This window comes from Ornithorhynchus anatinus, chromosome 15 (genome assembly GCF_004115215.2).
Source record: "Ornithorhynchus anatinus isolate Pmale09 chromosome 15, mOrnAna1.pri.v4, whole genome shotgun sequence".
NCBI lineage: Eukaryota > Metazoa > Chordata > Mammalia > Monotremata > Ornithorhynchidae > Ornithorhynchus > Ornithorhynchus anatinus.
In genome coordinates, this window is record NC_041742.1 from 18,235,377 (window position 1) to 18,307,465 (window position 72,089).

The 72,089-nt window shown below is 44.1% G+C and overlaps 1 long non-coding RNA gene across 1 annotated transcript; it reads left to right on the forward strand.

The window, feature by feature from the left end:
* The first annotated feature begins 28,706 nt into the window (after positions 1–28,706).
* LOC114817053 lies at positions 28,707–57,909 on the forward strand. Its single transcript, XR_003764891.2, has 6 exons — positions 28,707–28,821; positions 35,845–35,913; positions 37,276–37,393; positions 52,097–52,165; positions 56,064–56,197; positions 57,827–57,909. It is a non-coding gene; the product is annotated as an uncharacterized LOC114817053 (long non-coding RNA).
* Positions 57,910–72,089: the final 14,180 nt, after the last annotated feature.

Genomic DNA, 72,089 nt, shown 5'->3' on the forward strand with positions numbered 1-72,089 from the left:
GATAAAGTTAGAAACAATGAAGCAAGCACTCTGAATTTGCTACGGAAAGCAGCCAATTACCATTTTGAGCAAAGGCGCCAATTCTGGCGCTGAAAATCATTTTCTTTAAGCTAAAAGAACAACAGATTTGTCTTTGCAATGTATATTTATTTACCTTTATTAAAAGGGAAATGAAAATATATCAGCTCATAAACACCATTTTGTGAAAGATTAGTGCATTTAGGAGAAATGGCTTATTCAACTAAAAGACGGAAGGGTCAGATCGCCCTAATTTGTCCATTAGTGAATTTAAACAGTCCTTTCTGCAAGGAGCCGATCCCTTACCAACAGGTTTAGAGTAATTCCCAAGAGTCATTTATCCCTATAGGAAATTCAATCAATGACAATTAACTCATTTTGTAAAACCTTACCAAAAGTTTAACTTGGTAAATGGTAATAGGCTTTAACTTTGCCCCTGATTATTTCTACAACCCAAAGAGTCACTCTAACTTTGAATTTGAATTAGCAATAAAATTGAGAGCAATGCTACTTTCTTCAAAGTTTGATCGCTTAATCGTATTTTGCCACAGAGAAGTGGGAAGTATACATGACCGTTCAAGCTCTGCAGAATGGATATTGCATTAGTAAGATTGTATCTTTATTCATCATTTCATTAATGTACTCATGGACTCATACGCTCACACTTCAGTGCAGCACCACAACCGTGTCGATTCAAAAAAATGATGTGCAATTTAATCACAATGGGAAAATTGATTAGAAATTGAGTTAGATTCAGTAAACTGCATTTGTCAACAATTTCTTCATTTTCTCTGGGCCTCGACTCGGCACGCTCTAGTTGCTTGTATTCAGCGTGACCGTTTCCTTATAATGCTTTCTAGATTTAAATGATATTTGGGGAATTGAAAACCCAGTTGGACTGTGATACCTAACCCATTCTCCCTAGTATTCAACCTGCCAAACTCTCTGATGTGAATGTTGGCTCAATGGGGTGCACTGCAGGCTTTAAAGAGGTTCAGTTAGCTCTCTGGATTATTTAGCTTTCCTACATCGCATGTTCACAATGCACTGTTCTTCCCAGTTATTTTGGCAATCCGTGGTCAAAAGACCCAGGCACAACTGATCCCAACACTAAATGCTCAATAAGTACAACTGATTGACCGATCTCTGAGCTGAGGATTGTAAAGCCATTCAGCCTTCCTCTGATCTGTACACAGATTTCGACTTTCCCCCTCTAGACTGTAAGCTTGTGGTTGAGGGCGGGGAACGTGTCTACCAATTCTATCGCACTGTACTCTCCCGCCTGCTCGGTACAGAGCTCTGCACAAAGCAAGTGCTCGGCATATACCATTGATTGATTTAGGCTAAGACAGACATTTGAAAAACTTTCAGAAAGTAAGATCACATGGCCCTGGGAGTCAGAGTGTTTGGGTTCTAATCCTCGCTCCACCACCTACCTGCTGCGAGAGATCTTGGCCAAGTCACTTAACTCTTCTGAGCCTCAGTCCCCTCATCTGCACATAGGGTATTCAATCCCTGTTCTCCCTCCTACTTAGCGTGTGACCCCCAAGTGGGACCCGATTATCTTTATCTACTCCAGTGCTTAGTATCGTTCTTGGCACATAGTAAGCACTTAACACATCCCACAATCATTACTGAGCAGGCAAGTTCACATTTAATCATTAAAAAGTACTTCTTGAGCACCTTCTAAATGCAGAACACTGTCCTGGGTGCTCACAAAATATGCTACAGGTATAAAGTTTGGTCCATGCCTCCAAGGAGCTTGTAGTCTTATGAAGAGTACAGGTTGACAGACGTTGTATACAAACAGTGGGAATAGGAGGAAAAATATAGATGCAACTGGTAGCAATGAGAATGTGGAAAAAAATGATCAATGAATAGATGAAGTATATATATATAAAAAAATAAGGTTCATTATAGATACATAATTCCTCTAGACTGTAAGATCATTGTGGGCAGGGAATTTGTCTGGTCATATTGTACTCTTCCAAGTGCTTAATACAATGCCCTGCACACATAAATAAATACGATTGACTGACTGACTGATGTAGGATGCAATATTCCCTCTCCATGGCATACACACTGTCAGCAGGAGACAGCCTTTTTTTTTTTCTGACTGGGTGCTGGAGTTTTCAAAATTTGCTTTAATTGATTTCCTAACCCTGAAGCTTATTCACAGTCCAATTTTTGGAGCCGCATTGTTCTACTGGGCACTCAGCCTTGCTTTTAGGATATCTAGTAAGAAAACTGAAGAGAATTAATGAAAGAAAGGTGCCGAAAATGTGTCTAATGGTGGCAAAGAATGTTCCATTTCTAGGAGGTCTAGTGAATGCTGCCTTTTTATTTTAATGTGCTCTTTTGTATGGGACTCTAATGGGGTTTTTGTAGGGCTGAATGGTATTTTCTCATTATAAGGACTTTAATCAGCTTTTAGGAAAGAAGTGATGGGTCTTAATGGATTCTCATAATTAATATTTTCCTCCCCAGTTAAGTAAGAATAATTACCCTGAAAGATGATTGGTACACAGTACCAAAATTACAATTCTTGAATTTTCCAGTCCGTTTTGGAGGAAGAAGTAGAAAAGAGAGGAAAAAATGTTATAATTTTAAGTCTTTTTGATGGTTCAATTGACAAAACAAGAAGTTTTGCTCTTTTGCTCAAAATGTCATTGGAGGCTTTTTCTCCTTGATATTTCCAGAGTAAAATCAGCTTTCTGGGCTTGGCAGCGGGAAGTATATCAGTGACAGACTCGCAACACCTTGACTCCCTCCTCCACGAGGATACAGCAGTCTGTTTAATGTCTCAGTATTCGGAGACCCCGCTGAAAAAGAAATGGGTCTGTGAGAGCAGAACACACCAGGCTAAATCAACTAGTGGTTTGACACAGCAAGATGAAGCTGGCAACAAAGCGAAAGAAACGGTCTTGCACTAACTATGCTTTGATTTGTATTGGGTGCTTTCATACCAACCTATAGACCAGATCTTCTAGGGGATAGCCGAAAAAGGTGCTAATCAAATTAGGTTGTGGACCGTGGCAAAAAAAGCCTTTCCCATAGGAAAGTAGGATAAAATGGGCAATCTATGCTTGTAGAGCCTTCTTCCAAGGGGACGAAGAAAGCGCAAAGCCCTCCATAACAAAAATGATTATATCATTCAGCCCTTGACTTCCCTCATCTCTAAAGTGGGAATCAAGACTGTGAGCCCCATGTGGAACGGTAACCGTGTCCAACCTGATTAGCCCGTATCTACCCCGGTGCTTAGAACAGTGCCTGGCACGTAGTAAGCACTTAAAGACCAGAAAGAATAGGAAGAATTAAGAGAAACTCCTTAAGAAATACTCAGTGTGTTCAAAGATCAATTACAGTTTCTTAATACCGTATCTGAAAATTCAAAAGTCATTAGTGCTTACCTCTATTGAACTGTTTCGTGATCCTGGAAGTATCAATGGATTTTGGTAATTTTGCGGGTAGAAAAATATTACCCTTGTAAGTCATCTCTTTTTTTTCTAATGGCATTAAGCGCTTAGTATGTTCCAGGCACTGTACTGAGTCCTGGGGTAGATACAAGCTAATCAAGGTGGACCCAGACCCCGGCCGGCATAGGGCTCACAGTCTGAATTCCCATTTTTCAGGTGAAGTCACTGAGGCACAGAGAAGTGAAGTGACTTTTTGGTATTTTGGTATGTTGGTATTTTTCCATTTTGTGTGCCATCGTTTTCCCAATTGGGTTGACCTCTCAGAATAAAATAATATTACCTAGAAGTACTCTAGTGCACATATTTTTCCAGTGTTATTTCATGTCAGGTATCTCAATTAGAGAGGCCGAATGGTCTAATGGGAAGGGAGTTAGAGAATCAGGGGACCTGATCTGCCTCTGATCCTCCTGGGGGGATCTCCGGCAAGTCCCGTAACCTCTCTGGGCCTCAGTTTCCTCATCTGTAATACCCAGGTCCGATGACCCTCAGGCTCATCGTCTCTCCGCTGTTTCCAAACCAGTCTCCCCTGATCGACTTTGAGTCGCACAGGCTAATGTTTCAGAATAAAGTCAAAAATCAATCTCTGGATTTGGGGAAAAAAGAAAACTTTCTCAACCTGGTCAATAACAAATATTTGTCAAAACGCAGAACGTCTCCACATAAATAGACTGACAGTTGAACGTGTTCTGCAGTTAATTCTTTCTGAGAATATTTATTTTTCTGATGGACATACACACTTTCAGAGTGGCAATAAGACCTAGATTTTCATGGCAACCAAACCAGAAAGGAATTGAAGGAAGAGACAGAATACTCAAAATCCAGGTTAAATCTACTGCGAGAATTTCTTGGGCCCAGCCATATTTCTTTTCAGCTTTTCATTTGTGATCATCTATTTATGCCAGGACTTCTTTTTTGAGCCTACTCAAGTCCTTTCCTACTTGAAAAGAATTCATTCATTCATTCATTCAATCTTATTTATTGAGTGCTTACTGTGTGCAGAGCACTGTACTAAGCACTTGAGAAAGTATAATTCAATAATAAAGATAATAATAATTCAGTAGACAGTCCCTACCCATGCCGGGCTTACTTGATGTCTTTCTCTATCACTTTTATTATTTAAATCTAGTTTAGTGACAGTAAATTCCTCAAGAGCAGGGATTATGTCTACAAATTCTGTTGTATTAAACTCTCCTAAGCGCTTAGTACAGTGCTCTGCCTAAAGTAAGCCCTCAATAAATACCATCGATGATTGATTGATTGGTATTCAACACCACAGCGTATGCGTTGTTAATATGTAGCTAGAGAATTTGTCCCATCTGGCCAATTCATTTATTGTAATAAGAAGCAGTGACAGGCCAATAATTTATCTCTAAGGAAGCTTTAGAACTCAAATACCTTCGAGGATTCTTTCATCATTAAACTATTTTCTTGTGTCCCACTATCCGTTTTCCAGTTGTATAAACGGCCTTCTTTGGCTTTTCCTTATTACAATCCCCTAGGTCTACACTGCTTGAGCTGCAGAAATTAAACCTCATCCACAAATTCCTGAAGAAGGGTCCAGAGGGCGGGAACAACAGAATGCACGAGAGAGAAGGCCAGCATGAAGTGGAAACAATGACCGTTGTTGAGAAATGAGAGAACCTACCTCACTGTCTCCAGATTTTATGGTATGTGAATTATCTCTTACCACTTGCTATGATTGCTACTGTTCTCTGTTTAACCAGCAACCCAGGAGGTCTGTTTTCCATCCTTTTTTTAACTCTGTTTCAAATGGTATTTGTTAAGCACTTACTTTGCCCAAGTCACTGAATTAAGCGTTGGGTCAGGTACATGCTAATTAAGTTGGAGGCAGTCCGAGTCCACCATGGGGATCACAGTCTTAATCCCAGTTTTACAAGTGAGAGCACTGAGGCTCAGAGATAATAATAATGTTGGTATTGGCAGTAAGCGCTCAATAAATACCACTGATGCTTGTTAATCAGAGACAACATAGTCCTTATCCCTCAGGGAGCTCACAGTAGGAGAGAGAGGCAAACTCGTATTTCAGCCTCATTTTGCAGCTGAGGCACACAGAAGTAAAATGACTTGTGCAAGGTCACACAACAGGCAAGTGGCGGAGCAGGGTTCAGAACCCCAGTGGCCGGTCTCCCATTCGGCTTCTCAGAAGTTTCAGCTAGGACAGCCAGGTTCACTGTTAGTAACTACCTACTCGAAGAAACCTAGAAGATAGGAACACGACCACACAGCTGGATTCAACAAAATTTCACTTTTTGCATTTTCAATTTGTGCAGTGAGAACCACCACTTATAATTAGTACAGTGCTCTGCATGTAGTAAGTGCTCAATAAATACCGTTGAATGAATGAATGAATAATGAGAGTGGACGTGATGTTTGGCTCATTTGACTTTGGGAAGGACATAGCCAGGCCCTCTCTCCATGGCAAAAAACTGAGCCCCGTATATGGAATAAGGTATTCTTTACCTTGCCTAACAAAGAGGGTTGCACAAGATAGTCGGACATCTACTTAAATCTCGATTCGTTGGGCCAAAGGGAATAACGATATAGAGTCAATTAATTCATCATGACAAATGCATCCTGCCAGCCCTGTATCAATACACCTGCTAATGTGTCTTTTAATTATATACAGACAATGACTTAGTTCTTTCCTTCAAGCAGTTATCTCTCAGTGACCCCCATGTTGATTATCTGTTTTGAGATGCTTTCACACACAAAAAAAATAATAATAAATTAGTAGGTTCAAACTCCAGTGTTATGAAATGAAACAAATACGTAGTAAAGCAACAACAACAAAAGTAACAATAGTCCCTTTGTTTTTCTTCAAAAGCAGATATCCATTTAGTTAGTTGCTTCATTTTGTTCTCCTTTTAATTGGAAAATCATATTCTACACACCATCTAGGGTATTAGAAAACCCGATCCTATGGTGCCTTAAGTGGACACTACTTCTGTCCTTCAAATAAAATTGCAAATAAAATCCTTTTGCATCTTTGAGGCATGAATTGAGAGGATAAAAAAGCCAATATGAAGGATTTTTTTTTTACAATAACTAGGACATAGAGGACATTTTAAGTAGCGCAAGATGGAGGAAAAACACACAGGAGAGAAGAACTGTCTGTATCCTTGCGACCACTAGAGTTAACATTAGTATGCTAAGCACTCTGGTAGATGTGGTAATCAGGTAATAATAATGGTGGTATTTGTTAAGCGCTTACTATGTGCCGAGCACTGTTCTAAGCGCTGGGGTAGACATAGGGGAATCAGGTTGTCCCACGTGGGGCTCACAGTCTTAATCCCCATTTTACAGATGAGGGAACTGAGGCACAGAGAAGTTAAGTGACTTGCCCACAGTCACACAGCCGACAAGTGGCAGAGCTGGGATTCGAACTCATGAGCCCTGACTCCAAAGCCCGTGCTCTTTCCACTGAGCCACGCTGCTTCTCCTAAAGATTCAGCCGTATCTCACACAGGGCTCCCAGTCTAAGTAGGAGGGAGAACAGGGGTTTAATTCCCAACTTCCAGAAGCGGAAACATGCACAGAGAAGTTAAGTGATTTGCCCAAGGTTACACAGCAGGTGGACTTGGGATTAGAACTCAGGTCCTTTGACTCCCAAGCCCATGCTCTTTCCACTAGGCCATCCTGCTTCAAAATGTTCTCTGTTTTTAGCATGAACATGCAGTTAATATGCTAAATCTCGAGAACCTAGGCCAAAGCAAAATCAATGCCTTCATTCTTAATATCGATTGCCCTTCCTATTCGGGATGTTTATGCTAAGGAGTCAGAAATTACCCTACTAACACAAATGCTTTAGCCAGAGGTGTTATAATGAACAGAGATTTTCTAGGGCGATGACCACATGTATATGGATGAATCAGAGGAAACAATTCAAATTTTATGTGCAGAAAGGCCATGAGACAACAATGCCTGGAAATCTACTGGGATTTAGGAAAAACAAACTCCAAAAATGATAATCTACTTTCACATCTGTCAATATATGTAGACCGACTGCCCTAGTTTGCATGGGACTGCCAGCGCTCTCGACTGTGTAGAAATAGTTCTGCCTTTCAAAGAATGTAGAAATTTTACTCTGAAGGACGTATTGTATTCTTTACCTTGGGAGAAAACTATGCTTATAATAAAAGAAGAGCTGGTCGCTTGCTTTAAAAAGCTTAGAATCGAACGGGGAAAGCAGGCAGAGAGGCGGAGAAGCAGCGTGACCTAGTGTATAGATCATGGGCTCGGGAGTCAGAAGGACATGGGTTCCAATCCCATTTTCACCACTTATCTGCTGTGTGACCCTGGGCAAGTCACTTCACTTCTCTGGGCCTGAGTTCCCTCATCAGTAAAACAGGGATTCAGACTGTAAGCCCCATGTGTGGGACATGGACTGTGTTCAACCTGATTTGCTTGTGTCTGCTCCACATAGTAATCACTTAGGTATCATAAAAACAGATAAAATTGTATTCATGCAATGGGGAGGTTGTAAAAGCAAAAGATAGGAGGGGAGGAATAAGCAAAGTAATGAATACAATTAATACATAGGCGCAAGCCTTCCCCAAGATGCCACAGACTTATGTTTGATGAAAATGTAGTTGTACCATGAAGTGCTATACTGTGAGATACACTTCCCCATAGATTCGCATACCTCAGTGTATGAGCCATTACAGAACCTTGGGAAAAGCAATATGAAATATCATTAGGTGCTATGTATTTTATCGATAAATATCACTAAACTTTCATTTAATTTCCATTGAAGTATTTTAAAGCTTATCAATATTAAATATGTGAGGTTTACAATAGCATTATGAGTGTTTTCAGGTGGCTGCAGAATTAGCAACTGAGGAACTTCACGACGTGACGTGATTCACATTTTTTGTACTGGTCTTTGTAGGGAGAGAAATAGGGAGGTGGAGGGAAAGAGAAAGAGAGAGACGGAGAGGGACAGAGAGCTCTTGAGAGAAAGATAACAAGCTTGTTGTGAGCAGGGAAAGTGTCTAACACCTGTGTTGTATTATACTCTCCCAAGTGCTTAATACAGTGCTCTGCACACAGCGCTCAATAAATGCAACTGATTGATTGATTAATAGTAAGAGCTGTTTAACTGTTAGTGAGGAAAATTTAACTGATTAGGTAGAGCGTTTCCCAAGGATCAAATGCTCTTATCTTCCCTGGAGGGCAGAGAGGAAAAAAAATGTAAAAGAAGTCCCTTAAGTACCTGATGTCACCATTTTTCCTTGACTTATAGACATTCAAAGGCAGTTTTTCACAACATGAATCCAAACCTCTGACAGATCAGATTCAAAACCAAACATAGCCATCCTCTCTGAGATGGAGTGAATTTTGAGAATCTTGGAGCAGTTAGTTCCTTCCGGGTAACAGAGAACAATAAAATGTGTCATGGGTGAAACTGGTGTTAATTTAAGGAGTAAAAATAATGGGGGCCTTTGCCAAGGCATTTTCCTGCTAGATTTAGAGGAAAAGCCATGGGCACAATCTCAAGGACATTCTTGAAGGGAATAGTGGTTGAAAATTAAACATTCATCCGAGCAGCATCTTGAGAAGGATTTTTTAGAGTTAAAGTCCGGAGGTCGCAGTGATAGCAGAAAGTAAGATGGAGTAAGTGATGTGCTGTGCGTGGTCACAGATTTCAATAATGTACTCATATTTCAGTCATCAATACCCGTCTGTTAGAACAGCTGTTGCATGCTGAAATACATAAAGTGTTAGCCTCTTCATGTAGAACTGCTCTCCTCATAAAGTAAGTAAAATGCAATCACTGTGACCTTGATTGAAGGGTTTCAGAAGCTAATTAAAGGGAGGCCTCAAGGTATTTCACTAACATGCCGAATATGCCCTTCTGACATCTCTCTGTTCCTCAGAGAACCGCTCGCTGTCGACCTCACTGAGTTCAGAAAGTGCATTGCCAGGTCTTTATGGAACTGAGGCTAATTAAAATGCAGCTTCTTCCATAGATGGAGATTTGGGGTATTTTCCACTTAAAGGAATGTCTGGTGAGCCAGCTGCACTTGACGGTACTGTTATTAAACAAGAAAAGCTATCCGCGAAACGGAGTGATGCGGTGAATGGAACGGTGCCATTAATTGGGACTTTATCGGCTAGATCGCCAACAAAATTCTGAATCCCGATCACGTTGCCAGAATCAAAAGGAACATGAAAAACAAAAGCAGAAGCAACAGCATGGCTTTACTGAGAAGAGCATGGGCCTGGGAGTCAGAGGACCTGAGTTCTAATCCCACCTCTGCGAGTTCCCTGCTTAGGTCACCTTGGGCAAGTCACTTTAACGCCTCTATTTCTCGGTTTCCCCTTCAGTAAAATGGGGAGTCAATTCCTGTTTTCTCTCCTACTTAGACTGTGAGGGCAATGTGGGATAGGGATTGTGGCCTATCTGATTAACTTCTATCTAAACCAGCACTTAGAACAGTGCTTGATACATACGAAATGTTAGAAAGAAGAGGAGGAGACGGGAGGGAGGGAGGGAGGGAGGGAGGGAGGGAGGGAGGAAGGAAGGAAGGAAGGAAGGAAGGAAGGAAGGAAGGAAGGAAGGAAGGAAGGAAGGAAGGAAGGAAGGAAGGAAGGAAGGAAGGAAGTAAGGAAGGAAGGAAGGAAAAGAAGAACAAGAATAATCTACAAGATAGGAGAAAAGGAATAGCTTGGATCTTATTACCATACTTTGAGGGAAGAATTTCCTACTACTTCAGTGCCAAAGTGATAGCTGTCTTAGCCAGATCTTGTTAACAGAGGATGATGCCCACAGAAAAAGGGTAAAAGGCATATGACACTGGGTCAGGTATGTCAGTAAAGCTAAGAACAGAATCAAGATTCAGTGAGTTTGGCTGCCAAAAGCTTGCTGTGAGCAGGAAGGTGAATCCATACGAGGCTCCCGTGTTATTCAAAGGGAACAAAACAAAGGGTAACTCATTGAAGTAAGATTGATGCTCTACTTTTCTAAGAAAGGCTTACTAAGACTGACTGTGCAATCTTTACACCGCTGCTCTGACTACCACATTATGGAAAGATACTGCAACTCTTTAAAAAATATTGCAGCTTTTTAAAGCTATTTCCTGACAAGCGGCTCTCAATGGGTCCACGTGGCCATTAAGAGTTTGGAAATGTTTTGACCCCAGCTGGGGTTGGTAAGCACCCCTGTTTTAAAAGTACACTTCATTTCCGTGAAAGGTCTGTTCTGAACAGTCCTAAATCACTGATGGCTTTGAGGTCAATGTAGGGTTCTCCTTCAGATAATAGCCTTAAAGAAATGCATGAAACCGAAGAACGTATCCATCTGAAGGAGTAGCCTTTTCCGGCATAAGCTGAAAAGCGCTTAGAACTCAATTTTTCCAGTTCTTCTATGAACTTAGAACACAGAGGCCAAGGCACACGTGGCCAGGAGTAGATCATCATCATCATTTTAATAATGATGATGGCATTTGCTAAGTGCTTACCACGTACCAAGCACTGTTCTAAGCACTGGAATAGATACAAGGTAATCAGGTTGTCCCACATGGGGCTCATAGTTTTAATCCCCATTTTACACGTGAAGTAACTGAGGCTCAGAGAAGTAAAGTGCCTTTCCCAAGGTCACACAGCAAGCAAGAGGCAGCGGTGGGATTAGAATCCATATCCTCTGACTCCCAAACCTGGGCTTTTTCCTCTAAGCCATGCTGCTTCTCTGATTATCCTCATCATCATCATCAATGGTATTTTTTGAGCACTTACTGTGTGCAGAGCACTGAACTAAAGTGCAAAATGGGGCCTGGAGCCGTGGGGAAATGGCATCTGTCAGGTAACTTCTTTTTCATTTTTTTTTAATGGTATTTGTTAAGCACTTACTATGTTCCGGGCACTATTTCAAGGACCAGGGTCGATACAAGATGATCAGTTCGGACACAGTCCCTGTCCCACATAGGGTTCACAGTCTTAATCCCGATTTTACAGCTGAGGTAACTGAGGCCCAGAGAGGTGAAGTCATTTGCCCAACTTCACAAAACAAATAAGTGATGGAGCAGGATTCCCCAGGTCCTTCTGACTCCCAGGCCCGTGCTCTATCCACTAGGCCATGCTGCTTCCCTGGTGGATGGGTGGGCTTCATTCTGCCACATGTCCTCAACCTATTTGTTTTATCTGATGTCCAAAAACAGAACAAATACACAGATAGAAGTGCCATTTGGGGAATATAATATATATGGTGTCTTGCTTGGCTCTGTTTCTCTTTGGCTCAGTGGGAATTAACTGGTGAATGAAAGTGAAAATTGCAGAGGCAATTTTATATTTCTCTGCTTGTAGTAGTTTATCAGGACTCAAGTGGTTATGAATATTTTGGCATCTTTATTGCTAAAGAAAACCTGCTTATCTTAGGAACTTTCCATTATTTTGATTTAATTCATTCACCAAGATAAAATTCTCTTTCAACTCAATATTTATCTTGACCAAAATTTCTCTATTCCCACATCTCCCAAATTCTCTGGACCTCTCAATCCCTCAATGTTCTAGAACCGATACGTTTCACTGGTTAAGAAATCCCACCTATATTTTAATATTCTGCTGAACCATTTCCTATCTCATTTAAGTCCAGCAGCTGTAAAGACAAATAGGAACTCTTGAGATATCGTCAGTGGGCATTGGGGCACACAGAATCGGGTGAAAAAAAGCTGGCAAAGGCAATTCAGGATCTCATAAGCTCTCCCTCTAGACTCTAAGTTCATTGTGGGCAGGGAATGTGTCCACTAACTCTGCTATCTTGTACTCTCCCAAGCACTTAGTATAGTGCTCTGCACAAGGTAAGTATGAGTGATTGATTAATTAATGGGAGGCCAGTCCCAAAGTAGTCACATGGGGCTAATAATCCCACGGTAAGCACTCAATAAATAGCACTGATGGATTGATTGATTGATTGATTGACTGGAACATGGGTCTCCAGACGCCCAGGCCTGGGCTCTTTGCACTAGGCCATACTGCTTCTCCACGATGGATACAGACGTTTCTGCAGTTGTAGGAGCAATCATTTAAAATCCGTTTGTAGGCCTGACCGCGTGGATTTCTGAGAATTTACACGTACTGCAATGCTTTTCCAAAACTAACTTGAATGAGATTTGTGAAATGTGTTTTCGTGCTCTGTATGCATTCCGAGGTCTAGATGTTAATGGAATAGAGTGATCTAACTCTGCTATTCTAGGACCAGCCATTAAGGATAATATTTAAAAATAAGATACAGGATTCAAAAAATAAAAATGAACCAGAATTATATTCACCAGAATTAATTACTTTTAATGATTGCTTATTTGTTATTGAACCTCCAAACAGAGGTAAACTGCATAAACTCATTTCCAAACCTAATTTAATTGGGTCATTTTAAACAAATATCGACAGTGACATTTAGCATCATTCAGCAAAAATATGTTTTGTTTTCAAGTAGTTCCTTCTGCATTAGTCATAGAAGCAGTCATACAAACACAGTCTCAATTTTTATTCATTGATGAAAGTTACACTCCACCAACCTACAGACTCCTTTATCATCTCTTCAATTACTCCTTCACTGCTTCAGTTCAGTCCTTGGGCTCATTTCTGCTACTTATCTATAATCTCTTTGAACTCTTTTCTTTTCGGGAAATTTAGCCCCGTGACTTCAGGCTCTTTAAAGCAGGTCCAAATGTTGAATCAACTGAAGATTTCCCCTCCAGGTGAATAATAGGAAGTATAGTTCCCCCATTCCTTCTGCCCACATTCCTACTTACTGCTGTACCATTGCACGTCTCCATTGCCATCACCTCCACTGGACTTTACTTGCTCTTTGGGCTTTTTTTGTTGCTGTTTTAGTGGTGTTATGAGGCCCCTTGGCCAACATAATCTAAAATTATTACGCTACACGCCAGTGGACAGGTTTTCTCATCAAGCAGCCTTTCATTCATTCGTTCATATTGATTGAGCGCTTACTGTGTGCAGAGCACTGTACTGAGCACTTGGGAGAGTACATTCTAACAACAAACAGACACATTCCCTGCCCACAACAAGCTTACAGTCTAGAGGGAGGTGCCTTTAAAAGCACCCCATTAGAGATGATAAAGGGCGTGTAAGAAATATCACAAATATCTTCTCTCTGACTCTATCTCCCTTGTAAGGTGGGAGAAAAGCTAATTAGTAGTGTGTAAAGATGGAACAAGGGAACAGAAGGCTACAATAATGCTGCAACATGTGTGGTGGTAAAAATGAGGAGAAAGGCATTTTCATAATCATAGTCGGAATATAGCAAACATGTTTCAGTTCTATGTTTGTCTGGAGGGGAGGAAAAGATGTAGCTAAAATGCCGCTTTCCATATTTATCGTTCCCTATTTCGTATTTTCATTAGCATTATTTAACGAGTCCTTACTGTGTACAGAGCAGTGTGCTAGGTGCTTGAGAAACATACAGAAGGCATGATCTCTACACTTAAAAATGGAATGGGGAAGACATTCATTGATGAATGTATACTATTTAAAAGAAGGGAAAAGTGAAAATAACCAACAGAAGGTAGAAATAAGTCAATGACAAATAAAGTAAAGGTCAATGATATTTGCTAAATGGTCACTATGTGCCAAACCCCGTAATCGACACAAAACAAGCGGATCAGATACAGCCCCTGTCCTTAGTGGGGCTCACGTTGTACTTAAGAGGGAGGACAGTTTGATAACCCCCCTTTTTACAGAGGAAGAAACTGAGGCCTCACAGAAGTCAAGTGACTTGTCCAACATCACCCAGCAGGCAAGTGGCAGTCGGGATTAGAACCCAGGTCCTCTGCTTCCCAGGCCCTTGCCCTTTGCATTAGGCCATGCTGCTGCTTCCCAAGAAGAAATTTGAAAGGACAGAGGCGTATGAAATGGCAAAGATGAGGAGTGAGGATCTTTCAAAAGAGGGGGTCGATGGGTGAGTTGAGAGCAAAAAGCACAACTTAGGGTGGAATGAAAGAAGAAACCAGGGCTTTTATTTTTAACAAAGGGCAATGGGAAAAAAATTGGACGCTTAGAAAGATGTGTCGGGCTCATTTTGGCCAGGGAACCTGTCTGTAACGTGTCTATTAAATTGTACCATTCCAAGCACTCGGTACAGCGCTCTGCACACAGTAAGCAGTCGATAAGTATGATTGAGCGATGGACCGATGCGGCTTTCGGTTACAGAGACTGAAGAAGAGGGAAGAGACTGGAGGCAAGGAGGCCAAGAAGAGGTTATAACAGTAGTCTACCTAGAAAAGGATTAGTTCTCATACAATGGTAATGGTGGTTAAGGAAGGAAAGGAAGAGGCGGATGCAGGAAATATTATGGAGGAAAGATGTCAGTGCTTAGAGGCAGATTGAATGTGGGAAGTAAACGGGAGAGCCAAATCCAAAACAGCAAGGTTGGGAGACTTGTGGACAAGGAGGATGGTGAGATTTGTCATCGTTTCAAAAAACAATTCACACATTTTTCCTGTTCAAGAAAAGTTTGAGCAACTTTCTTCTTAGAGGATGAGACATTTCATTAGAAATACAAGCTTTTATTTGTTTTCTTTTAGGTTGCTTTACTAGCACTCTCCTTGTACAAGGAATTCTGGTTATGGGCCGGGAAAGTGACTGTCAATTCTGTTGTACTAGAGTCTCCCAAGTACTTAGTACAGTGTTCTGCCCATAGTGTGCAGTCAGTAAATAACGTTGAATGATTTTGGTATTTGTCATACAGTAGCAACAATAGCAGTGATAGTTAAAAATAATAGCACTTTACTAAGTGCTGGGATAGATATAATAGGACACAGGCCACATTTTGCAGGGAGCTCACCATTTTAAAGGGGAGAGAGAACAGGTATTGAATCCCTGTAGATAAGGAAACCTGGCCAATAGTAAGCACTTAACAAATGCCACTACTATGTAGTGACACAAGCAGACACAGAATAATTTACAGATAGGAGAATGGAAAAGTGGATATGCAGATGTGTAATGCTCTATTAGAAGACTGTGTAAATCGATATGTGCCAAAATGGTAGGGATGGGTAATGACATTGGTATCTGTGTGAGTGCATTGTCCTACCTTTGGGAAAGAGGTTCTTTTTTTTTTTTTTGCCTTATCAGTTGAGTGTCTGAAAGAGAATACGCCCTTGCTATAGAAACCATATTGCCTGCTGTGGGACATTGGGGAAGTCACTTAACTTCTTTGTGCCTCAGTTACCTCAGTTATTTTGTGCTCTCCTAAGTGCTTAGTACAGGGCTTTGCATAGAGTAAGCGTTCAATAGATATGATTGAATTAATGAGTACCTAAAAGCCTAAGGGGCAAGAACTCTAGTGAGAGTTCAGTACTAGGAATTTTAAAGGGGAGAAAGGAGGCTTCATCTAGGTGCCCAGAACCTAGGATTCTAGAATTCTACAGGCCACTAAAATTATGATGGGTTACCACTCTAAGAAGTTTTACTGTAACAAGCCTCCCTCCCCCTAGTCACAGAGTCTCAGATGGAACGGGATCTATGACTGGTTTGATTACCTTGTATCTATCCCAGTGCTTAGCAGATATTAGGTCCTTGATAAAAAGCATCATTATTAACAAAGAGTCTCAAGAGCAGATCAATTTTAGATCCCCCTTTTCCTCATTATTTTTGGACCCTGATACTGTGATTTTTAGCTTCTCACCTCCACGTTAGCGCTGGGTCCTAAATACCACGAGAGACTCTGGCCATTTTCAAAATGAAACTTCTCCTTTCAGGTGCCAGAGAGTGACCTTTTTCTGTCTGTTCTAAACTTAGCCAAGTAAACTTAAATCCTTGAGCAGATTTCTCTTTGAAAAAATGATCAAGTCTCTGTTGTGCTCTCCTTCCACTCTCACCTCCGTGACAGTTACACGTTTAGACTGGGTTCTCTTAGCCTACCTGATGAAGCCTTCCCTTATTCAAAAATGCTATCCTTGATGTGTTTCTGGGAAGCTTTCCCGAAACAGTCTAGTATTCCCAAGATACACCTTAATCTGATGTTTTTGGAAGAACCCTGTAGACATTTAGAAGACATTTACCAAATTCATGTCCAAGACCTATCCAGGTGACATCAGTGATCCTGGAAAGAGTTTTTCATTTAACTAGAGGATTAGACCAAAATATCACTGCAGATGGCAAAATGATCAGGCTTCTGGATAATCTACTGAAATATCATCTCTGTGTTCAGTGGCAATTTTATTTGCCATTTTAGTCACATCACTAGGCTGGATAAATGAAGGAACCTTTGAGGAAATACAAATACAATAAGGGGTATGGGTAATTGATCCATTTGTTGTTTTTTCCTAATTAAGGCATATAAATGATTCTATGTATTAACTAATGACGACTGAGTTCTATAAAAATTTGGAGACTATCATACATTTCCCCATCTGTATTCGGTTCCAGATAATACCTTTTTTCTCCTAAAACTTTTGAGACATTTCAAGATGTAAAATGTTATTTTGACAAATCAGTTTCTAGCATTTAGAAATCAGAGGCTTTGACATCGATATGCTGGAAGGATTCCATTGCCTAGTATAGATAAAGAAGAAGTGACAGGCATTTATTATTTTCCTCTGCCAAAGTGGATTACACTCCATTCAACCAAAGCAAGTGAGGTTCATTATTTGTTTTGGATAGAGCACTGGTGAGAAACTAGTAATGTTCTTCTGACAGTGTATGTCTGTTTGGATACATCACAATGTGCTGTCAGAAGAAACAGTTTTGTGCATAGAGTGACATGTTGGAACCAGTGTTAGTTTTCCAATGTGAATTTTTGTCAAAATGAGCTTCTTCAAGTACAAAACCCCCACATTATGGTAGAACTGAAGGTAATAGTAATAATAATAATTGTGTTTTTCAGCTCTTAATCTGTGCCAAGCACTGTACCAAGTGCTAGGGAAGATACAAGGTAATGGGGAAGAACCGTGACCCTGTCTCACATGGTCTATGAGAAGCCGCATAGAGTGGATAAAGCATGGGCCTGGGAGTCAGCTGAACTTGGGTTCTAATTCCAGCTCCGCCACTGTCTGCTGTGTGACCTTGAGCAAGTCACTTAACTTCCCTATGCCTCAGTTACCTCATCTGTAAAAGGGAGATTAAGAGTGTGAGCACGTGGGTCAGGGCCTAGGTCCAACCTAATTAGCTTGTATTTTCATTCATTCATTCATTCAATTGCATTTATTGAGCACTTATTGTGTGCAGAGCAGGATGCTACGCGCTTGGGAGAGTACAACAGAACAATAAAAAGATATATTCCCTGCCCACAGTGATCTTAGAACACAAAATAAGTACCAAACAAATACCATTGTTATGATTATTGTTATTATTTAGGAGGGAGAACGGGCATTGAATACCCATCCTTCAGATGAGGAAACTGAGACAAAGAGAATGTAATTGCCTTTCCTACACAACAGACAAGTGGAAGGCAGGTCCTCTAACTCTAATATCCTTGTTCTTTGCATGAGACCACACTGTCGTGCTCTATCCATGGTGTGTTATCACGTTTGATATTTGCAGTGCCCGGCCTCCATTTTCATTTCTCTCTCTCTCTCCCTCCCTCCTCAATAAGCTGAAGGGTCTAAAAGAATCAGTGTTTTATTAAATTGTCCCATTCTGGTTTGTTCTTGACGTTGGCTGCTGAGTTCTCATCTGGAACGCGTCATGGTCTGAGACACGTCAGAGTGGTAGTCAGTAGCCTCCATACCAAGTTTGTTCTTCAGCTCATTAAACTGTACTACAGAGAGAAGAGAAAGCCAGAAAGCCAGCAATAGTATGGGCGTAGTTGGTTGCCCCCTCTCACCCACCGCACCAAGATCTTGCTCATTTTCAATTTTGCCCTCTCCTTTCCTCCCTGAATGCTCAGCCATGCCAAATCAATCCATCAATGATCTTTATCGAGTGTTATTGTGCAGAGCACTGTACTGCGTGCTTGGGAGAGTACAGTACAGCAGAGTTGGTAGTCACATTCCCTTTTCACCTTTCCATTAAGCAGGGCAATGCTTTAATCAAAACACTTATGTACATATCTGTAATTTATTCATTTCTACTATTGTCCCTCTAATAGTAATAATAATAATGTTGGTATTTGTTAAACACTATGTTCCAAGAACTTTTCTAAGCGTTGGGGTAGATACAAGGTAATCAGGTTGTGCCACATGAGGCTCACAGTCTTCATCCCCATTTTACAGGTGAGGGAACTGAGGCACCGAGAAGTTAAGTGACTTGCCCAAAGTCACACAGCTGACAGGTGGGGGCGGGGCCGGGATTAGAACACATGACCTCTGACTCTTAGGCCCGTGCTCTTTCCAGCGAGCCACGCTGCTTCTCTAGACCGTAAGCTCGATACAGGCAGGGAATGTGTCTGTTTATTGTTCTGTTGTACTCTCTCAAGCTCTTAGCACAGTGCTCTGCACACAGTAAGCGCTCAGCATATACGACTGAATGAATCCGGTGCGGTATCTCAAAGGGCAGACCTACCACGTCACCCTATTTGTGTCCAGAACTTGGGGCGAGCTGTGATGGGCTTTCGTCCCGATGACTCAACTATTGCCATTATACCCGATCCACTTGTCGTAGGGAACCTGTAGGCCCCAAGGCAAGCGATAAGCCTGGTTCTTGGGGTCACTCTGGGAGCCAGTCGTTACGGTTCTTCCCCCCCGTCGATGGGATTCAGAATTTAGAGTCCTCCGATCTAGCCCTCTAGACGTTAAGCTGGTTGTGAGCAGGGAACGCATCCGATGAAAATGTTATACTGTACTCGCCCAAGCACTTAGGACCATGCTATGCACACAGTAAGCGCTCAGTAAGCACCACCGGTCAATTGTGATTGGGGAACGTGCCTCCCAACTCTGTTATACTGTACTCTTCCGAGCGCTTAGTATGCTCTGCACACGGTAAGCGCTCACTAAATACAACTGAATGATTGTGGATGGGGAATGTGTCCAAAAACCATGGGCACTGTTGTACAACACAATGCTCTTGTATTGTAGTTCAGGACAATAGAACTCTGTTGTATCGTGCCCTTCCAAGCGCTTAATATAGTGCTGGACCCCCTGTAAATGTTCACTAAATACGACTGATGGATAGTTTATCGCTCCAGGGTTTTGTATGGATTTAAATAATCCTTCAAAAGATTCCGTGGATGGTGTGTGTTGTTTCTCTCCTTAGAATGCTCTCATTTTACAATCCTCTCTCAAACCGCAGAAGGCGATTCCTCCGTCTGAATCCAAATGCTCATATGAATAACAAGTGTTTCAATTAGCACAAAGCACATGCATATTTAAGCATAGGGACGGGTACGCTTCGGGCTTCCTCGGTTGAAAGAAGCCGCTAATTTAAGCTACGGACATGTTTCTGGGTGTATCATAGCGTTTTAAAAAAAACAACAAGGCAAAATTCTGCTGACAGAAAAACAGGGCTTCATGAAGCCATATCAGACCCAGAACCTTCTCCTTTCGTCCTCACGACCTCCCTCTGGACTGTAAGCTCATCGTGGCAGGTGATGGTCTACCCACTCTGTTTTGTTGTGCCTCACCTAAGCTCGTAGTACAGCGCTCTGCACACAGTAAGCACTCAGTAAATACCATTGATTGATTGATTAATGTCCGTTTCCCCCTCTAGACCGTACGCTTCTTGTGGGCAGGAAACGCCTGGAAACCCTGTTCTATTGTACTCTTCCAAGTGTTTAGTACAGTGTTCTGCCCACGGTAAGTGCTTAGGAAATACAATTGTTTGATCATGAGGAAGGTGGGAGTTTCCAGGATCAGACAAGATATGAGGAAGACTATGTTTATTGAGGCCCATTTTCGGTGAGGAAAATTGATTTTTGGCAGCAGGAAAGAACAGATTTTTTTGGAGGGGAGGTTAGGGGTTTTTTGTTTTTATTTTTAAGCGCTGAAATAATGGTGATGATATGCATTAGTGCTTACTATGTGCAAAACACTGCTGAAAGCCTGGGATACATTGCATTATAATTAAATCAGACACAGTTCCTGTCCCATATAAGGCTCACGGTCTAAAGAGGAGAGGGAACAGGTATTTAATCCCCATTTTCCAGATAAATGAAAATGAGGCACCGAAAAGTGCCTTGTCCGAGATCACACAGCAGGCAAGTGGTTGGGCAGAACTGGAATTCCAGCTCAGGTCTCCCGACTCCCAGCCCTCTGCTTTTTCCACTACGCCACAAGCAACATGGACTGAGGTTGACCATGGGACTGTTTTTCCCAAATGAAAACTGAATCTTAACACAGTTGCATCCCAAAGGGAAATTAGCCTGGAATGCTTAGAAGGAGGCGAGGTTAAGCTCAAAAGAATTAATTGGGCTGGCTGCCCTCCTGCCAGGCTGTGAGACCAAAGAAACATCCTCTAGACTGTAAGTTCTTTGTGGACAGGGGACTTTTCTGCCAATTCTGTTGTGCAGTACTCTCCCGAGAGCTTAGTACAGTGCTCTGCACATAGTAAACGCTCAGAAAATACCTTCGGTTGATTGATCGGGGGGCCGTGATCTGCAATTAGCCCATCCGGGTCTGTGTCAGTGAGAGCTCTAAGACTGAACCGCACAACTTGTTCTGCTTGACTTTCTATTTGCTCTGAACCCACTGAAATAGAACAGCCCTTCCTCTTCCACACTGGAGCCAATCTCTCATGTTTCTGGTTGTTTATTCCTAAGTGGATTGTGTTCTTGCTTTCCCTGTAATTTATTTCCTCATTTATTATTGATAAAATGTCCCTTTCCCCGCCCTTGGTTGTGTCTCTTGGTGAGTTATTTTTAAAGCCAGATTGGAACCCTGGCTATTCCTCAGGAAATAAGTCTCGAGTCCCTGTGGTGCTTGTCATTTTTATTTACAAGCTTAACGGCAGTAGTAACCAGAAGAATAGGACATTACCCAACATTCATGAAAGTCTAATCCTTTTTCCCTGTATACAACATCTGTCACTCTCTCATTAGTTAGACTGTGAGCCCTGTGTGGACAGAGCCTGGGCCTAACTTGATTATCTTGTTTCTTTCCCGGCACTTAGCACAGTGCTCGGCACACAGTACGCGTTTAGTAAATGACACAATTATCATATCATAGAAGGAAATTAGATGGGCCCCTAAAGCACTGGATTCTTCACTGTTTCAGTGTCAGTTCAGGTGGTGTGAAGCCAAGATGGGCTATCGAAGAACAGGTTCCCCAAATTCTCCTTTGTGGTTTGGAAATTTTCAGTCCCCTCCAAATAGTCCACAGGTTATTCTGCGTAGTCAGAATATAGACTAAAGGTTCAGTTCAGAAAAAGTGGATAATGATCCTCTAGCTAAAGAGTTGGCCTCATGCTTCTTTGTGATGTTGTTTTACAGCAGTGGAGGAGAATATTCTCCATGGACCCTTTCTCTGCTCTTCATTAAGTGCTTCATAAATACGACGGAATGAATGAATGAATGGTACCGGGTTGATCCGAAGCGAGTACCCATTAGAGGTGCTGTTTGGTTTAACTACATCATGGCCTAGTGGAAAGAGTCCAGGCCTGGGAGTCAGAAGGACCTGGGTTCTAATGTCAGCTCTGCCAAATGCTTACTGTGTGACCTTGGTCAAGTCACTTCACTTCTCTGGGCCTCGGTTCTTCTGCTCTCCCTCCCACTTAAACTGTGAGCCCCATGCAAGATGGGGACCTTGTCCAAGTTAATTCATTCAAATCTACTCCAGAGCTTAGAACAGTGTCTGACACATAGTAAGAGCTTAACAAATGCTGTAAGGATAAAATAACTAAAATAAAATTGGATTTAGGGCATCCGTGGATGCCCACCTCCGACCATCCTCCCCGCAGTTGAAGGGGTTGAATTATGGCTCCCTTATAAGCTATGTCCTCTCCTTGGTTGCAGTGTTGTTGGGAGACCGTCGGGTGAGGCAAAAACAACAAATCATTTATTTTCATTGGCATCAGAAAGGTGAACTGGCCGATGCCAGTTTGGTTGGAATGAGTGGAGATGAATTTCAGAGATTATCAATGCTGACGGTCATATAATGTAGATAAAAACAAAGAGGGCACGCTGAGATTCAAAGGTTAGCCTAATGTTCGAGGTTCCTAATGGCAGAAATAGACAGATTTAATGAACCGCCTGAATATTGGAATTCGACCAGAAAAATTTTGTCAAAGCAATCCAAGTCCAGAAGTACAAGCAGTGTTGCCTGTTGGATAGAGCAGGGGCCTGGGAGTCAGGAGGACCTGGGTTCTAATCCTGACTCTGCCACTGGTCTGCTGGGTGACTGGGCAAGTCACTTCAGTTCTCTGTGCCTGAGTCACCTCATCTGTAAAATGGGGGTTAAGACCGTGAACCCCATGTGGGACAGAGATGGTATCCAACCTGATTTGCTTGTATCCACCCCAGCTCTTAGTACAGAGCCTGGCACATCATAAGCATTTAACAAATTCAAAGCAATTATTATTATTATTATTACAAGAAAAGATGGTTGATGGTTGAAGAAAAGAATGCCATCATACAGAACAGAAAGTGAACGGAATGTTTGAAATTGAGAGTAACGATGAGGCTGAATGGTAAATATTTAAATTCCTCCTTACGGAGGTAGAAGGAATCCAAAATATGCATTCCAAGTTTAAGAAATTCATGAGCTTGAGGTGCAACTCCCAAGACTGTTTGGAAGCTGATGCCTGGAGACGGGAAGAAACGACTGCAAAACAGCTGCAGTTACCGCAAAGAAGTAGCAGCCAAGATATTACTGACAGCCTAACAGTAAAGAAAAGCACCCATTCAACAGTAGTTTTGTCATTTAATAGTTGGCGATTTATAGGGCATAGGTAAAGGGCAAATATTTTACTTTAACCGACTCATGAATCAAGAGCACTTTTGAAGCTATTTTCCAGAGAGAGAAAAGCTCAACAGCAGGCAGAGCAAACAACATTTTTGTAATGTAAGCCTTTCCCTCTAATGTAATGAAAAGCAGCGAAATGTTCAGGTATGGTCCTGTATCAACAATAGGTACCCTTCTGGGGTTTGCGAACTTGTTTGTTTGCAAGGAATATCAAGTTTGTTGGGGGGTTTTGCCATTAGGAAAACCTGCTCTGGAAACAATTAGCAACTACTGAAAAGGAGACCAAACTATTTTTTTCCTGTAGTCTGTCCATAAATTAACATGATTTTGACCTCATGCTGAGTCTGTAACAGAACAGATATGGCAACGAATGAGTGGAGATGAATTTCAGAGATTATCAATGTTGACGGTCATTCAGTTTAAAAAACAAAACCCAAAAGGAACTTGTATTTGCCAACACAAACGTAACAGTCACTATTCCAAGGACACCACATGCATTTTTGTACCACTTTAACCAATGTGTTCAGCAATCAGTCGTGTTTCAGAATAATTTAACAGACATTTTCTATCCATGATGAGGTTCTTTCTCTTTGACATGAATCATATAAAAATGTGAGGTCCCTATGACAGTAAGGCAGTTGGACCCAATGGAATGATACTGCAGCTGATAGAGAATGAGTTGTAATTCCAGCTCTGCCACTTGTCTTCTGTGTGACATTGGACAATTATAGTAATGTGGTATTTGTCAAGTGCTTACTATATGCCAAGCGCTCTACTGAGTGCTGATGTAGATGCGAGACGATCAGGTCTCACATGGGGCTCCAAGTCTAAGAGGGAGACGAGAACAGGTATTGAATCGGAGGGGGCTGAGGCTCAGACTAGGGAAGTGACTCACCCAAGGTCACAGACCAGAGAAGTGGCGGAGCTGAGATTAGAACACAGGTCCTCTAATGCCCAGGCCCGAGCTCTTTCCATAAGGCCACATCATTTCTCTAGAGAGGCGAGTCACCTGACTTCTTGGTGCCTCATTTACCCCATCTGCAAAATGGGGAGAATAATGCCCGCCTTTCGTTAACTCCCAGGGATGTCGTGAGGACAGAAATGACTCAAGTAATGTGATAGAGCTTTGGAAATCAAAGTGCTGTATGAAATCAAAACTGCCACCCCCTCTAGACCGTGAGCTCCTTGTGAACAGGGAACGGTCTGTTGTATTTTACTCTCCCAAACACTTAGTACAGTGCTCTGCACACAGTATTTGCTCAATTAATACCACTGATTGATTCATATCTGCTGCTTTGCAAATGGTTCCAATTCTGCAGATATTTAGAACTGCTACTCTTTCTCGAACGTCATTCCTCTGAATAATATTTCAGTAATGGAGGCTAATACAAGTTCTATTTATTTTGATAGATTAAAGAGTTGATAGATGAACCGATAGGGCGAGCTGCCTTTAATATTCAAAGGTCATGCTACTGATACTGATCCTATTCCCTCAGACATGAATAGGTGTGACAGAAAATATATAAATGTATGTCCAATAGGCCACCCTATTCTACATGGTACTTGTGAAGATTGCCCTTTATCACCCTGATTACTCTGAGGAAACTGAATGGTTCTATATGGCGTTCCATTGCATCCCTGAATAATAATAATACTAATAATGTTGGTATTTGTTAAGCACTTACTGTGTGCAGAGCACTGTTCTAAGCGCTGGGGTAGAAGCAGGGTAATCAGGTTGTCCCACATGAGGCTCACAGTCTTAATCCCCATTTTACAGATGAGGTAACTGAGGCATCGAGAAGTGAAGTGACTTGCCCACAGTCAGACAGCTGACAAGTGGCATATCTGGGATTCGAACCCATGACCCCTGACTCCCAAGCCTGGGCTCCACTGAGCCAAGCTGCTTCTCGATTTATTAATAAATAATAAATTAATAATTGATGAATTAATACTTGTTATTATTACTATTTAGCACTATGTGCCAAGTACTGTACTAACCACTGGGGTAGGGACAAGATGATCTGGTTGGTTACAGTCCCTGTCCCACATGGGGCTCACAGTCCAGAAAGGAGGCAATAGGAATTAATCCTCCTTTTATAGGTAAGGAGACTTAGACCCAGAGAAGCAAAGTGACTCGCCCAAGCTCACAAAGCAGACAGGCGATGGAGCCGGGATTAGAACCCAGGGTCTGTGACTCCCCAGCCCGGCCTCTCCACCTTCAGCACAAAGAGGGAATTCCGTGAAGATCCGTAGGTCGTTTCAGTGGCCTTCCGATTAGTACAGTGCTCTGCACCCAGTAAGCGCTCAGTAAATACGATCGATTGATTGATATGTCTTCTCTCAACAAGGTTAAGGCTCTACAGAGCACAGAGAACCTATGGAAAGACCAAAGTATAACTTTAGTGTTATACTCTTGGAAAACTCTTAGTATAACTCTTGGAAAAAATCTCTCTCACAGTCCATAGTCCCGAAAAACGACAAAAACGCTGCATCCGATGACAGTCTCGCAGCCACTTACCAGCAAGCCTCGGGTGGGTTTCATTACCGTCAGCTCCAGTCGCAGCAGCCTCATCGTAACCCAGAATTATTTCTCAATCATTCAGTTGGATTTTCCGACCACTTATCGTGTGCCCAGACACTGTATTGAGGGCTTGGGAGAGTAAATACAGCAGAGTTGGTAGGCACGTTGCCTGCCCAGAAAAAGCTTACAGTCTAGAGGGGGAGACCGATGTTAATAGAAATCAATTACCACACTGGCTATAAGTGCTGTTTTTAGGGTTCATTCAATCATATTTATCGAGCTCTTACCGTGTGCAGAGCACTGTACTAAGCGCTTAAGGTTAAATGTGTCTAGACCACTTTCAGGCACTAGGGAAATCGAGGGAAGAACTGCAAAACACAGTCCCTCCCCTTGAAGAATTTGTAATGCAATGTAGAAGGTAGAACATAAGTAATAGTCCTGGTGAATATAATTACAAAAAGCACAGGGAACTGTGTCTCAGCCTGGCTGGGCCCCTTGAATCTCAGCTTTCTCTCTGTCTCCGGCTCTTCGTCTTTAAAATGGGGATTGAACACCCATTCTCCCTCTCCCTCAGACTGTGAAGCCCATGTGGGACAAAGACTGTGTCTTACCTGACTGCACTGTATCTACTCCAGTACTCAGTGCAGCGTTTGGAACAAGGTAAGCACTTAATAAATACCATCAGCATCATCCTCCTCATTATTATTAGTGGAGCATTAGGCTTCAAACCTAACTGCCCTTTCACCATTTTAAGTTCCAGGTCAGGCTTTCTAGACTCTTTAGAGAATCAATAGGGTTTGGAAAAAATGTTCAAGCGTGTGGATCCATTTTCGAGTTAGACAGGTGTGAAATTGCATTAGCCAAATGAGTGCCTCTCTCCGGTCTTTCTTAAGAGGCAGAAAGTGGGATCAATGGGATTTTAGATGGGGACACCGTCAGAGAGAGGTGGAAGCCCAAAGGAGGACGATTCCAGCTAACTCCAAATCTGGGCTCCAACCCAACTCAATCTGGGCTCTCCTCCAAATTGATTGTGAGGTTAGGGAAGTTGCATTCCACTTAACTTTCTGCTCCCGGGGTGCAAATCTTCTCAGTCGCGCCCAGAGTCACAGTGGGACTTCAGAGGAAAACCAGAGCACAGTAGATATCATCTCTGCAGCACCACAGATGAGTGAAGAGGTTCCAAGTCAAATGCACCAAGTGACCCCAAGACCGCTTGACTTTCTCCTGAGCCATAGAAAAATAGTCGGAACCAATAGTTGTTAAGCTTTCCTGGTGCCTGGGAAACCTGGAAACCTATGACTGAAACCTGACCCTTCTACAGAAAACATATATCGAGTGTTCTCGAATATTTTTCTCCAGCGCCCCCTCCCCCCCCCGATGAATTTTCCACACCAAAATGGCAGGACAAGACTAATAATAATAATGATAACCGTGGCATTTGTTAAGCACTTACTATGTGCCAAGCACTGTACTAAGCAAATCGGGTTGGACACGGTCCCCGTTCCATGTGGGGCTCCCAGTCTCAAGCCCCGTTTTACAGATGAGGCAACTGAGGCACAGAGAAGTGAAGTGACTCGCCTAAGGTCACACAGCAGACCTGTGACGGAGGCGGGATTAGAACCCATGACCTTCTGACTCCCAGGCCCGGGCTGTAGACACTACGCTGTGCTGCTTCTTGTCCTGGCACACCAGTCAGCTCATATAAGGGCGTTGTGGGCAGGGAATATGTCTGTTTACTGTTGGTATTCTCCTCTCCCAAGCGCTTAGTGCAGTGCTCTACACACAGTAAGCACTCAAAAGATCTGATTGCACGAATGAATGAGGGGCTAGGATCCAAGTATAAATCTACCATTGGGGTTTTTTTATGTCAGGGCCAATCACTGAGAACATCTGTGTTTTCCCAGCGCTTGCCTTTGCCAGATAAAATCTGCATCAGAACTCCTGAAAAATGCAGTATACGCCATGCACTTGTGTAGACCAGGACTTTGAATCTGCAGAGTATGAGGCCCAGGACTTCCAAAATACTAACTAAAATGATGTTTTCAATGATAACCAAAAAACACAGCTGATTGCCCCTGTTATTTTTAGCTAAATATCAGCACTCAAAGTTGAATACAGCTATTATGTGATTTGCTGTTCTTGCACACCCACACCACAGTTCGATGTAAACATTTCAAGGAATGAACCAATGAGAAGGTTCAGGGTAAAACTTTAAATAGCAAAATGGAAATTCCAAACTAATTTAAATAAATGTGGAGATTGCAGTTGAGAATTAAGGATTGCGATATTAGACGGCAGTCCAATCAAAGAAAATGAAGAAACGGTAATATTTGCCTTTCAGCAATCTTCATTTGAAAGAGCAGACACGGCACAGATTAGATTTCCAAGCTTTGGAGAGTTCCAACGATATTGCAAAGGTAGCTTTGTCTCAACTATTTGGTATCAGAGCTTTGTATCAAATGGATAGTGGTAGAAGTATATTAGAAAGCATTTATTTACATTAATTTGGGTCTCCCTGTAAGATCGTAAGCTCTCTGTGGGCTGGGAACGTAGCTACCCGACTCTGTCGTATTATACTCTCCCAAGTGCTTAGCTCGGTGTTCGGTGTTGATAGCCCCGGTTTCAATCTGGCAGGGAATGTGTCTACCAACTCTGTTTTACTGTACTTTCCCCAGCGCTTAGCACAGTGCTCTGCATACATTAAGCGCTCAAAAAATACCATGGATGGATTGATTCTTCAGTCCAGGTTCATTGTCCCAAATTCTCAGACTGGAAGCTCACCCGCTGTTCCTGATAGGGTGCTCCGTATCACTGTCGTCGTCGTCATAAAGAGGCTCGCAGCGGAGAAGATATTACTGTGCAATACTTCCTGTAGTGGCAGATTTCTAGATTTCCACAAAACATATCCAACTGGGGGCTTTCCTTTCAGCTTTACCAGCCTCATTTCCTCCACCGTAAATTCGGATGAATAGAGGATCGAAATGCTGCCAGAATGGTAAAGTGTTGATAACACTTAATACTTTAGCAACTAATGCATTTGTTCAGGTGCCTGCTTACTTTGGCTGGAGGTGCCCTAATATCATTATTGCCTTCCGAAGGCGTGGGGACTTAAATCATTCTCTTTTTACTTGTTTCATCGGGTTTTAAGCCATTAACCATCCTCAGTTTTGCAGAGGCAATATATTTTATTTTTCCCTGTTACAGTTCTCGCTCCCTTCTCTGTCTCCACTTTTTTCTTTTTGCTCCCACACTTCATCACTTCATTCCAACCGCCTACAGATTTCCTAACCTTCTAACAAAATATCAGTAGATTGCTGCTCATTTCTGTGTGGGTTGTGACGTTAAACTTTACCAAGAATTATGCCTTAGCCTGGCTTCCACTTGTGCTGTCCTTGCCAGTGGTGGAGGTTTGGTTATTAAACTTTCTCTCAGACTGTCAAAGCTGAGATTGGTAAAACCTGAAAGGTGGGGGTTGAATGGGATTAGAGACTATATAGATAAACTCACACACTTAGATTTGCGAGAATCAAAAATGCACATTTTAAACTCATCCTAATCACAATGAGTATCGTTAAGGAACATAGCCTGGGAAAATGATTTTATTACTTTTGAAGTATAGTTACCATGTAATGATTGTGTTCATGTGAAAAGCAGCTTGTGTGGCCTAGTGGAAAGACCACGGGCCTGGGGGGTCAGAGGACCTGGGTTCTAATCCTGACTCCATCACTTGTCTGCTGTGTGAACTTAGGCAAGTCACTTAACTTCTCCGTACCTCAGTTCCCTCCTCTGAAAAATGCGGATCAAGACTGTGAGCCCCATGTGGGACAGGGACTGTGTCCCACCCGAGTATCCTGTATCTACCCCAGCACTTAGAACAGTTCCTGGCACATAGTAAGCACTTAACTGATACCATTACAAAAAGGGAAAATCCTGGTAACTTCACCATTAAATACCTTACATTCATTGTTTATAGTCCACCTTCACACAGAGGCTTATGTGCTATCACTGTTTAATCAGTCAATCAGCAGGACTTGAGTTCTAATCCATGGTCTGCTACTCGCCCAAGGTCACACAGCAGACAGAACAGTAGAGCCCCTCCAGAACCCAGGTCCCTCAGACTCGCAGGCCCAAGCTCTGTCCACTGGGCCGTGCTTCTTCTCAGCATCCTTTGGAAATCTGCAAGGTCAGGCTTTGAAAACAAAAACGAAGGAGCAAAGGAAAATGAGTGGAAGAGTATTTCCGTAAAAAGGAAGCCCGTTCCTGGCCAAATGACAGAAGCCTTCCTAAGACCCATTACTCTCAGAAAGGCTGAGAACTGTGAGCCCCAGAATATCCCGAGGAGATGAGAATACTGGCAATTCATCTGGATTGTTGTCAGCAGCAATTTAATGCATCTGAAGCTTCTTTTATCTAATGAATTGCTTCGACGGTTACATCGTTCCATTAGAGTTGTGTCGACAATGAGCTGGCGAGGAATATGAACTCACCAAAATAGCTGTATGTCCCAGATCAATCAGGGGTATTTAATGAGTGCCTACTGGATGCGGAACACAGTACTGAGCGCTGGGGAGAGCACTTCAGAATCAGTAGGCACGGTCCCTGCCTTTAAGGAGCTTACAGTCGAGTGGTCCAAAAAATATCCAGGTTGCACCACTTTTTAAGCGCCAAAATATCTTCCATCAGGAGATGTGATTCTTTCGAAAGCCGGTATACAAATTCTTCAGCCAAGGTTTTCATTTCTGTAGGTGGTTAGCCCCTTTCTAGACTGTAAGCTCATTGCAGGCAGGGGAATGTGGCCACCAACTCTGTTTCATCGCATTCTACGAAGCACTTAGTACACTGCTCGGCGCACAGTAAGCGCTCACAGAATACCACTGACTGATGGATGTATGCGTTTTTGAAGACGATGCTACTTAATGGCGAAATCTGTCCTGGGATGCCCCCTCTAGACTGTAAACTCTTTGTGGGCACGGAATGTGTCTGTTTAGTGTTCTGCTGTACTCTCCCAAGTGCTTAGTTCAGTGTTGTGCACACGGTAAGCTCTCAATACGATCGAATGAACGAATGGAAGGGCTGCTTTCAAATCTGCCTTTCGATATGCAGCTATTCTCTAAGTCTGCCCAAGGAAGGTAATCCCTCTGCCTTCCGTTACGTTTTAGGCCGGTCTGTCTCATGGCTTCATCCCCGGCGACCTACTGCTAGTAAGGTTGGTATCTGTTAAGTGCTTACTATGTGCCGAGCACCGTTCAAAGCACTGGGGTAGATACAGGGTCATCAGGTTGTCCCACGTGCGGCTCACAGTCTTAATCCCCATTCTACAGATGAGGTAACTGAGGCACCGAGAAGTTAGGTGACTTGCCCAACATCACACAGCTGACAGGTGGTGGAGCCGGGATTGGAACCCATGACCTAATAATAATAATAATGTTGGTATTTGTTAAGCGCTTACTATGTGCAGAGCACTGTTCTAAGCGCTGGGGTAGACACAAGGGAATCAGGTTGTCCCACGTGGGGCTCAGAGTCTTAATCCCCATTTTACAGATGAGGTAACTGAGGCACAGAGAAGTTAAGTGACTTGCCCACAGTCACACAGCTGACAAGTGGCAGAGCCGGGATTCGAACCCAGGACCTCTGACTCCAAAGCCCGTGCTCTTTCCACCGAGCCACGTTACTTACCACCTTGCTTGAGAATGTGCTTCACTGTATTACTGTGCTATTAAAATGCCTCCTGCTTTGCAGAATTCTTTTATTCATTCCTGCTCAGACAGCCTCGTTTTCTTTCATTTCATGAATGCTGCCCAGAGACTCTGTCCCTGGAAACTCTGCTCCCTCCCATTTCATAGTGCCTCTCTTCATCATCAAAGCTTTTATCAAAGCCTATCTGCTCCAGGAAGATCTCCCTGATTAACTTCTCATCTTTCCACCCCATTCTCCCTCTCTTCTGTGGTGTCTAGGCGCTTCGGTCAGTACCCCTACGCGCCCAACCCCACCACAGTTATGGACGCATCTATACACTCTGTTACTTCCTCTCTCTGTACTTTAATGTCTATCTTTCCAACCAGAATATAATCTCCTCCAGGGCAGGGATCATGTCTACCCACATTATTGTATGCTCCCAAGCACTTAATGCAAGTGGTCTGCACACGATAAATGCTCAAGAAATCACCACGATTGAGCATTAGGATCACTTCCATGTCTGGGTTCCAGGTCTTCAGTGTAGAACTCTTTACAACACACTTGTGAAAATTATCCAAAAGCTGACAGCACGTTTTATTCCAGGTTTATGTCTCACAGCCCGAGAGGAGGTGGGACACTACTGCAGTTTTGAATATCTTTAGTTTGTTTCGACATCTGATGTTTCGGAACCTATTTTTTTCTTTCCTCTTTCAGCTCTCTTGTTCAGTCGGTCTTGAAATCCTGCTGGATTTTCCTCCACGATATTTCTCAGAGCTGCCCTTTCCTCACCACACCTTCTGGGCACCACATTGATTCATGCCCTTTATCCCATACCAGCTGTAATGCTGAATCAGCCTCCTTACTGGTCTCCTCCCTCAGGCCTCTCTTCTCTTCAACCTATCAATCAATCAAAGGTTAGAGAAGCAGCGTGGCCTAGTGGGAAAGCACGGGCTCGGAAGTCATCCCGGCCCTGCCGCTTGTCTGCTGTGTGACCTTAGGCAAGTCACTTCATTTTTCTGGGCCTCAGGTCCCTCATCTGTAAAATGGGGATTAAACCTACTTCCTCTACTTAGACTGTGAGCCCCATGTGGGGCTTAGACTCGGTCCAACCTCGATATCTTGTATTTCCTCCATTGCTTAGAACGGTGCCTGGCACGTACGAATACCATTTTTTATCATAAGTCCAGAATTGGAATTGACTAGTCCAACTGCAGTGGTAATTATATTTATGAAATGCTTACCGGTGCTCTGTCCACAGTAAGTGCTCAGGAAATATAATTACCACTGCAGGAATTATAGCAGTCATCATACAGCACCGACGGAAGGCAGAACACTGTACTAAGCACTGAGAAAGACTATTACAGGTGGTAGACACGGCCCCAATCCCTCAGGGGACTCAAAACTGCCTGAAAAATGGCACGAGCAGAATTGATTGAAAACCTTCAGATCTCGGCTTCTGTGATGATTTAGCCGATTCCTAGGGGCCTCATTCAATCAATCAATCAATCAATCAATCAGTCATATTTATTAAGTGCTTACTATGTGCAGAGGACTGTACTGAGCCCTTGGGAGAGTACAATACGAAAGAATTAGCTTATTCCCCGACTGGTTCACGAGCTCCTTGAGGGCGGAGATCATAACTTCCCCTTCTTCTGTATCGACCTCTCCCAAGTGCTTAGTTCAGTGCTCTTCACACAGCAAGCGCTCAATAAAAATCACTAATTGATTCCCCCTGAGATCAGTCAGTCAGTCCATGGCATTTATTGAGTTCTTGCTCTGTGTCGAGCAGTGCACTCAACGCCTGACCCAAAGGTTGACCAACCCCTACCTTCGTCAGGTGTGACTGTAGCCCACACGTTACAGAGCTGGTTACTACCACGATACCTCCCAGGGTCCCGTCCCCCCACCCACCGGTTTCTGAAATTTCCAGCTCCAGTACCCAAGGGATTCACCGTTCCTCCTCCAGTGGCTTGAAAAATTACCCCAAGGCGTCACTGAAGACCGCTGACATTCCGATAACATTTGACTCCTCACGGCTACTGTCAACTGGAGCTACATAGCAAGGACGCTGAGTGATAGGATATTAGCAGGGTGGGTAAAATTGAAATTGGTTGGTCAAGACCTTGAAATGAAAGTAAACAGAATTCATATTTAGTATTGCTCCAAAGTCTATGCAAATGCCACGTAATATGAGTTCACTTGAAAACTGAATACATTTTAAATGATAAATTATTTCGGTAAGCGCCACCACCATTTTGTCAGATCAATCAGTAATTTGCTGCCTATTTCATTAGCCCATCTCCACTGACATATAAAATGCTATGATTGAATTTGACATTTCCATTCATTCAAGACTGACACTCTCATCCAACTTCCCTTTGCTTTTGCTTTCCAGCTACAACATAGATCACCCCTAAACACTTCCTGGGCAGGCCTTAAAAAAAGAAAGACAATTGGAACATATATTTCTCTGTTGTCCAGGCTGACTTGGGAAAATAAAAGCGTTGTAATTTGATTCTGACTCTTTTTACTAATGTCTTCCTCAAGGTACATTCTGTCAAATGAAAAAACAGAAACGTGCCTCAGGCATCTGAAGTGATTTTCATTACTCTTCGTTGACCAAGAAAAGGAGCAGGGAAAATACACACATAAAAAGTCCTTCTTTTTCTAAATAAAGACATTTATTTCTGTAGACTGTAAAACTCTTTGTGATTATGGCAGTTTCTACCAACCCTGTTAGATTGTACTCTTCCAAGTGCTTAGTACAGTCCTCTGCACATAGTAGGTGCTCAGTAAATACCATTGGTGGTGATGATGATGATGATGATTATCTGAGTGGGACCGATATAAAAAAAGGCCTGAAAAATCTCAGGGGTTGCGATAAAAAATAATACGAACACTTAAATGCAATAAATGCTTAATTTAAAAACATTAAACAATGAGCCTGATGTTCAAATCGTTCTATGTTCACACTTGCAATAATAAAAACTGTGTTATATGTAGGTGCTTACTATGTGCCCAGCACTCAGCTAAGCGCTGGGATAGCTACAAGATAATCCATTGGGACATAGTCACTGATCCACAAGGGACTTGTGGCCCAAGAGGTACAGTATCCCCATTTTACAGATCAGGCAACTGAGGCCCAGCGAAGTTCAGTAATTTGCACAAGGTCACAAGGAGGCAGGATTAGAACCCAGGTCTCCTGACTCTCGGTCCTGCGCTCTTTCCACTATTCTACAATTTTCCATGTCTCTTTAAAGATATATCTGGTTGCCCGATCAGCTTCTCCAGTGTAGTTCAACTCCCCTTTACTGTGAATAATCTGAGTCCAAATTGGCGGTCAAAACTAACCCCCATAAAGCAAGAGCAGTTTGGCTCCCTTTCATTCAGAAAAAGCTGTGTCCTTTCTCAACCAAATGAGCTTGAAGGTCATACACAGCGAGGCCTAGTGGAAAGAGCACAGGCCTGGGAGTCAGAGGACCTCATTTCTAATCCTGGCTGTACCACTTGTCTGCTATGTGACCTTGGGTAAGTCACTTCATATAATAGTAATTAATAATAATAATAATAATAATGATAATGATATTTGTTAAGTGCTTACTATCTGCCAGGCACTGTTCTAAGTGCTAGGGTAGATACAAGAAAATCGGGGTTGGACAGAGTCCCTGTCCCACACAGGGCTAGCAGTTTTAATCTCCATTTTACAGATCCGGGAATTGAAGCACAGAGAAGAGAAGTAACTTGCCCAAGGTCACATAGGAGACAAGGGGCTGATCGGGGATTAGAACCCAGGGGATTAGAATCCATTTTACCCTCATCTGTAAAATGGAGACCAAGACTGTGAGTCCCATGCGGGACAAGGACTGTGTCCAACCTAATCTGCTTGGGTCCACCCAGCATTTGGTACAGTGCCTGGCGCATAGTAGGCGCTTAACCATACCATAACAACAACAAAGAAAAACAAATACCTGCATCCCCTCTTAGAGCTTCTGACTGATGGTCCACTTTAGTCAGAAGAGGCCCAATATGTTCATTCCCATTTTATGCCATATCCCTGATGTGTGAGGGGCTGCGATTTACATTTCCTAAATGAATAAAAAATAAGCTGTGCATATTCTTTTATTCTACATTATAAAAATATAGGAGCCAAAATAGTAATAGCAGTTGAATCTGCTGCAGGGCCAGATGGATGAGGCTAAGAGTTTATTTCCAAAATCCCCCCCCAAAAAAATATCTTTTCTATTGTTTATAATACCAGCTTGACTTTGGATGGTTTTAAGGCTTTCTTCTGAATACTCAAAGCACACTTTCATCTGTCATCTCTTTTTTTTTTTCTTGGCAGCAACTACGGGAGATGAGGAGAGGCAGAAACGCCGTCCTCCATTTTACAAAGACAGAGCCGCAAGGAAGGGTAAGTCACGTCACGTACCCACACTACTCAGTCTGTTGATCAGTCATTCAGTCAGTCATTTTTACTGAGTGCTTACTGTGTATAGAGCGCTGTAGTAAGCGCCTGGGGAGAGTACAATATAACAAACGCAGTCGCTGCCCACAATGAGGTTTCAGTGTAGAGGTTGGAAGGTCAGGGACTCAGCTCCCCTTTTAGGGTGTTTAAACGAGGTCCCGATTCCCACCACCTCCTTAAACGTAAGGCCCAGCCGCTCCTGCCTGCCGCCACATCATCTGGGTGCCCAGAGAAGCAGCGCTGCTCAGTGGAAAGAGCCTGGGGTTGGGAGTCAGCTGTCATGGGTTCGAATCCCGACTCTTCCACTTGTCAGCTGTGTGGCTGTGGGCAAGTCACTTAACTTCTCTGTGCCTCAGTTACCTCGTCTGTAAAATGGGGATTAACTGTGAGCCTCACGTGGGACAACCTGATTACCCTGTATCTACCCCAGCGCTTAGAACAGTGCTCTGCACATAGTAACCGTTTAACAGATACCGATATTATTAATATCAGTCCTTTCTCCAGGGCAGCAGAGCAAGGATTTAGGAGCAGCTCGCCTTTCCGACTTGTAGGAAGTTGGCAAACTTGGGCCTTCCAAGGTTTACTGTGTGCACAGCACTGTACTTGAGCACTTAGGAGAGTACATTATAACAGCGTTGGTGGACACATTCCCTGAGCACACAGGGCTTACAGTCTAGAGGGGGGACAGATATTAAAATAAATGAGTGAATTACAGATGTGTTTATAAGTGCCGTGGGGCTGAGGGTGGGGTGAATCAAGTGTACGAATCCAAGTGCAAGGGCGACACGGAAGGGAGTGGGAGAAGAGGAAATGGGGGCTTTAGTCGAGGAAGGCCTCTTGGAGGAGGTGAGCTTTGAATACGGCTTTGCAAGAGGGGAGAGTGAATGTCTGTTGGATATGAAGGGGGAAGGAGTTCCAGGCCACAGACAGGGTGAGGACAAGGTGCTGGTAGCAAGATGGAGGAACAGTGAGTATTCTGGTATTGGAGAAGTGAAGTGTGCGGACTGGATCACAGTGGGAATTCAGGGAGGTGAGAGAAGAGGGGGGCAAAGTGATTGAGTGCTTCAGAGCTGATAGGAAGGAGTTTCTGTTTGATGTGGAGTTGGATGGGCAACCACTGGAGGTCCTTGAGGAGCAGGGAAAACAGAGTACAGGCTGAACTGGAGTGGGGAGAGGCAGGAGGCAGGGAGGTCAGCGAGGAGGTTGGGTTTTGCTCCTTGAGGAAAAAAGATTTCACGAGGGAGAAAATCTCCAGATGGAAAAATATTCTGCACAGGCTATTCTCATGCAACTCCATTTCCCTTTCAGAGCTGGAAAAGGGTGCCTCGCTATGTTTTATTAGTTTTCTACTGTGTTCCACTGATTTTTACCAACGTGTGATAAACATCCCAAGTCTATATTCCACCAGTAATGGCCTGTGAACTAGGTGAGTGCACAGTAGCATCTCACAGAGAATAACATCACTTGAAAAATGTTTGTCAGATCATATATACATAGCAAAAAGAGTTATCACACGTCCCAAGGAATGAGCTGACGAATGGGTGATTTCAGGTTCAATGATTTGAAGAAGAACGTAGTTTACGCGATTAGTCAATAAATCTATAAAACGCCAAAATCTTCTGGGAGGCCAGACTCCCAAATACCAAGAATGAATTCAGTTTTCATAGCTCCATTCTCAATTCAGCACCTTCCAGCAGAAGGCTTTAAAATATGTATTCCATAAAATATAATGAATAGTATTAATATGAACGAGGTAAAAGCCAGAGAGGAATATTTACCTTATCCTGTGAAAAAGTTCTATCAAGAATAAACATCCCAAATCTAGTGTCATATTACCAATGGCCGCAATGAAAACAGTACAGTGAATATATATTTGGCTTTGAAAAGCTGAAGAACCGAAATTATATTAAGGCATTAATGTAGGGAATGGAGAAGAGGAGAAAAGAAGGGATTTAGCTGGTAGATTTCTTGCAAGGCTACTGTTGATTATTTTTCTGAATTTCGTTTAGCAAAATTCAGTATGTTCCTTTAAGTAAAGCAGTCTTTAGAGAAATATGATGCGTGAGGTGAATTTTTAACTAGTTCATATATCTCTGTATGGCCAACCCTATGTAACTCAATGAGGCTTTTAATTCTTTTTTTAATGACTTCATAAATGAAGATCTATTGTACAATATGGTGTGTTTACCTATACCTATTTCTCTCTTTTACTCTAATCTATATAGATATAATATCTGTAATACATATGTGTTTTATATATATAATTGTTCCAGCTATGGCCCTGAATGAGGAGAAGCTACAAGCTTAACAGGGAATTAAGGCACGGATTGCAAGCTCTTGAAGCCAGGGACTGTGTGTACCAACACTATTGTCCTGGACCCACCCAAGGAGCTTAGTACAGTGCTCTGCACATGGCAAGTGCTCACAGACTGCCACTGATGGAAGCACATCAATCAGGCTAGCAGGTATTATCCATCAGTCCATGGTATTTATTGAGCGTTTACTAGGTGCACAGTACTGAATTAAGTGCTGGAAAGAGTACAAAACAATAGATTTGATAGATGCAATCCCCGCCCATAAACACCTTTCAATCTAGTTGGGGAGAAAGACATTAAAATAAATTGCAGAGAGAGGAGATGGCAGAATATCAGGGTATCCTCTAGACTGTAAGCTGGTTGTGGGCAGGGAAACTGTCTACCAATTCTGTTATAGTATACTCTCCCGAAGACTTAATACAGTGCTCTGCATACAGTAAGCGCTCAATAAATATGATTGAATTGAATAAATAGTATTGATTGGTGTACATAAGTGCAGTGGGGCTGGAATGGGGTGAACATCAAAGTGCCAAAGTGCTTAATGGTGACGTAGGGCTGAGGTTAGGAGAGAATCAAAGGGCCTAAGGGGAACAGACCCAAGTCCCTAGGTAATGCAGAAAGGGGGGCCAATTGGTGAGGGCTTAGTCTGGGAAGACCTCTTAGAGGAGGTGCGATTTTAATAAGGCTGTGAAGATGAGAAGAGGAATGGTCTGTCAGATACGACAAGCGAAACGACGAGCGAAAGAGTTCCGGGCTAGAGGGAGGACGTGAGCACTGGGACAGTGGCGAGACAGACGAGATCAACGCAGAGCGAGCAGCGTGGTGTTTGGCGAGCAGGCAGATGAGCATGGTTGGGAGGAAGGAGAGAGCTGATCGAGTGCCTTAAAGCTGACGGTAAGCGGAGATGGATGGGCAACTACTAGATGTTTTTGAGGTGTGGGGAGGTGTGGACGGAACGTTCTTGTAGAAAAATGGCAGCAGAGTGAAGTCTGGACTGGAGAGAAGAGAGAGAGAGAGAGGGCAGGGAGGCCAGTGAGGAGGCTGATTCAGTAGTCCAAGTGGTATAGCACAGGAAGCAGCCGGTGAGAAGCGGCATGGCCTAGTGGAAAGAGCACGGGTCTGAAGGGAGAGGACCTGGGTTCTAATCCCAGCACTGCTGCTTGTCTACTGTATGACCTTGGGCAAATCATTTCACTTGTGCCTCAGTTCCCTCATCTGGAAAATGGGGATTAAGACTGTGAGCCCACCGTGGCTCAGTGGAAAGAGCACAGGCTTCGGAGTCAGAGGTCATGAGTTCTAATCCCAGCTCTGCCACTTGTCAGCTGTGTGATTTTGGGCAAGTCACTTAACTTCTCGGTGCCTCAGTTACCTCATCTGTAAAATGGGGATGAAGACTGTGAGCCCCACGTGGGACAACCCGATTCCCCTGTGTCTACCCCAGCGCTTAGAACAGTGCTCGGCACATAGTAAGCACTTAACAAATACCAACATTATTATTATTATTATTACATGGGACATGGACCGTGTCCAACCTGATTAACTTGTATCTACTACAGTGCCTGATACATAGTAAGCACTTAAAAAAAAAAATCACACTTAAAAAAAAACCCTTTATGTAGTCAGTCCAGAGTGTTCCAAAGGGCAAGATCATTTTCAGCTCAAATCACGAGTTGGAAAAACTGCACTACTAATCTTGCAGAGATCGGTATCGTGTTGAATTTGGAATGATATTCTAAATTTATGGCTTCATGCTTGTACCTCTTATCTGGCAATAGAATTTCTATCATAGCCTCTTAGCCAGTTGCTGTTTAGCTAATGCGCTTTGATGGTTATTGCTTCTATTCAATTTTATATTTGTTTTTTCAAATAGAAAACTAAGCACAATATTAGTCCATAATTTGTGTGGCATTAAGAGCGTGTTACTCCTGACCAAGAAAGATTAGTTATGTTCAGAGCCAAGAAATGCATGAATTTAACAAAGGCAATTTCTTTTTAAAAAGACACCAGGCAAATTAATGCTTAAATTACTCTTTAGAGGATTTTTTTTTCCATCTTAGTTAATTCCTTCAATGTGTCCAAGGATTGAATTATGTAGCCTTAAATACAAAAGAAAATAAAAATTGTTTTAGCACATGGCTTTTTAAAAACAACAACACATTCCTATAGTAATTCTAAGTGCAGAGGACTTTACAGCCCATTACTTGTTGCTTATTATTAGGAGATGTTAGCTGTTATCTGTAAATAGCCTTGAGTCTATAATTAGCTCACACTTGCAATCAAATGAAATTGATATGCTTCTATAGATTAATTCGAGCCTAAAAAGCTTAGTAAATGAATTGCTATTACCCTAGCACAGTCCTTTTCTCCATGATCCGTGTTAACAGGAGCAGGGTAGCAAAGCGAATTGAAGCCCAGATTGTTCCCAAACTACATTTTCACTAAAACTTTCACGAGCCTCTTGCACCAAGCCTTTGACCAGATTGCTAGCAAGTAAGAGAGCCAGCTGGCTAGACTCTCTCTCATTTTTTTCCCTCAGAGGGAGGTACAAGGGAGAGCTATGACAGGGCCATAGACTGTAAGCTCGTTGTGGGCAGGGACTGCGTCCGGTTATTGTATTGTACTCTCCCCAGCGGGGGGTACAGAGTTGTGCACACAGTAAGCACTCGATAGATACGACTGACTGACAGACAGGAGGCTCCGGAGGGAGACAAAAGCAAATCAAAGTATATGGATGATTCACAACCTGAAACTTGGGTCGTGCTAGAAAAACAGACCTAGTAGTAGAAATGAATGATGGCGAAAGCTATCTTGTTCATTTTATCTATTTTCCGGGAAACCTCATTCTCTACAATGTGCCATCCAGTGCTTTTCCTAGCCACACTTAACACCAAGAACTCCCAACAAGGCTTTGGGAATCAGAAGGACCAGGTTTCTAATTCCTGCTCCGTGACTTGTCTATGTGACCCTGGGCAAGTCACTACACTTCTGTGCACCTCCATTACCTCATCTGTAAAATGGGGACTGAGACTATGAGCCCCATGTGGGACATGGACGGTGTCTAACCTGATTAACTTGTGTTTACCTCAGTCCTTAGTTCAGTGCCTGGCTCCTAGTAAGTGCTTAACAAGTACCATTAAAAAAAATTCCATATGTGCTAGGAATTAAGAGTTCCAGGACGGATGGGAGTATGTAATTCATCATTTCTAGGCCTAAGGAAAATATTTCCAGAGGAAATGGGGAGATGTGTTGGAATCAGGGCGGCAGTCTAATAGGGAAGCAGGTTAGGGATGACTTCCACAAACTGCATTCCTTTGGGTAGTCAATAATCCTGGTTCCATGACTTAAAATGCACTGAAACTACTGAAATCCCAACTGTTTTATTAAGTTCACCAAAAATGCCAATGGGTTTCAGAGGAATTATTAAGCCCTGTTATAGTGAACTGGCCAAACGGATCACGATATCTAGAGAGTATAAAGGAAAGCAGCATGGCCCAGTGGAAATAGCATGGGCCTGGGAGTCAGAAAAATGACAATAATAATAATAATAATGATAATGATGGTATTTGTTAAGCACTCACTATGTGCCAAGCACTGTTCTAAGCACGGGGGTAGATACGAGGTAATCAGCTTCTCTCATGTGGGGCTCACAGTCTTAATCCCCATTTTACAGATGAGGTAACCCATGCGCAGCGAAGTTAAGTGGCTTGCCGTAGGTCACACAGCAGACAAATGGCGGAGCCAGGATTAGAACACATGTCCTCTGTCTCCCAAACCCTTGCCCTTTCCACTGAGCCATGCTGCTTAAGATCTGGGTTCTAATTCCAGCCCTGCCATTTACCAGCTACGTGATCTTGGGCAAGCCACTTTACTCCTCTGTGCCTCAATTCCCTCATTTGTAAAATGAGGATTCATTACCTCTTCACCCTCCTTCTTACACTGTGAGCCCCATGTGGGACCTGAAAATCTTGTATCTTCCCCAGCGCTTAGCCCAGTGCTTACAGGTATTAATCACTTAACAAATACCAGAATTAGTGTTATATACGCCCAAGTAGAAACAGGCGTAGCCAGCAGAATTTCCAAAATGATAGATTTCATTGTCAGGATAATGTCCCTACTCTTTATAATCCTAATAACAATGTAATATTCTTCCTGATTGGAATGATCCTGTGTAAAATCCCTTAATATATTCATATCAAGTATTACTTAATGGCTGTGCTAACTCCTCCGAGGAATATACTTTTTTCACATCCCCAAATGATCCTTTCGTACAGCTAAATGTGAGTCCTACCACCTGTAAAAGAGTCATTTCTTCACACACATTAGTATCATCTCCTTTTTTGGTTAATATGGCATTTCATCTTAAATCCTGCAAGAGTATTAAACTACTGGAGTGAAGTATTACATTTCCCATTATCTCTAGTAATTGAGTCCAGATTGATTGCCTACGTGAGCTCAGTAACGGGCATATGCCTGAATCAGAATCAAAATGCTCTACTTGGCATCTCCCAAAGTGTTCGCCTTTAGAAGGGTACATTTTGAATAGTTCTCAAAACTCAATTCATCCTATGCAGTATTTTAGATGGGATTAAAATTAATTTAGAGTCTCTGCCAGAATTAGGAGCATTTTAGGTTTCTATAGCACTGTATGAAGGAAATGGCATTTAAAACACTCTCCGACAAAAATTTCAAGTTATTGTAACTGTGGCATGGATGTATCCATTTATAGGATTAGATTAGTTCCTTCCCAAATGAGTTTTGTTAGGGTGGAAACTTTGCCAAGCGCTTGTAATGGGTTAATTATAAGTTATAGTTGATAAGCAATTTGCAAAGGAAGAAATCGTTCCAGATCCTTCTCACCTCACTTGCATTTCGGGAACAAAGGGCTGATAGAAGGAATGATTTCATGCAATATGCGGTTAATTCACCATAATGATTTCCCAATCATATAATGCTCTTTAATAGCAATGAACCGCATCTCCCCAGGGGGTGGGAGCTTCTCACTGCAGATTTCCACTAGAGCCAAGTGTCTGTATCCCTCTGCCCTGTGCTATCCTGGCTTCTCTACGCTGTCTGGGCTCAGAGGGCAGGTTGGTGGATTCTCAAGATTCTCCAGTATCCTGTGGGAATGGTTTTGCTACAGAGTGACTGCCAGGCTGACAGTCACAGGGAAAGCTTTATTAGAGGCAAGCGTTAATAATAATAATAATTACTATTATTATTATTATATTCATTAGGTGCTATGTGTCAAGCACTACAATGACACAAAGTGCTCCCTTCCCCAAATACTAAAACACCAGGAATTTCAGAGATTCCTGCAGGGAGGCAGGATGACCTGTGGGAAAGTGCCCGGAACTGGGAGTCTAGAGACCAGGATTCAAGTTCCAGTTCCACCACTGACCTACTGTGTGACCTTAGGAAGTCGCTTAGCCTCTCTGGGCCGCATCTGAAAAACGGGGATGAAATAGACTGTGAACAACTTGAGGGTGAAGGACACTGTCTGATCTCCTAACACTGGATCTATCCCAACAGTAAACACATAATGATAACTGTTGGGAAACGGCACGACCTAGCAGATAGAGCATAGGTCTGGGAGTCAGAAGGCTCCGCCACTTGTCGCCTGTGTGGCTTTGGACAAGTAGCTTCACTTCTGTGTGCCTCAGTTACCTCATCTGTAAAATGAGGATGAAGACTGTGAGCCCCATGTGGGTCGTGGACTTGTGTCCAAACTGATTAACTTGTATCTACCCTAATGCTTAGTACTGGGCCTGGCACAGAGCACTTATCACATAACCTTAAAAAATATGTGGTATTTGTTAGGCACTTACTCTGTGGTAAGCATTGGAGTAGATACAGTATATACATATATCAGACATAGTATATGTCCTTCATGGGGCTTATAGTCTGCCTGATTAACTTGCTTCTACCCCAACACTCAGAGAAGTGCTTCACAGATAGAGAGTGGGTATTTCCCAATTTAAAGAAACTGTGGTACAGAAAACTTAAATGACTTACCCAGGGTCACACAGCAGGCCAAAGCCTGAACTGGATTAGAATCCTTTGATTTTGACTTAGAACTTTGACTCCCAAGCCCGTGCCCTTTCCACTAGATCACGCTGCTTCTGACTAGGCCGTGCCCTACTTAGTAAGCACTTCATAAGTGTTCTTCTTCTTACTATTATATGGTTTGGGGTAACTAACCCAAATCATTCCTTATCTGGGAAATTCCCAAACTAAGGGCCACTATGGGAACCTCTCGTGGCACTGGTATCATTAGAGAAGCGGTGCGGTCTAGTGGAAAGAGCCTGGGCCTGGGAGTCAGAGGACCTGGGTTCTAATCCCAGATCCACCACTGGCCTGCTGTGGACCTTGGGCATGCGCCTCAGTTCCTTCATCTGCAGAAGGGGGATTCAGTACCTGTCCTCCTTCCTACTTAGACTGAGAGCCCCATGAGGAACCTGGCTCTCTTGTATCTACTCCAGCGCTCAGCACATAGTAAGCATTTAACAAAAACCAAAATAATAAATAGTTATTATTATTTTAAAACTACAATGATAATAATTATCAGCTAATTATCAATAATAATAATCAGATTGGGTGATATGGTATCTTTGTAGGTAATGCCCATATAATATTCAACCCACACCGCTTACTGGCCTTCTCAGGAATTCAAATATTTCCCTCAGGATAATCCAGTTTACCTCTCCGGCGACGTCTTCTCTGTCCTTTGGAACTTGCTCCAGTCTCTCTTAGAGGTATTTTTTCTGTAGTCGATGATCAGAAACTAGTATTGACCAGCTGACTACAAAAATGACAAGGCCCTTAAATATTTTTTTTTTAATTTCGCCACCTTGAAATCGTCAAAATAGATACATTTTCTTCTCGTGTACGGAACATAAATCAAAGGAATGATACCAATTTCAAGGAGAATCCTATTAAATGTTATGTTCATGCACATTTAAGTGAGTTGGAGCAATATATTACGGTTTATTACAACTACCTAGTAAAATAGTAGCATAGTAAAATCTAAACTGAAAGAGCCACCGGGCGTACAGAAGTAGCTTAATGTATTAGGGAAAGACATGAAGAGCTGTAAGAGTTTATGTGGCAGTTAAAAGAGTTGGTTCCTACTATTAAAAGCCAGTCATTTGGGATTCTACTGGCAATTGAAGGCATTGATTCATCTTTTAAATCATTGCCATCTGAAGGGAGTAGATTGCCCCTCAACTATTTTACATATTTGTAGAAAACTACCATTTCTTTACCTGAATCCCCTTTCCCTCTTCCCCAACTGTACCTACTTTGTACACTGACCTTGGGCAAGTTACTTCACTTTTCTGTGCCTCAGTTACCTCATTTGTAAAATGGGGATTAAGACTGTGAGCCTGTGCCTGTAAGATGGAGATTCAATACCTGTTCTCCCTTCTACTTAAACTGTGAGCCCCCCTGTGGGACCTGATTATCTTCAATCTGCCCCAGTGCTTTTACACTGCTTGGCAAGCACTTCACAAATAACACAGGTGGTGTTATTATCATTATCATCATCATCACCACACTTGGGCAAAATTCACCTTGATTTCAGAAGGGAGTTGATGTCCTTGACAGGGTCCCTTGGGAAACGTTATACTTAGATCTCTTTCTTTACTCCTTTCTTTCTAACTTCATTTTGTGCTTTGGTTCACCTAGATTTTTTTTTACTATTTTCTCAGGGTAAAAAATTGTGGGAATTTAAATTCTGATGAACTCTATTGGTCAGTTTCCGAATCAGCTAGTGTGAATGTTTCTGATTAATCATCAATATTGCAGTCACACTTTCTAAGGTGCCATCAGTGAGTAAACTGTCCATTATATGACAGATCGAATAAATCAAAACAACTAAGGTCTAACTGACCAAAATCCATAGTTTCCATATATCCTGGAAGTCAAAATCAGTCCAGCAGAAATTCCAGCCACGATTAAAAAGTCATAGAGACCCTGATGGATAGTTATTTTACCTGGTTTTAAATTTTTCAGAGCTTATCTTTAACACTCTCTCTAACTTCATGAAGACAAACAAAATCTTTGGGGACAGCATTTTGGGCCAGATGTCAGAGTTTTGACTGAAAAGTATTGTCTCAGGTAGAGCTAAGGAACCAATCAATAGTATCAGTACAGCGATTTGCACCGAACACTGTACTGTGCTTCGGGAGAGTGCAAAAGAGTTAGGAGGCATGCTCTCTACCTTCAGAGAGTTTGCAATTTAATGAGGAAATCAGGAACACTTGTCCAAAATCACCTCAGAAATGACACTTAGAACTGCAGCAAATATGGCTTAAGGAAAGATATGACAGGAGACTCCCCTCCGCCCCCAATCTGGGTGAAAAATGTGAGAGAGTCTCTCTCGAATATCAGTTCACTTTGTTGGGAAATCAAACTTGCCATTTCTTGAGACAAATATCTTTGTAAATATGATCCACTGCCAGAGGCAGGTTAACACAGGTAAATCCAATTATAGAATGTATTGGGTAGCTTATCCATCCTCGTGACCTACCAGTTTATTCCGAGGAACTTCTAGACATCTGCCTAGAGTTAGATGATTCTACCCCAGAAACGGACTGAAAAATCCAGGCTTCAAAATCCACTTTTGCCTCCGTTATTTGGACATTTCAGGCACATGGCACTCTGCAGGGCTTGAAAAATCCAGATAAGTCCAGTGGGTATGTGTGTGTATATAGACCTCATGGCAAGGTACATTGGGAGTTGGAAGAATAACTGTGTTCTAAAACATTACAGTATGGTCATATTATTCTATTTTTTTATACGGGGGTGGGGCGGGGATTTGTTAAGCACTTACCATGTGCCCGGCACTGTACTGAGCGCCGAGGTAGATAGAAATTGATTAGGTTGGACACAGAGTCTATGTCCCACTTGGGGTTCCCAATCTTAATTCCCATTTTACAAATGCAATAGCTGAGGCACTGAGGAATTAAGTGACTTGAGTGATTTTCTGTGGATTGGAAAATGAGAAACGCACTGGTTTTGTATATTTGCTCTTAACATTGCTAATCCTCCTTATTCTTGCAAATAATTTCCTTTTTGCTTTTTGCCAGCCATTTTTTTTCAACCTGTTTTCCAACTATACTCAGATATCCAGGCTAGAATAGGGTAACATTAGAAAATCCCATGAATGGTTAGCCATTCTGAGATCTTTTTAGTCAGTCAATTACTATGTGCAGAGCACTGTTCTAAGAGCTGGGGTAGATACAAGGTAATCAGGACATCCCACGTGAGGCTCAGTCTTCAACCCCATTTTACAGATGAGGTAACTGAGGCACAGAGAAGTGAAGTGACTTGCCCACAGTCACACAGCTGACAAGTGGCAGATCTGGGATTCGAACCCATGACCTCTGACTTGCAACCCCAGGCTCTTTCCATTGAGCCACACTGCTAACTTTAGGAAAACTTAATAACTTTAAAACTTTGATATGCAGTCACTGTGAAGAGAATGTATGACAGCAGAATAACCAAGCAGTTTCTGCTTGGAGAACTGCAAGGGGGCACAGAGGAGTCTGGAGGGCCGAAAAAAACCCCCCAAAAATAAATTTAAATCCCTAATGAGGCCTTTACTACAATGTGTTTGTAGAATTTTCAGAAGCAGTAAATAGTCATGCACAACCAGATTAGAGTTAAATTAACCTTACCTATGTCAAACGGGTCTGGGTAAACAAATGAAAGTGTGTTTCCTCATCACCAGGCTACAATAATTTGATGGTGGTGTAATAACTGAAGTTCGCGGCAACTCTCGCTTAATAGTGAAAGTAGATACAATTATGTCTAGTGAAAATGGTTGGAATGAGTCCAAAATTTTCTTCCAATGTGTTGGAAAATGATCCCTGCAGTCTGCTTGATGTACCAGAAAATGTACTAATCAAAAAAGTTACTACATTAGCATATAACATCTACTACCTATCTGTGATGTACCTGATCATAGGGGAAAAATGTGTATAATGTGGCCGATTACACTTAGGGATGGGTGAACTCATTGTCATTAAAAAGAATAGTTAACCCTCAACTTACTTTGCAAAGATGGTCTAAGATTAGCAACAGGAGAATGAGTTTCTTATAATGGGAAAGAAATATCAGAAACATTTTGAAAGGTGCAGAAGCTTTTAAAAAACAACAATTTATTAAGCACTTATTTTGTGCCAGGCACTGTACAAAGTGTTGGAGTAGATACCAGGTAATCAGCTTAAACAGAGCCCATGTCCCACATGGGGCTTACTGTCCTAATTGCCATTTTACAGATGATTGTAACTCAGGCCCAGAGAAGTCAAGTGACTTACCCAAGGTCACAGAGCAGACCAGGGGCGGAACCAGGATCAGATCTCACGTCCTACGACTCTCAGGCTCATGCTCTATCTGATAGGCCAAGCTGCTTGAGAAGCAGAGCGCTGTCCTGAATGTTTGGGCGAATACAATACAACGGAATTAGCAGCCACGTTCCCTGTCCATCCAGCAATGCAGTCTTGAAGTCAAACACAAGAGTGTTTTTTCTTTCAAGGCAGGATTAGCTGGGTGCCCTTCATTTTGACTGGGAGAAGTGGGTCTGGTGTGAAGAGTTCAGTGAAGATAGATGATCACTCTAGGTCTCTTCTAGTTCCAAGAGTTACCCGACTGCTAAAGCCCCATTACGATGAAGGATAGCGATTCAGAATCAGGACGGAACGTGAGCTTTAATGGAAATGAATCACTCCACCTCCCCTTAAAGAAAGTTTAGTCTTCATCACCTCATCTCCAAAATTAAGGGGAAATACTCAGAGAGAACCGGTTGAATGGTTTTCATCAAGCTGGGGATTATGAGGCAGGCCATTAACTCGGAAAGAAAAAGATTTGTGATAGATATAAAATCCGTAGATCAATTCTCAGCAGGCAGAGGACAGGTAGTAGAAACCAGTAATTGGTGCTGTGCTTCATTGATAAGAGCTAATTAGCTTCATGCCAACCCCCACCCCTTGCTTTCACCACCCCCATGAAAGAAGAATGGGCAGGTCCTGTCGTCTTGAAGATTTTCGTGGTTAACCAGACACTGGCAGGAAAGAATGGCCTCTCACTAGGGCAAAGGCGAAGAAAAGGGATCTCTCTTTGAACTGCTCCACCCGGAGTCCCTGAAAACCAGTTCTTTTTTGACTTTTTCATCCCCACCTCCTGGAGTCTGAGGTACACCTCACTGCCGTGGGGAGGGGCTTAAACCTTCAGAAGTTACGGAATACCTGAAGAGGTGATGCCATCACTACTGAAGGTTTCTGCCTGAAAAGCCGCCCAGGACATTACATGAAGTGGGCAGAATCCTGAAAACAGCTGGCGACACAGGTCGGGGAGTGTCACAGCAGCGATCGAGGCTGCTACCCTGGAAACCGGTCTCCCGGCCCATAACGCTGTGGTACCGGATTGGCATTACGTTAGCCGTTATGGCCAGAAATGAGTTTTGTCCCCCCTAAATTGTTGCACCAACTTCAAAAGGGACTGCGTGCCTCGTTATCCTACTCACTTTCTACATTTCTGTTGTACTCTCCCGAGTGATTGGTACGATGCTCTGTACATCGTAAGCACTGAGTAAATACCATTGATAGATCGATCGATCGATCTACTAGCCCAGGGGGAAAATGACAGGCAGGAACGAGACGGTATAAGGGGCCGTGGGCACAGCAGCATCACTGAAATCAATGTCTCTAAGCAGGAGAGAGCTCCTCGACTCCTTGGAACTAGACCAAAGATCATCCATCATTTTCTCATGTTAGACTCCATCATCATTTGTCCCTGGAAGAAAGTCTCCAAGGGGATTCCAGTCATAGAAACTCGAGTCACTGGTTCACGTTTCCCTCCCACTGATTTAAAATCATTCAGTGACTCAGTGGTATTTACTCAGCGCTTACTGTGAGCAGAACACTGCCCCGAGTCCTTGGGAGAGTACAGTGCAATTAAGGGGGTAGACATGTTCGCCTCCCACAAAGAAAGAGCTCACAGAAGCAAGAGGGACACTGAAACAAGTAAAATCATTATGAAAATGTACATAAGGGATGCGGGGCGGAGGGTGGGGTCAGTAACAAGTGCTTAAAGGGGAAGGATCCGAGATGGATGGGCAGCCAGTGGAGGTTGTTGAAAAGGGGGGAGACCTGGGCTGAATGGCTTTTCAGAAAAATGATCTGGGCAGCAGAGTCAAGTAAAGACCGGAGTGGGAAAAGACAGGAGGAAGGGAGGTGAGCAAGAGGGCTGATGCAGCAGTCGAGGCGGGATGTAAGAAGTGCTTGGATCAGCGTTGCAGGCCTCAGCGACGGGGGTGTGAAAACGTACCACCCGGTCGTGGAACCGTGGTGTCGTCTACAGTGATGGGAAAGAAGGGGAGGGCACGGTCCAAGTGGGAAGATGAGTGGTTTTGTTCAGACGTGTTTAGTTTGAGGTATCGGTGGGAATTCCAGGTAGAGATGCAGAAGGGGAACGAGGTCAGGGCCGCAAGTGTAGTTGTGGTTAAGGACGATGGCCCCCTGATGGAGTGGGGACTCTGCGGGCTGCATTTGGTTCATGCTGGGAAAGGCGAGGGCGTATGGAGGGAGGGGACGGCCTGAGGGGTAGGAAGGGGTTGGATGGGAGTGAGGTGTCCTTCCTATTTCTCATTTGGCAGATTCCTTTGTCTCAGAGATATGTGCATCAGAATATTTCCCCCCTTTAGGTGTGAGGCTGAACGTCATCTCATTATTTCTAATCTTGTTGAACTTATTATTTCCATTTACGAACCCATTCGGATTAACTAACCCTGTGCCCGTGTCCAATTTTTTGTTACCTGCACGTATTGGCACTCCATTATTACTCACAAAATTGCACCTTCTATATCGGGAATTTTTCTCTGCCAGTCTACTCGACACCTCCTCAAATGGATAAGCGGTTTCTTTGTTTACCTTCTTTCAGCCAATTCTCCGTGTATTTGTATCCAAGCCAATTTGGATTAATGCTTTAATTATTGTGAGACAGAGGAACTGCTTTTCTAATTAAAAATGCTAATCAAACTGTCCAGCTTAATAAAGATTTGGACTCTTAAATTTTGTTCTATTATTTTATTCATTAATGAGTTGACATTCATTTACTTGACCATTTCTGAAGAAGATAGTCTTCACAACTTTTTCTCTGATTGAACTGGAGCTGAGGTGGAACTTTCTCATCATGTCTTTGTAAATGTTAACTACCAGAAAATGGTCAGAGGAGAAACAATGGAGTGCTGTGAGCAACGTGTCTACCAACGAGAAGGACTGTGGCCTAGTGGATAGAGCCTGGGCTTGGGAGTCAGAAGGATCTGGGTTCTAATCCCAGCTCTGGCACTCGTCTGCTGGGTGAACTTGGGCAAGTCATTTCACTTCCCTGGGCCTCAGTCACCTCATCTGTAAAATGGGGATTAAGACTGTGAGCCCCACGTGGGACATGGACTTTGTCCAACCTGATTACGTCGTGTGTACCCCAGCGCTTAGAAGAGTGCTTGACGCAGAGCAGGCACTTAATAAATGCCGTCATTATTATTATTATTACCAACTCTGTTGTGTCGTACTACCCTAAATGCTTAGTAGAGCACTCTGCACACATTAAGCGTTCAATAAATACCATTGATTGATTGCTTTCCCAGAGGCCATTAGGACATTGTGGAAAGAGTCTCTCTTCCCTGCTCCACTATAAGCCGAGTAAGCGAGTTCCCGGTGTAGTTATCAAAGGGATTTTGGACTGAGGAAAAGGCTCCGTTTGTGGCCACCCTGCCCGCTGCTGGTAACTGTCTCTTCTTTTTGTTGCACACCTAGGACTCTGCCAGAAGAAAACCTCCGTGGTGGTGCCGGTTCCCAAACTCCTGCTCTGGAGGTGGTTCTAAGGTACGTGGGTCCTCCCGCTGCTTCCCCCTCTAGGCAAGGGAAGCTTCGGGTGTGGAGTCCTCTAGACTCTAAGCTCCTTGTGGACAGGGAACATGCAATAATAATAATAATAACTGTGGTATTTGTTAAGCACTTACTGTGTGCCAGGCACTGAATTAAGCACTGGGGTAGATACAAGGTAATCAGGTTGGACACAGTCCCTGACCCACATTCATTCATTCATTCATTCATTCGTATTTATTGAGCGCTTACTGTGGGCAGAGCACTGTACTAAGCACTTGGAAAGTACAATTCAGCAACAGAGAGAGACAGTTCCTGCCCACAACGGGCTCACAGTCTAGAAGTGGGGAGAGAGACATGGAAACAAATAAGCAGGCACCAATAGCATCAGTATAAATAAGTAGAATTATAGCTGTATATACACATCAAAACAAGTAAACAGGCACTAATATAAATAAATAAAATTATTTAATTCTATAATTCAGTAATGAATAAAAGAATTATAGATATGTACATATATACACGAGTGATGTGGGGCACGGGGTTGCCAGTCTTAATCCCCAATTTACAGACGAGTGAACCGAGGCACAGAGAAGTGAAGGGACTTGCCCACGGTTACACAGCAGACAAGTGGTGTTGCCGGGGATTAGGAACACGTGCACGGCTTTCACATCAGCCCCACCGCCATCCTCACTGCACTAATATAACAATTTCACCTGACAGTTCGGATCTATTTTACACATAGTTTGAAATCAGTCTTGTCTGTCACACACTGAAGGGCAAATAGAGACATGCTCCGACCATGGAGAAATGATGTGCTTTTCATATCTGCTTACGGCACCTTTTAATGTGAATTTGAGACAAAAATACCGAGGATACTGAAATCCTTGGACAATCTAGAAAGATCACTTCACCCAGAGCGTGAAGCAAAAGTAGGTAGTTTAATTTGATCTCATTTGACTTCCCTCGCCCCCACAGTGAAGCAAGTCGATCAATACTATTTTAGTCCTGCATAGATCGCTTGTCTGCCATGTGACCTGGACAAGTCACTTAACTTCTCTGTGACTCAGTTCCCTCACCTGCAAAATGGGGATTCAATACCTGATCTCCCTCCCACTTAGACAGTGAGCCCCATGTGCGACGTGATTATCATGTATCTCCCCCAGCCCTTTGTACATGGTTTGGCATACAGTAGGCACTTAACAAGTACCAGAATTATTATTATTATTATTATCATTATAATACACTTGGGAGACTGCAGTAGAGTTAGAAGATGTAACCCTTGCCCTTTAGGTGATTGCAGGCTAGCAGCTTTCCTCACAAGGACGGGGTGGGAGCGGGGGAGAAAAGGACAAAATTCCAGGTCCACACCCCACCATCTGGAAATGTCACATTCAGATTTGGACTTTGGCGTAGCAGGGCAGAAGAAACACCCAAGATAAGGAAGCTGAATATTAGAAGCTTGTTCAAGCAGATGAACTTGTCGAGATAAACTGCAGCTCCTGAAAAGCTGTAGGCACTGCATGAAAGGCTCGTAGGACGGATTGTTTCGATCATGGCCGGCACACAGATCCTCAGCTCAGATCCTAGATTACACAGTCAAAGGGAAGGAGGATCGGGTTTCAGGAAAGGCCCTGCATCATTATGAAAACCCTTTCTCCTTCACCATCCTGCAGGTTATTTACATCCCAGTCAGAGAAAGCAGAGAGGATATTTCCTTTTTACACAGAACGATATATGAATTTACTGGGCATTAAGGGTGGCTATTTGAACGAACATGGAATGGAATAATATTTCATATTTTGAGTATGTGTAAATATAGCCACGAATCAGTCGCCTTTATTGAGCACACTGTGCGAAGAGCACTCTACTAAGTGCTTGGGAGAGTACAATGTAACAGAATTAGCAGACTTATTATTCCCTGCCCTCAGTGAGCTTACAGTCTACTGGGGGAGACAGACATTAATATAGATAAATAATTTATACTATGTAATTTAAAGATGTGTACGTAAGTCCTGTGGGGCTGAGGGTGGGGTGAATATCAAATGCCCAAAGGTCACAGATCCAAGTCCACAGACGCCGCCGAAGGGAGACGGAGCCAGGGAAAAGAGGGCTTCATCGGGGAAGGCCTCTTGGAGGAGATGTGACCGTAAGAATACTTTGAAGGTGGGGAGGGGTCTGGTGTATAGGAAGGGAGAGGGAGTTCCAGGCTCGGGGGAGGATGTGGGAAAGGGGGTGGGAAATGGCTGTATACTGATCATTGCACTGAGTGGTTGGGAGAGTATAAGAGAATAAGTAGACAAGAGCCCTGTCCTCTGAAAGCACCCAGCAGTTTTTTAGGGTGGCTACATTCAGTCGAGGAAGCAGAATGGACACATAGTGGATGCTGGCCACGAAGTACTGGACAACCCCCTCAAAAGCTCGTGGTGGGCAGCGATGTATCTGTTTGTTGTTGTCTTGTAGTCCCCCAAGTGCTTAGTACAGTGCTTTGCCTGCAGTAAGCGCTCAGTAAATACAACTGAAGGATGGGGAAAGCTAAGCAAGAGCCTAGGTAAGCATTGAGTCCAGGAAGCAATAAAGGTATAAAGATATGTACACTCATGTAGTGAAGTTGGTATTTCTTAACCACTTACTATGTGCCAGACACTGTACTAAGCGCTGTGGTAGATACAAATCAGGTTGGATACAGTCCCTGCACCACATGGGGCTCAGAGTCTTCAGCTCCAGTTTACAGATGAGGTAACTGAGACCCGGAGAAGCAAAGCAAAGTCCAAGGTCAGCCACCAGACAAGTGGCAGAGCCGAGATTAGAACCCAGGTCCTTCTGACTCCCAGGCCCATGCTGTATCCTCTAGGCCATGTTACATAGAAGTGCTTAGGTGAGATTGGAAGTGCTGAAGTGGCTGTAGGATGGGGAAAATGTGGTGGGGAGACGAGCCATTAACGAGGGAAGACTTGTAAGAGGAAATGTGTTTTCGGAAGGTCTTGGAAGTTGGGGAGGGCAGTGGTTTGCTGGACGTGAAGGGAGTTCCAAGGAGCGAACAAGAGAGTGGCAGCAAAAGAGGGAGAAATGAGGCTTAGTGAGTAGGTTGGCTTGAGAAGAGTGGTGCATGTGAATTGGCTTGAAATGAGAAAGGAATGAGGATAAGTAGAGCAGTCAAGCAGGTGGAGCTCCTTGACTGCAGGGATTGTGTCTACCAACTCTTATTATACTCTCCCAAATGCTAAGTATGGGGCTCTGCACCCAGTAAGTACTCATTAAATATCACTGATCGAACGACAGGGTCTGGAGTGTCTACCTGTTGTGAAGTGGAATGAGAAAGCACTGGAGTTTTTTTAAGGAGTTAAGGAGTTGTGTTCAGAACGAGGTTTTAGAAAAATGATCCCGGCCACAGAAACAAGTTGAGAATGGAGCCGGGAGAGAGTAGAACCCGGGAGTTCGGCCTCTTCGGCCCTTGGATTCTCACAACACACAATGCCACTTCCCCTACCTATAATGTATTTTCATATCTGTCCCTCATTCTAGATTATAAACTCCTTGAGGGTAGGGGTGCTGTATTGTACTCTAAAGCACGTAGTACACTGGTCTACACACAGTAAGCGCTCAGTAAATACTAGTGATTGATTGATTGATGCAAGAATAAAATCCACGCCCTTATTCAGGGTTTATCGACTTGGCCCAAAATAATTTAACCTCATCAGCGAGCCTGAAATCTAGCAATTCCTAAAATGTACGACAGCCCTAAAAAATGCATCCAGATCTTAAGATTAAGCCAAAATCATATGACAGGGTCCATCAGATTCAGAGGGCCTTCAATATGCCCTTCCCCATCACTATCAAATCGAATTAAAGCAGGGCTGTTTACCAGTTCGAATCTTGCTCGACTTATGTTCCGCAGGCATGACCACTGGCTGAACGAGGAATGTGAAAGCTGCTGTCGGGAAGAAAACTTTGATCCTCAAGGAAACGTGACTCAACGGACTAAGAACATCGTCAAGAATCCTCTAGTCGGTCAGACCTAAAGAGATGAAGGTTAGTACTAGTCGGCATTAACTGCCACCTTAATTTGACTGTCTAAGCCTGATCCTTGGAGCGTCCAGAGTGGGAAATCTAGAATCAACGGGCAGTCGGTCGAACCCTGGAGAGGCGTTTCTTCAGACGGTTGAGGATGGGCATCAGTGGAGTTCTGAGGGCCAGATGGGATGGGGGTGGATATTTTAGACTCTGGTGAGCGGCATTCTGAGCTGTATTTATCTAAATTGAAAGTGAATGCTGAATGTGGGTATGATGTGGGAAAGCATCTGAGAACAGGCAGATGGAATGGGGGAGGGAAATAATTGCCAGAAACTTGAGCATAAGTTAAACTCACTTTTTGTCAGTTAGTTATTAAAACAGACTAAAATTGGAAACACCCAGTGGCAAAGAAAACTTTTCAGTAATTCCATTCACGCTTTAAGCCATCCTGTCGGACAGTTCATATAAAACTTGGACTGTGAGCCCCATGCAGGACAGGGACTGTGTCCCACCTAATCAACCTGTAGCTCTCCCAGTCTCAATCTCAGTACTAATGTGTCTTAATTTTAAACAACTCTGACGTTGTGGTCTGCTGATAGCATGAAATCATCAATCAGTGCTATTTATTGAGCACTTACGGGGGGCAAGACCCTGTACTAAATATTTGGGAGAGTACGATAGGGTTGGTAGATCCAATCCTTGACCCCAAGGAACTTAATCAAAAGCATCAACTGAGGGCCAATGGCGTGCACTTGAAAGACATATAACTGAGTAAAAGATATGTCTCTGGACTATGAGGAAACACAATTTTCTGAGGGAGAAGAGTACAAATTACCAGATGAACAATAGGTAAAAGAATCAGAGTATAAATAAATGGCAAAAAAAAAAATACCTAGGCAAGTAAATGAATAAATCAGTAGCAAATAGCTTGACACAGAGTAAGTGCTCAAAAGTTTAATATTGATAATAATGACAACAATAATCCAAATAGAAGTGGCATATGAAACTTCCCCCTGCTCTTATCCTGTCCTCTGTACTCTCCTCTGCCCCACCCAAGGATTTCCCAAACAATGCATACATAAAATCTGAATGTGCAGCTTCACATTACCTCCCACGGTTCTCTCCCCTGCTTGAAAAAAATGAAAAATACCAATTTTTTATTCTTTGAGAATCCATCAAAGTCTACGCCATTCATATTTGATCTCACTGACACACGTCCAGTCAGAATGCAAAGCCACATGCCTTAGGCTAATGAAAAAATGTGTATTTTTTTTTCCCGATGATGCCGTTACTACCTACGAGCAACGAGAACTGACTTTATTTTACTGTTGAACCCCAGGCAGTAATGACAGGAGGGCGAGAAAATCTGATCTTCCCACAAATGAAATGGAAAAAAGAAAAAAAAAAGATGAACAGGCTTAGAAAATGTTGTCACATCTGTTCTCGATATTCCTTTCTTTTCCTATTTAGATGTTTATGGCAATGAAATCTCATCTTCACAGCCTAATTTTACTGCCCTTCTCCATGCCATAGCTTCGGAATGTCAAAACATTGAGTTGCAGACCTGCCAAAACAAAGCAACAGAACACATAATGGCTAATTTAACTCCAAGTATAACTTTAAATTCCAATTCCATTTATTCTTCAGGCCACTCCAACACATCAGCCATCCCGATTTAGCGGTTACTGTTGAGATGAATAAAGGACACAAGCAACAAAACTATTCCAAGGGGATGGTTTGTCATTTTGCGTTTTCTTTTATTGCGTCTGTTAAGTGCTTATGGTGTGCCAAGCACTGTTCTAAGCACTGGGGTAAATACAAGGTAATCAGGTTGAACACTGTCCCTGTCCCACATGGGGCCCACAATCTTAATCCTCGTTTTACAGCTGAGGGAACTGAGTCACAGAGAAGTTAAGTGACTTGCCCAAGGTCAAAACAACAGACAGCTGGTAGGGTCAGGATTAGAACCCAGGACCTCTTGACTCCCTGGTCCACGTTCTTCCATCAGACCACACTGCCTCTCTAGGCCACGCTGCCTCTCGTTCTTTAGATGGACCGCATCCCTGATTTCTTCATTCTTGCCTCGTTATATTCTTCGCTTCCTTCAGGTCAACTGAATAAGTCGAGTAATGGTCCTAGCCAGTGTTCCAAACGGCAGCCACTTAAACATTCTTTGGTCATCCATCTTCGAGCTGCAGCGTCTTAAGCCCTGGTGAGCGTGCCTCCATGCCAGTAGTTTGCTGTCTGGTAGCTAATTCTTTGTGATCACAACTACGGTTTAATTCCAGCCTGACTCACATAATGAAATGTAGCGAGAGCCTATGCATTCCCAGGGGCTGTCTCGGAGAAGGGAGGACCGAACTGTCGAGCGCAGAGGGATGCGTATTAGAAGGGGAGGATTGAGAGATTCCCCCCAATGTGGAAGAGTTTCAAGAGAGAGATGATAGGAAATTTGCCATATTTAGTCAGAGGGTAGAGAGGCAGCGTGGCCTAGTAGAGAGACCACATGCCTGGGAGTCAGAAGGCCGTAGGTTCTAATTGCCAGCTCCGCCACTTGTTGGCTGCATGACCTGGGAAAAGGCCCTACACTTCTCTGCGCCTCAGTCACCTCATCTGGAAAATGGGGATTAAGACTGTGAGCCCGATGTTGGTCAGGGACTGGGTCCGTCCCGATTTGCTGGTATCCCCACCCGGCTCTTAGTACGGTGCCTAGCACATAGCAAGCGCTCAATAAATACCACAATTTGTATTGTTAGTATTCTCCGGACAGCTAGAGCCACTCGGAACAAACAGCGGCACAAGAGAATGATTCCTGGGAGCCCTCTCTGGACCAAGAGTCTTCCTCTCTCTAGCTTCACCACAGTTTCTGAATCGGGAGGAACACTAGGTCCTTTGGGGAGGTAGACGCGTGCACATGCATAAATGTACATCACTAAAGTCACTGACGGGTATGCCCAGAATAAGGAGCGGTTCGGGCCGGGAGAGCAGTAGAGGTTTGTTTTATTTTACTGCTTGCCTACCGCCTGATGGTAGGGCAGATGGGGGAAAAAAATGTATCTGTGAGTCGACACGTTGGTCGTGATGAGTTAGAAACCGAGGCGTGCGTGTATTTGTCCACGGGGTTCTGAGATGATCTTACCGGCAGTTTACTTGTAGTTGGTGAGTGTGTGGGGGTTGTGTGTAAGACTAGAAAGATCGATGATTCACCAACGATCCCTTCTCTATCACCAATCAGTCAATCGGTGGTATCAACTGAGTGCACATCACTGTACTAAGCCCTCTGGAGAGTAGCTCGTTGTGGGCAGGAAACATGTCTGCTTATTGTTGTCTGTACTCTCCCAAGTGCTTTGTACAGTGCTCTGCACACAGTCAGCACTCAGTAAATACAACTGAACGAGTACGGTATAATGGAGTTGGTAGATGAGTTCCCGGCCCACAAGGAGCTTAGAGTCTACAGGACTGTAGCGTGTGCGTGGGGATCGTCCCTCGCTGCTCCGTGGCGGCTGTTCCCCGAGAGGCTGTCACTGACTTTGTTTCCCTTTCCTTGGCGTCGTGATCTTCTCAGAGCGTGGTCTTTGGGGGTTAGCCCATTTGTGAGAGCCCTAAGCAAAGGCTGGCCCATCTTGGGATTCTGTCTGCCAGGTCTGTCATACCATTTGAGGTTTTAGTTCACTGAACCTCTGTCAGCTCTTGTGCCCATCCCGTTAATCGGTCTATCGGTCATATATATTGAGCACTCGCTCATGTGCTCTTTTCCACACCTGAAAAAACTGCACACTGTTTTCAGGGACACTCACGTCCTGTTTCTTTTTTGTTTACAGACAGCTGTTCTTTCCTTTGCCATCAGACTCAGTCGATCAATCCCCAGTCCCCTCCAATTGCCCTTTAGCTTCCAACTCCCTTAATGAACTAGCGTGCTGTTTGTGGATGTTGTATTATTTTTTAAAATCTCCTGTATAGTCCCGGGATTCATAAAGAATTTGGGCTTTAACCCACTCAAAGCCAGAGAACAGGAATAGCTGTGAATTCTCTTGTGATTAATGTCATGTCATGTAAAAGGGAGAAAAATGATCACTGAAGTTGGGGCACGGGTAACAAAGTGAACTATGAGTCAGTCAATCGTATTTATGGAGTGCTTTCTGTGTGCAAAGCACTGTATTAAGCGCTTCGGAGAGTACAATTTAACAATGACCAGACACATTCCCTGCCCACAACAAGCTTACAGTCTAGAAGGGGAGATGGCCATTAATATAAATGAACAAATTACAGAGAGTAAAATATTCCTATGTTCCTTGTGCAACGTCTCTGCACTTGGATCAGTGACCTTTGGGATTTGGCATTCGCCCCACCCTCAGCCCCAAAGCATTCATGTACACATCTATAAATTATTGCAGATTAATTCTTTATGTGAATGTCCATCTCCCACTCTAGACTGTAATAATAATAATAATGACATTTGTTAAGTACTTACTAGGTGCCAAGCATTGTTCTAAGCGCAGGGGTAGATACCAGGTAATCAGGTTGTCCCACGTAGGGCTCACAAGTCTTAATCCCCATTTTCCAGATGAGGTAACTGAGGCCCAGAGTGGTGAAGTGACTTGCCCAAAATCACCCAGCTGACAAGTGGCAGAGATTGTCACTGTCATTGTCACACAGGGATTTAGAAGCCACGACCTCTGACTCCCAAGCACGGGCTCTTTGCACTAAGTCCCGCTGCTTCTGTAAGTTTGTTGTGGGCAAGGAACATGTCTACCAACTGTGTTGTGCTGTACTGTCCCCAAGCGCTTAGCACAGTGCCCCTGTACATGGTAAACAATAAAGACATCTGATCGATGGATGTTACGTTCTAACTCCTTTTACTGCAGTTCTCGTGCCTGGATTCGGCTGAATTCAGGCCTGCTATCACTTCATTCATTCAGTAGTATTTACTAGCGCTTACTATGTGCAGAGCACTGCTTTTTAACACCACAATCACAGTGGGGCCCAGTGGGAAGAGCACAGGCCTGGGAGCCAGAGGGCCTGGGTTCTCATCCCGGCTCTGCCGGTTGCTTGCCGTCTGACCTCGGACGAGCCACTTCACTTCTCTTGGCCTCAGTTCTCCTGTTGTCCCTCCCACTTAGACTGTGAGCCCATGCGGACCAGGGACCGTGCCCAACCTAATCCACTAGTGTCTGCCCCAGCACTTAAAACAGCAGTTGATCCATAATATGCGCTTAACAAATACCATTTAAAAAATTGCAGTCTATCCTGAAAGATGTACAAGGTCAGAAATGGTTCCCTAACCGTGTCCTACTCAAAACTCAGGGCCAGGCCGCAGCCGAGGGAAGGTCTGGGTATACGGATATCTAGGAACTGTGTCCAACCTGATTGGCTCGTATCTACCCCGGCACTTAACAGATACCATTAAAAAAAAGCCAACACCCACACCACCCCTTAACTCTCTCAACCCCTCCACCTGAAATTCACTGTAAGGGTTGAATCTGTTAAGTGCAAGGCCCTATTCATAAATATTTGTTCCCAGAGTCTAGTCACGTTCAGTGTGTACTGTGAACTGCTTATTCCAAATCCCATCCACAGTTCATTAAAGTTGGGGCTGAATAATGCTGATAGGTACACAAAACCAGAACTGCAGAACTGGTAGGAGAACGTGGTCGAAACAAACTACAAATCACAATTGCCAGCTTTTCTTTGTTAGTTTAATTAGTTTCTTTAAGCATTATTATTAGTATTAATAATAACAATAATCGTGGTATTTGTTAAGCACTTGCTACGTGCCAACCACTCTATTAAGTCCCCGGGTAGATACGAGATAATCAGGTCCCACATGGGGCTCACAGTCTAAGTAGGAAGGAGACGAGGTAATGAATCCCCATTTTGCAGATGAGGGAACTGAGGGCCCAGAGAAGTGAAGTGATTTCCCCAGGGTCACACAGCAAGTACGTGGCAGAGGCAGCATTGGAAACCACTTCCTCTGACTCCCAGGCGCGTGCTTTTTCCACTAGGTCGTACCGCTTCCCAATATATATGCAGTTGTCTTTTCTTTGATTCTGAGTCAGATGTGGGATAGGGATTGGGTCTGATCGGATTCTCTTGTAACTACAGTTTACTGGTAGGCAGTAAGTTCTTAGTAAATGCCATAGTGTTTTTTGAAAGTATTTGTTAAGGGCCTACTTTGTTCCAGGCACTGTACTAAGCACTGCCCAAGATAATCAGGTTGGACACAGTCCATGTCCCTCGTGAGACTCACAATCTTAATCTCCATTTTACAGATGAGATAATTAAGGCACAGAGAAATTAAGTGACTTGCCCAAGATCAGCTTGTTTGGCCAAGGAATGTGTCTGTTCATTGTTGTATTGAACTCGCCCAAGGACTTCGTACAGTGCTCTGCACACAGTGAGCGCTCAGTAAATACGACTGGATGAAAGAGACGGAACCAGCATTAGAACCCAGGTCCTCTGGCTCCTATTAGGGATGTTTTATATCAGAGAATTAGAGATAACCGTTATCTCTAATTCACTTTAACCACTTGGAAACATTTCCTCTAAAAGCCCTACAAAAACATGTCAATCAGTCAATAAATGGTATTTCCTGAGCACCGTGTGCTGAGTACAGTACTAGGGCTTGAGAAAGGACAGTATAACAGAGTGGGTACATATACCGAACGCTCGGATTTCTAGACTCTTGTTTGGGGGAATCTCCTCACCTGAAGGATATGGACTTTCAAATATTTCCTATTTCCATAAAGATTCAAAAATAACCCAGACACTTCACATCTCTGGATTTTAATTTGTAACCCTGGCAAGGCACCGCTCGCAGAATGTGCTCACGCATTAATGATGGATACTGCAAATTCACGCATTTCATCTGGGAATTTCAGAGTGGCTCGAGTATATGAATTCCATTACTCAGAGATCCCACTTCAAGGTGGTCAGTTGGCATGAATTTTTCACCCAGATGGAGGGAGGCGAGGCCCAGAATTCCCAGTCACTGCTGGCAAATGTCAGATCTGGCCAGGTGGCTGAGCTCTGATACTCAGACCAGCTGGGGCCCTTTTGAGGCAGATTCTGTTACCCCGGAGTCATCAGGCACTGACGGGGCTCCTCCTCACTCCTATCCCTTGAGAAGGCCCGGGGCCTGATGCCGATCCCCAGGATCCAGAGCGAGAAGGTCTCCACGGTGAGTTTGGCCCATTTTCTTTTTGTTCCTTGCACCATCTGATGGGCAGCTTATGGCCCCATCCCACGCCCAGTCCTGGATTTCGGGGTTTCCCTTTCACCTCCTCGACCAAATAGGAAAATCAATACCGCCTGGCAGCTCTGCTCACGACACCGTCCGGACAGTTAAAATGACTACTGACTCACCAACCCTTCTCACCTCGCCCTCCATTTCAAAAGGGTTTGAGGCACATTTGACAGACTTCCAAATTGCAGTCCTAAACCTTGAAGAGGAAATCAGATTCTCTAAGCTCGTGTAGATACTGCCCAATACTGATCTGTACTAATATTCGGAAGTAATTAAAATGAACAGGTTAAGGCTAAGCGTCTCTGTACAACCCTAATATTAAATAAGAATCAAGAGCTTTTAAATAGTAATGCACCATGCAATCCTTACAGCTTCCCAAGAGACAGCTAAATGTGTGGTGTTCTTTTGCCTAAGAAACGCCAAAGGAATCCGATAACAGCCTATTCTGTCGTCAAACCATTTGCAATAAAAAGCAGCAAAGGTTTAAATGGAAAGTAATAATGTTGGTATTAAGCGCTATGTGCAGAGCACTGTTCTAAGCGCTGGGGGAGATTCAGGGTAATCAGGTCATTCATTCATTCATTCATTCAATAGTATTTATTGAGCGCTTACTATGTGCAGAGCACTGTACTAAGCGCTTGGGATGAACAAGTCGGCAACAGATAGAGACAGTCCCTGCCGTTTGACGGGCTTACAGTCTAATCGGGGGAGACGGACAGACAAGAACAATGGCACTAAACAGCGTCAAGGGGAAGAACATCTCGTAAAAACCGATGGCAACTAAATAGAATCGAGGCGATGTACAATTCATTAACAAAATAAATAGGGTAATGAAAATATATACAGTTGAGCGGACGAGTACGGTGCTGTGGGGATGGGAAGGGAGAGGTGGAGGAGCAGAGGGAAAAGGGGAAAATGAGGCTTTAGCTGCGGAGAGGTAAAGGGGGGATGGCAGAGGGAGTAGAGGGGGAAGAGGAGCTCAGTCTGGGAAGGCCTCTTGGAGGAGGTGATTTTTAAGTAAGGTTTTGAAGAGGGAAAGAGAATCAGTTTGGCGGAGGTGAGGAGGGAGCGATGTGAGGCTCACAGTTAATCCCCATTTTACAGATGAGGTAACTGAGGCACAGAGAAGTTAGGTGACTTGCCCACAGTCACACAGCTGACAAGTGGCAGAGCTGGGAGTCGAACCCATGACCTCTGACTCCGAAGCCCAGGCTCTTTCCACTGAGCCTCGCTGCTCTCCAAAGACCCTTTCTTTACATGGTGAGAGGTTACATTTCCAACTTCCCTTGGGACATTTTGATCAATCAGTCATTTCTTGAGCACTTACTGTGTTCAGCGCACTGTACTAAGCACTTGGGGGAGCACACTCCAACAGAATTAGGAGACACATTCTGCTAATTTGATTATCGTCAAATAGCAAAATACTGTGACTCTACAGGAACCATGTCTAATTCCTATCTCTAGATTTTCACCTGGTGCAGTGCTGTGCACTCAGTCAGGGCTTAATGCTCTTACTACCAAAGGAATAAAACTTGCAAGGTCTGTAGAAGGGAGTTGTCAGACTAACTAAAATTGTCAGACAGAGTGGGATCTGATCTCCTGTCACGCATATCCTTTCTACTAGGCCACCCTGTCCTCAAGGTTGCAGTTGAGGGAAATTGGGTCTGTGAGACGTAGAAATACAATAATATTTCTCTGCGGCAGGCAGTACGATGCTAAAGAATTCCAAATTTAAACTCCATTTCATTTCTGGGGAAGACATTAAACAAACCGGCTGAATACTTTGAGTGGACAGTATTCAGATAGGCTACCGATGAAGGCACTGCTCTGTTGACCTTGAGAACTAAATTAACATTGTGGGGGATGAAAGATCAGAGGTCGGAACCAGGTTAAGGGGAGAGGGCCGCATAGCCCAGTGGAAAGAATGTGTTCAACTTGAGCTCTGCCACTGGCGTAGGGCAAATCATGGAATCACTCAATTGTATTTATTGAGGGCTTACTCCGTGCAGAGCACTGTAATAATAATAATGTTGGTATTTTTTAAGGGCTTACTATGTGCAGAGCACTGTTCTAAACGTTGGGGTAGATACAGGGTAATCAGATCGCCCCACGTGAGGCTCACATTCTTAATCCCCATTTTACAGATGAGGTAACTGAGGCCCAGAGAAGTGAAGTGACTTTCCCAGTCACACAGCCGACAAGTGGCAGAGTGGCAATTTGAACCCATGACCTCTGACTCCCATGCCCGGGCTCTTTCCAGTGAGCCACACTGCTTCTCTACTAAGCGCTTAGGAGAATACAATATAATAGAGTGGGGAGACACATTTCCCATCACAGTGAGCATACAGTCTAGAAGGGGAGACAGATATTAAATAAATTACGGATATGTATGGAAGTGTTTTGGAGCTGATAGGGGGAGAAAGGGTGCAAACCCAAGTCCACACCAGACTCATTCAATCGTATTTAATGAGCACTTACTGTGCGCAGAGATGCAGCAGGTGTGGGCAAAGAGGAAATGAGGGCTTAGTTAGGGAAGCCCTTTTGGAGATGTGGTTTTAATAAGGTGTTGCAGGTGGGGAGAGTGATTGTTGGATACGAAAGGGGAGGGCCTTCTAAGCTAGAGGCAGAATGTAGGCAAGAGGTCGGTGGCAAGATCGGCGAGACTGTGGTACAGAAAGTTGGCTGGCACTGGAGGAGTGAATGGTGAGGGCTGGCTTGTCATAGGAAAGCCCAAGGTAAGAGAAGTGGGGGGGAGGTGACAGTGCTTTAAAGCCGATGACAAAGAGTTTCTGTCTGATGCACAGGTGGATGGGCAATCACTGAAGGTTATTGAGGAGTGGGGAAACATGGACTGAACACTTTTGTAGAAGAAATGATATGGGAAGCAGGGGGAAGTATGGACTGGAGTGGGGAGAGAGGAGAGACAGGGAGGTCAACAAGGAGGCTGATGCAGTCATCAAGGTGGATAGGGTAAGTATCCGGATTAACGTGGTAGTTTGGGTGGAGAGCAAAGGCCGGATTTTAGTCACGTTGTGAAGGTTGAATGGACAGGATTTGGTGACGAATTAACTATGTGGGTTGAATAAGACACATGAGTTGAAGATGACATTGAGTTATGGGCTTGCGAGAGAGGGAGGATGTCGGTGCCATCTACGGTGACGGGAAAGTCAGCGGGAGAACAGGGTTCGGGTGGGAAGACGAGGAGTTCTGTTTCGAAAATGCCAAGTTTAAGGTGTCGACGCAACATCCAAGTAGAGATGTCCTGGAGGCAGGAGGAAATGTGAAACTGCAAAAACAGAGATCAGGACTGGAGGGGTAGATGTGGGAATCATCTGCATAGAGATGGTAGTTGAAGTGGGAGGAAGTGAGTTCTCCAAGGGTGTAGGTGGAGGATTAAGGGGATCCAGAACTGAGCCTCTGATGGACTCTCACATTTAGGGGGTGAGAGGCAGAGGAGCCTGGCAAAGAGACTGAGACGGAATGGTCGGAGAGAGAGGAGAAGAATCAGGAGAGGGCAGGGTCGGAGAATCTGAGGTTGGGTAATGTTTTCCAGGAGAAGGGGGTAGCTGACTCTGGGGAAGGCAGCGGACAGCTCGAGGTGGGTTATGTTGGAGTAGAGGCTGTTGGATTTGGCAAGAATCTCTGTGCCTCAGTTTTCTCATCTGTAAAATTGGAACAGAGGCTCAGAGGGCCTGTGTTCTTATCCCAGATAGATCACTTGCCTTTTTGGTGACCCTGGGCAAGTCACTCTTTGCTTGGGCTTCGTCTTTAAAATGGACATGCAATACCTCTGCATCTGCGTCCTGTAAAACCTACCTGGGCCAGGGACCGCCTGACCTGATTATCTTGTGTCTATCCCGGCATGATTAAGTAAGATCCTGCTCTCCCCATCTCTTAGATTACGAATCCCGCATGGGATAGGGACTTTGATCATCTTGTACCCACAGCAGAATTTATTTCAGGGCTTTTTTTTTTTGGTGGCAGTGTTTTTTTGGGGGGTAGGTGGGTAATAGTATTTAAACACGTAATATGTGGCAGACCCTGTAGTAAGTGCTGGGTCAGATGCAAAGTGGTTAGAACACTTTTGCACATAGTAAAGGCTTAAATACCATCATTATTATTATACATAGAGATGATAATAATACATTATCCGCTCCTCTGCCGCTCACCTCCTCACTGTTCCCCGTTCATGCCTATCCTGCCGTCGACCCCCCGGCCCACGTCCTCCCGCTGTCCCGGAACACCCTCCCTCCTCACTTCCACCAAACTCTCTTTCCCTCTTCAAAGCCCTATTTGAGAGCTCACCTCCTCCAAGAGGCCTTCCCAGACTGAGCTTCCCCTTTTCCCTCTCGTCCCTCTCTGCCCCCCTTTACCTCCCCTCAGCTAAGCCCCCTTTCCCCTCTTTCCCTCTGCTCCTCCCCCTCTCCCTTCCCCTCAGCACTGTACTCATTTGTATATATTTTTATTACCCTATTTGGTTAATGAGGCATACATCCCCTTGATTCTATTTATTGCGATTAAGTTGTCTTGTTTTTGTCCGTCTGTCTTCCCCGATTGGACCGTAAGCCCGTCAATGGGCAGGGATGGTCTCTATCTGTTGCCGAATTGTACATTCCAAGCGCTTAGTACAATGCTCTGCACATAGCGCTCAAATAGTATTAAATTATTATGATACATTATTATATATATATAGGAGCAGCGTGGCTCAATGGAAAGAGCCCGAGCTTGGGAGTCAGAGGTCATGGGTTCTAATCCCCCCTCCACCACTTGTCAGCTATGTGACTGGGGGCAAGTCACTTCACTTCTCTGGGCCTCAATGACCTCATCTATAAAATGGGGATGAAGACTAGGCCCCCTCCCCTCCCCCATGGGACCACCTGATTACCTTGTATCCCCCCAGCGTTTAGAACAGTGCTTTACACATATTAAGTGCTTTACAAATGCCATCATTAGACAAAAGTCAGGTGGGGCACACGCTCCGTCCTTCACTCCCTGAACCCCCGTTTTCCAGGTGCCAGAGAAGTGATTTCTCCAAGGTCTCCCAGCAGCCACGTGGGATTAGGTGGGATTAGAACCCAGGCCCTTCTGACTCCCGGGGACCAGGCTCTTTCCACCAGGCCCCAGTGCTTGGTGTCCCCCAGGCACACAGTGTGTGTGTAAGTGTGTGTGCTGAGGGTGGGTGACCTACCTAAGCAGTGGTGATGGCCCAGCTGGACAGACCCCAGCAGCTGGGTGGGGGGGGGGGGGTGGTGGAGAGGAGGAGAGTGAGTGCGCACGCGCAGCACGTGGCGGCGCGGGCGGGGAACCAGGCCGCGCGCATGCGCGCAGCCCGTGGCGGCAGGGCGGGGGGCGTGCGCACGCGCGCAGCACGTGGCGCGGGCGGGCACGAGGCCGGGCGCGCATGCGCACACCTAGAGGCGAGCCGGCGGGGGAGCTGGCGGAAAGCGGGAAGGCGGCGGGCGGGACCCTCCCCGTCATGGCGGACGCCCCGCTTCCAGCCGTCCCTCGGCCCCCGCCCTGGGGCGGCGGGTGGAGCTGGGCGGCCCCCTTCCCCCCTCCGGCCCAGCCCCCGAGCTGGCCGGGAATCCAAGATGGCGGCGCCCGGCGGAGCACGCCGGAGCGGCCTGGCGCCCCTGATTGGCCGAGGGCGCTGAGTGGCAGCCCGCCAGCCAATGGGAGGGCGGCAGCCGGCCCGGGGGCGGGGCTTGGGGAGGGCGGCCCCTGCCCCACCGCCGCCTCGCGCCCTCCGCCGCCGCTTTGTCCACCGCCCGCGCGCCGGGAGCGTTAGCGTTTAGCGCAGGGTAAGTATCCTCAACCCATCCAGCCACCTTGCACAACCCCCCCTTCCCGCCGTGCTGAAGGGCGCCAAGGGTTGTGCAGAGTGCTAGGAACTAGTTATCAGGATCAAGAGGATGTTTGTTAAGCGCTTACCAATAATAATCTTGGTATTTGTTAATGATAATGTTGGTATTTGTTAAGCGCTTACTATGTGCAGAGCACTGTTCTAAGCGCTGGGGGAGACACAGGGGAATCAGGTTGTCCCACGTGGGGCTCACAGTCTGCATCCCCATTTTAATAATGTTGGTATTTGTTAAGCGCTTACTATGTGCAGAGCACTGTTTAAGCGCTGGGGGAGACACAGGGGAATCAGGTTGTCCCACGTGGGGCTCACAGTCTGCATCCCCATTTTAATAATGTTGGTATTTGCTAAGCGCTTACTATGTACAGAGCACTGTTCTAAGCGCTGGGGGAGATACAGGGGGATCAGGTTGTCCCACGTGGGGCTCACAGCCTGCATCCCCATTTTACAGATGAGGGAACTGAGGCACCGAGAAGTTGTGACTTGCCCAAAGTCACACAGCTGACAAGTGACCCAGCCGGGATTCGAACCCATGACCTCTGACTCCAAAGCCCGTGCTCTTTCCACTGAGCCACGCTGCTTCTCTAGGTGCAGAGCACTGCTGTATGCGCTGGGGGAGACATAGGGGAGTCAGGTTGTCCCACGTGGGGTTCCCAGTCTTCCTCCCCATTTTGCAGATGAGGGAACTGAGGCCCAGTGAAGTGACTTGCCCACAGTCACACAGCTGACAAGTGGCCGAGCTGGGATTCGAACCCATGACCTCTGACTCCCAAGCCCAGGCTCTTTCCACCGAGCCACGCTGCTCCTCTTCCAAGCACTGTCCTAAGCGCTGGGGAGGGGCCAGTACAAGGTTACCAGGTGGTCCCAAGTGGGGTTCATGGTCCCTATTTTTCAGATGAGGGAACTGAGGCCCAGAACGGGGTAGTGGCTTGCCCAAGGTCACACAGCTGGCAAGTGGCAGAGCAGGGATTAATAATAATGTTGGTATTTAAGCGCTTACTATGGGCAGAGCACTGTTCTAAGCGCTGGGGGAGAAACAGGGTCATCAGGTGGTCCCAAGTGAGGCTCACAGCTTATCCCCATTTTACAGACGAGGTAACTGAGGCCCAGAGAAGTGCAATGACTTGTCACACAGCTGACAAGCAGCAACAGCAGCGTGGCTCAGTGGCAAGAGCCCGGGCTTGGGAGTCAGAGGTCTTGGGTTCGAATGCTCCCCCGCCACTCGTCAGCTGGGTGACTGTGGGCAAATCACTTCTCTAGGCCTCAGTTACCTCATTGGTAAAATGGGGATGAAGACTCTGAGCCTCAGGTGGGACAACCTGATTACCCGTATCTACCCCAGCGCTTAGAACAGTGCTCAGCACATAGTAAGCGCTTAACAAATACCAACATTATTATTATTAAGTGGCAGAGCTTTGATTTGAACCCATGACCTCTGACTCCCAAGCCCGGGCTCTTTGCACTGAGCCTCGCTGCTTCTCAAAAAGGGCCATCGGTCAGGAGGGGCAGCAGCTGCCCCCCAACAATTAGAGTCCAGGATTAGAACCCAGGTCCTTCTGCTCCCAGGCCTGGGCTCAATCCACTCCCCCCAGTCTACGTGTTTTGTTGCTTCCTTCCACCCCAATGAGAGAACACCTGGGGTGTCCAGAACCGTCCATCAACGCCAATCAAATGAGCAGTCATGAGGGGTGATGGAGGTGTCGGCGACTGACAAGGAAACTATTTCCTCAGAGATACTGAATTGAGTTTTGCAAGAAAATTACATGCTGGTGTGTCCGTCTCACAAGTGTGAAAGCAAAGCTAATCTTGTTGAATTGTGAAGCACTGCCATTTATTCCACTGGAAAATGTCACGGGAAGTTTGGGGACCCCAGACTGTTCGTACCCTAAAATAAATTGGCCAGTTGAGGCTCCTGGAGTAAGGAGAGGCTTCCTGGTGGTAGGCCGACAGTTTACTGATAATAATACTCATGGTACCAGACATGAAGGTATTTCTGCTGTTTTCTCTCCACAAACACACTTCCCCCCAGCTGCACGAGATCCTCAGGTGTTGTATATATGAGACTCCATAAACCAAATGCAGGAAGGAGGGGGTCTCACTGTAATTCCTGATTCACTCTTTCTTCACATACCTCATTATATTCAGTAGTCAATCATTTATTGAGCACTTACTGTGATTCATTCAATAGTATTTATTGAGCGCTTACTATGTGCAGAGCACTGTACTAAGCGCTTGAAATACTGAGATGCACAGAGCGCTTTAGTAAGCATCTGAAGGGAGTATAATATAGCAGAGTTGGTATACACATTCCCTACCCACAAGGAACTTGCAAACTAGAAGGGGAGACGGATGTTAATACAAATATATAAATTGCATATCTGTACCTAAGTGCTGTGGGGCCCAGCGTGGCGTGAATAAAGGGAGGAAATTCAAGTGCAAGGGTGATGCAGAAGGAAATGAGGCCTTAGTTGGGGAAGACCTCTTGGAGAAATTCTGATTTTTAAGTCTTCATGTACAGCCTAGCACTCCAGCCTCTGGGCAGCCACATGTATAAATCTCCTAATCAATGGCATCAGTAACTAATAGAGGCTTTCAGCATTCTGTGAATCCCCCTTGAATAGTCCAAGACTCTTAGAAGAAGCAAACAAAAGAAGGAACAGAAGGTAGCACCATCAGCTCTTGACTTGGCTACACAAAACTGATTAATGGCTTCTTGGCATTAATGGCAGGAAAATGTTGACTATTTGGCACTGTATAAACTGGCTAGGTTGTCAAATCTCATAAATGTAAGGTCATTTTTCATTAAT